The sequence below is a fragment of the Chelonia mydas genome, chromosome 10, assembly GCF_015237465.2.
Source record: "Chelonia mydas isolate rCheMyd1 chromosome 10, rCheMyd1.pri.v2, whole genome shotgun sequence".
Lineage (NCBI taxonomy): Eukaryota > Metazoa > Chordata > Testudines > Cheloniidae > Chelonia > Chelonia mydas.
The window spans coordinates 68481081-68542028 of NC_051250.2; the positions used below are offsets into that span (position 1 = coordinate 68481081).

At 51.4% G+C, this 60948-nt stretch overlaps 3 protein-coding genes across 9 annotated transcripts; 2 read left to right on the forward strand and 1 right to left on the reverse strand.

Moving 5' to 3' along the window:
* Positions 1-14283: 14283 nt before the first annotated feature.
* On the reverse strand, positions 14284-36236 carry WDR93 (WD repeat domain 93). 3 transcript variants are annotated; one of them, XM_043524680.1, is made up of 18 exons: positions 36076-36236; positions 33798-34158; positions 32834-33029; positions 31448-31512; positions 29855-29933; positions 28864-28991; positions 28228-28266; positions 27104-27191; positions 26026-26209; positions 25703-25773; positions 24097-24183; positions 23124-23255; positions 21965-22160; positions 21206-21266; positions 20500-20656; positions 19120-19303; positions 17815-17934; positions 14884-16982 (listed from the first exon to the last, which is right to left on the reverse strand). In XM_043524680.1, the coding sequence occupies exons 2-17, from the start codon at positions 34062-34064 to the stop codon at positions 17835-17837; spliced, it is 2034 nt and encodes a 677-aa protein (XP_043380615.1). In that variant the 5' UTR covers positions 34065-34158; positions 36076-36236; the 3' UTR covers positions 14884-16982; positions 17815-17834. The 3 variants fall into 3 exon arrangements, with proteins under 3 accessions (XP_027684912.2, XP_043380615.1, XP_037766230.1); XM_037910302.2 differs by having other exon boundaries at positions 14898-14930; XM_027829111.3 differs by having other exon boundaries at positions 14284-17934.
* PLIN1 (perilipin 1) lies at positions 29970-60666 on the forward strand. 4 transcript variants are annotated; one of them, XM_037910307.2, is made up of 9 exons: positions 29970-30183; positions 45673-45731; positions 47359-47557; positions 49035-49117; positions 49719-49971; positions 51125-51306; positions 53429-53584; positions 54907-55152; positions 58634-60666. In XM_037910307.2, the coding sequence occupies exons 2-9, from the start codon at positions 45684-45686 to the stop codon at positions 59036-59038; spliced, it is 1572 nt and encodes a 523-aa protein (XP_037766235.1). In that variant the 5' UTR covers positions 29970-30183; positions 45673-45683; the 3' UTR covers positions 59039-60666. The 4 variants fall into 4 exon arrangements, with proteins under 4 accessions (XP_037766235.1, XP_043380616.1, XP_037766232.1 ...); XM_037910304.2 differs by lacking the exon at positions 29970-30183 and adding an exon at positions 41415-41531; XM_037910303.2 differs by lacking the exon at positions 29970-30183 and adding an exon at positions 42691-44584.
* Positions 36224-41956, forward strand: PEX11A (peroxisomal biogenesis factor 11 alpha). Of its 2 annotated transcripts, XM_027829115.3 has the most exons (4): positions 36224-36357; positions 38217-38332; positions 39251-39841; positions 39946-41956. In XM_027829115.3, exons 1-3 carry the CDS (start codon positions 36302-36304, stop codon positions 39820-39822), a joined length of 744 nt encoding a protein of 247 aa, XP_027684916.2. In that variant the 5' UTR covers positions 36224-36301; the 3' UTR covers positions 39823-39841; positions 39946-41956. The 2 variants fall into 2 exon arrangements, with proteins under 2 accessions (XP_027684916.2, XP_037766238.1); XM_037910310.2 differs by having other exon boundaries at positions 39251-41956.
* Positions 60667-60948: the final 282 nt, after the last annotated feature.

The following is a 60948-nucleotide window of genomic DNA, read 5'->3' on the forward strand; positions in this document are numbered from 1 at the left end:
GTTGTAGATGGCACAATAAAGCCAAAGTACACATGGGCATTTACAAAGGCTTGTAATCGCATCATTGCAGCAATGGAGTGAGTTGGTAGAGTTCCAGATCATTAAAACTGGATGTTACTCTCCTGAATTCTGTGCGTGAAAGGGATCACTCTGAAACTACGTACAAAGCTAGTGCATGTGCATATGTGCACTGATTGTTCCATTCAGAGACGGTAATGGTCAGAGCATTAATCAGGTAGCAGGAAATTAGGTTAGATATTAGAAAGTTTTTCCTAACTGTAAAGATAGTCCAGTGCTTAACTAAGCTTCCAAGGGAAGTTATGGAATCCTTGTCATTGGAGGGTTTTTAAGAACACATTAGACAAACACATGGTCCTGCCTCAGCACAGGGCGTTGGACTAGATGGTTTCTCCAAGTCCCTTCCATTCCAATGCTTCTGTGATTCTAGGTAGGTGTGGGTGTGGGGAGGATGTAATTTTATATCGATTATCTCTAGGAAGCAGGGATTCGGTCCTCCCGTTGATCCCTCCGGGGGGCAGGAGAGGGAGGAATAGCACTGCAGATCATCTGATGGTCTAAAATCCTTACATGTAATGAGTGGCACTGTGTAACACTGTGTAACGTGGCTCCAAGAGGTGAGTGCCCATAGGGTGAGGGGCAAAAATGACTTTAATCCACCTTTACCACCTCCCTTTCTGAGCTGGTGAATGGCCAAAATGATTCCTGTGCCTAACTTGGGCACTGCTTTGAGTTACAGCAGCTTCCCCAGGGCTGCCTGCAGGTGGCTGCCCAAGCCAGAGGTTCCCCAGAATCTCTCTAGCATTTTGCACTACAGCCCTGTCCCCATGCACCCCCTATAATGGGGCTTGTAAGGGGCCTGCCCAAGGCAGCCTATGCCTGTCCTATGCAATGCATCCCCAGGGGAGATTCCCCAGCTAACTAAAAAACTTCTATAGCCCCTCTATGGCTTAGGAGGAGGGAGAGTCCTTCCCAGTGCGTCAAATTTAATCTGTGATGTAACTCCGCTGGTATTTCTGATCCGGTTAGAGGGCTTGTGTCTGTGTACGAGCTTTAGGTATCAATGCACTAGGAAAAAGACATCTGTGTGAGCTGACGGTGAGCATTTCCATCCACCTGCTGTGGGAATAGGGAGAGAATGAGCCCAGCAGCTAGTTTTCTTGAAAACTGTTTGTTTTTTTCTCCCCTGCATTCATGAGCAAAATGGAATGATTTTATTACAGGTTCTGCATGAGTTCCAGGATCTCATCTTACGAAATGCTACCATGCTGCTCCACAGGAACCTAGATTAACCTGTCTCTGATTGGGGAGGAGGAGGGAACAAATACAACTGGCTGGGTAATGCAGTGCTCGAAGGCCAGTTTGTGAAGACTGTATTCACAGGGGAGGTCTCGGACGTGATTCTTTGCTTGCTCTGGCTGACTTGAGCCCCGGCTGCGGGCATTGATGGGACTGGCCCGTCTTGCAGAATCTCCCACACCGATGGAAGGACAGCATTGCATTGTCCCCCAGGCTCACACGAGTTAGCAATGGTCACTGCTGTGGCAGCTAGAAGGAGCTTCTTGCAGTGTGCATATGCTTTGTGGGGTTGGTAGGGCGTGTATGGACCTGAGAGCCGCAGACACTATGGATTGAGCCCTTTCTGCGTGCAGGTCTGTCATCAGATTCCTGTGAAATGTCTACTCAGAGGGAACAGATCTGTGTGCACGGTGACTTGGGACTCAGTCACTGCCCTCTCAAAACTCCCAGGAGGCAGGAGAGGTAGGAATTTAGTCTGGGCTTGATACATCCCACCCCCACCCCCCACTCCTGAGCAAGTCAAGACTGCTAGTGAGTCAGCCGGAGCAGGGTGGTGTGACTGATACAAGGCATTCCCTGTCCAGTGTGTCTAGGCCCCGCTGCTCACAAGAGTGAAGGACCAAAATCAGGGCTCAAAGAATGATTTATTTTTTTGTTTGGCAGCACAGTGCAGTGCCCGGCGTGGCCTCTGGGAAGAAAAACTAATTCAGCATTTCTTGTTTCCTTATGTGACTTGGTTTTCGTCTTGGGAAGAATAAAGCTGACAGCTTGGACCATTCAATAAGGTACTCTCCTTGGGCAAATGTTCCTATGAGTCATGTTACATGTGAGCCTCTCTTATCAGCTTCCCATAGATCACACACTGCTCTGTTTTCATAATCTCTAGAATAATCTTTCTCACAAAGGAGGTTGCTTCAGAAGCAGCATGGTAAATGCGGGTCACCTAGAGCCAAGAACTTGATCGATATTATACTGAAAACCACACTGAATGGCAGTAGCACTCCTGAGATCACCTCTGCAAGCTGCGTGTATTGATTGCTTAGGTCATAGGCACAGGTACAAGTAAAGAAGATCACAGAGCTTACACCAACTTTCAGGTATTGGATAAAAATAGATTAGCCCGATCTATTGTATGACTCTCAAAACCTGATATTTGTAGTGCTGCTTCGCAGTGCATAGGCAGGTGCAGAGGAGGAGTCAGGGTGGGTGGGCGAATTGGTGTCTCAAAGCACTTTCCTGTTTGAAACATTTTTCTGTCTCTAAGTGCATGCTCATTTCAGTCATTCACTATTGCACCTGGGTGGCTCTTCAGAGACATGAGCAGATCCTATGAATAAAGGGAAACATGCAACTGTAGTCTAGTATAACGGGTTGGAGACCTGAAGCTCCGGTCTATTGAAGCTGAAGAGAAGACCCAAGGGGATAAAGCTTTTGGATAATCTTCCTTGAGATGAATAATACTGGATCCACTGAATGGGTCCCCTTGAAGTCAGTGGACCGCTCAACGTGTTAGTTATTCAAGCTGAGTATCAGAACTTGGCCTATGGTGATTCAGTGTTCAAGGGCCAGCTGTTGTTTGTTTGCTTGTTTATGGTACAGTGGGCTCACTGCACCTGCCTGCCTGTTTGCCCACAGGAGATGACAGGCAAGACACAATCTTGCAGAAGGGTTGGTACAAACCAAACTCCCAACGGATGGCTCTGGAAGGAAGCAGCCTCACCAATAGCATAGCTTAACATCTCCTCCTGCTGCAGGCTGCAGAGCAAAGCCACGGCCCTATCTGCATGCCTGCGTGTACAGGGGTCATCTAGCAATCCCCATGTGGTAGGGATGCTGGGGAGTCCATCTCTGTTACCTGATTCCCCACCCCCTGCTGTTGACGGACAGTTATTAAAATAAAAACCAAACCACCTGGGTACCTCCATGCCTTTGTTTAGCCCAGGATGTCAAAGGCCTGGAAAGTTATTGGCAGTTTTAATTAAATGTTAGCTCTGAGGTACAGAGCAAACCATAATGGTGCAGTGCTCATTCCAGATCATCTTGTAATAACCCTATCTCCCATTAAATATAGTAGCAATATTGTTCACCAGAGATTAGGACGCTAACACAAATAATCAGCCCAGCCTAGCCTAGACAGGGTGGGATCTTCAACCAAGAGGAGGATTCAAATGATCACTAAAAGGCCATGGGGAAAGAAATCCTGGGCGAAGGCATTCGCTCCTGAGAGGGCAGGCAGCCTTCCCACCAGACCCCTCCCCTAAGGGCTCCATAAGGGGAGGGCAGCTTTAGCTTATAGCCATGGGCCCAAAGCAGGCCTTCCATCCTCCCCAGCTGATCAGTCACTGCCTTGTCTGGCTGGCTTGCCCCTACTAAGTGTGAGTGTGTGTTCAGTCTGCATGATCCAGTCAATCCTTGGCTTCTGCCGAGTCTGTTTAACAGGGGCCAGTTGTGACATAGACCTGTCTTTCTGTCTGTCTCTCTCACAGACCTCTCCGATGAGTTTGCAGGGGGAGCAACTGCAGGAGGAGCTGCCTGTGTGGTCAGCCAAAGTTATGGCAAAATCTTCTGATCTCTGGCCCCAGACTCCATTCAATGTATCTGCAGCAAATATTTGGGCCCTCAAATTTTAACTTTGTTGGAGTGTCCCCTGTGGAGGTTTGGGAGCACAGTCACACTGCTTGCTCTGATCTGCTTTGGTATGGGGCATAGCTTGACTGCGCTACTAAAAAAACCACTTTACTGGCCATTCATTAGGTCCCACTGTTACTAATGAGCTCTGTGGCATTATATGAAGCAAAATTTGCCGTTATGGCTAAGCAGCTTACTACACTGATGGACCACAATGGCTGAAGAATCTTTTAGCAGCTGTATTAGTGACAACCATCCATAACAGCTAGGAGCACAGTGCTTTTTCAATAAACTTTGCCTTCTCTTACAAACCCACACTATGGCTGGAGATAACTGAAGGCAGTCCAGGGGGTTGAATGAGACATAATTATCCCTGGCGCCACTGCCGTGAAGTCACATCAAGAATGGTTTCCCCTTAGTATCTTTATCTTTGCTCATTTTACCTTGGCCCATTTATGTATTCACTAGCACAGTAGGATCTATGAGCCAGTGCTTTCAAAGCTATTATTTGTATTGAGGTTGTGAGAACAACAGAGCAGAATTGCCTGAAGTGCACCATAATGCTCTCTATGTTGTACCTTTGTCAGCAAAACACCTTCCAAATGTACCTACAATATCCCTATTTTCAAAATATTTAACTTGCCAAATCTTGGGGGTTTTAAAAGTAATTGTCTTAGACAACTGTCTTAAAGATGACTCCTGACTGCTGTGGAACGTTCTGAAATGCCTCTCCATGCACTGAACCGTTGTGTGTTCAGAAGGTCTCTAGTGTGGGAAAAGGCATTCGTCACTGAAATAGATATATATTCCATTGATTTCAATGGAGCTCTGCCAATTTACACCTGCTGAGGATCTAGCCCATAATATGTAGTAACCCATGCAAACTTCCCTCCAACTGAAGACTTCAGCCAAACTTTGAATGCAGGTGCTGAAAAATGCATTCACAAACTTTGTAAGCTCACACATTGGAATGTGCAAAACCACACATTTTGTAGAATAAGAATATGTAACTGCATGTGCATATGAATATCGAAATGACCAATTGGACTGCGTGTACATTTTTAGACGCTGCTTTGAAAAGATGGCCCTATACCTCATGACTGGCAACAATGCAGCAACCTGTGACGGTGTTTTCCCTTTTGTAATGCCATGGGAAAGCCTATTCTTTGTTCCCAGACAGGACTTTGGAATAACCTAAGCCAAAGTAGCCCTTAAAGAATCCTCTCAGTGCAAATGTAGAGCATGCTGGGAGTAAACTAGGCTAGGCAGCTGATCTAGCACTCTGATCACTGCAACTTCAATTAGTTACCTGTGCACACCTGAAAATGGGAACTGTGCCATATTGGTAGACTGATTATAGCTTGTAACTCTCTCTCCAGCCTAACCATCTCATGAACTCAGAAGGTACAAAGGCATAAGAAGGAAGTGCAAAAGGGGGAAGAGAGAAAGTGAGAGAGCTGTAGGCTGGTAGAGTCTCCCCTGCTGGGCTCAGGAGCCTTCGAGTCCCAGAATACTGTTAGGGCTGGTACACGATCTGTAACGATGGTGGGAATGAACTTTGTATATCAATCACTGGGTGTTCTAGCTGAAGAAGGTCTCTGAATAGTTTGTCTGGAAAGAGGCAGGAGTGGAACATGCCCTTGCCACACCCAATTAGAGTGTTAGTTGTTACCAGGCACATCGCTAGCTAAGCTTTATGTACTCAAAGCATCAAGGCCAATATTTTACATATCCAATCCAAAACACCTTAAGGGTTCCTGGTTTTAAGAAGTTGGGAAGGAAACTCAGCACTTCCTGAAAACTCAGTCCCTTTGAAGGTGTCTCAAGTTGGGCGCCCAAAAATCACTAATAACTTCTGAAAATCATGACCCTAGTTCTTTGCCTTTAATAATACCCCTATGCCTAGAGCTGGTTTGACTTTTTTATCTAAAAAATCTATTTCAAGCGGGGGAAGCATTTTTAAAATAAAAATCTTGCTGAAAATTTTCATGTTTTGGCGAAATTTTCCAGGTTTTTTATGGGAAAAACCCAAAACTGGGGGTAGGGGGAAGGAGTGGGGAAAGAGATGCTTTTTCCCAAACTTTATCTCGGTGGCAAAAAAGAATGGGGAATGAAAAATTTGGAGGGGTTCTTTGAAAACCTGGGAAAACTTAGAAGGAATTGTTTTTGTTTTTTTTTAAATAAACCTTTTCAAAACATTCAGTGAAGAATACTTAACCATTTTCCACCCACTGTACCCACATGTATTAACCAAAAACTCATGTTAACTTGAAACTCCAGATATTGCTAGACACTCTTGTATGCTAATAAATAAGTAGACTTGCTGAAACAATTATTTTAAAACAGGTGGATGACATAAAAGGCAAATGCCTGGTGTTAAGAGAACCTGCCTGAGTAATGCTTTGGAAACTTTATTCAAGAACCGTTCACCCTTAGGAAAACAATGGGTGGAATGCTTCCTGAATCCATAGTTTAGGCTGGATGGTACATTTAAAATCTGTATGGAGGACTCTGAAATTCATCCCAGTGCTTGATCTATCTTCAGGTCAGGAGTAGGTCTGTTTTGGAAAGACATCTAAAATTTTAAACTGCCCTTTTCACTGATGATTTTCAAGGGTGCTTTTTTGCACATATGGGCAACAGGTTTAAAACAAATAAAAGGAAGTTCTTCTTCACACAGTGCACAGTCAACCTATGGAACTCCTTGCCTGAGGAGGTTGTGAAGGTTAGGACTATAACAGGGTTTAAAAGAGAACTGGATAAATTCATGGAGGTTAAGTCCATTAATGGCTATTAGCCAGGATGGGTAAGGAATGGTGTCCCTAGCCTCTGGTTGTCAGAGGGTGGAGATAGATGGCAGGAGAGAGATCACTTGATCATTACCTGTTCGGTTCACTCCCTCTGGGGCACCTGGCATTGGCCACTGTCAGCAGACAGGATGCTGGGCTGGATGGACCTTTGGTCTGACCCAGCATGGCTGTTCTTCTGTTCAGTTGCATCCAGTAGTTTTGCCAGTGCTTTATAACGGCCAGATGTTCTTTGAAATAGCAAGCTGGGCTTCTGCAGTAGCTGTAAAGGATGAAAGTATATTTCCAGGCAAGGCTGGGAAATAATTGTCACAATGATCAAATTGCAAACTGTCCTCACTCTCTTCAGAAGACTCTGAAATGAGCATCTGTCAGCAAAGTGATTGCTGCAGTGAGACTGCCCTCACGTACTGTGTTGGGGAAATCTATTCTCATGGTGATGCCTTGAAGGACGATGCATAAGGAAGAGCTGGACCCAAGCTACAAAGCTGGAATCCAAATACCCCCCCCTTCTCCTCCCCCCGCTTCCGGGTGGTTGCATCAGCCCATTTTTAGAGAGGCAAAGGGTCAGACCTTGATCTGGACTGTCACAAAAAGTGGGGCTGCACAGAGCACGGGCTTTGGATTCAGGCCCGTTTTAAGGAACTGTTTAGCATTCCCTCCTTTTATTATCCAGTCATCCAAGTTCTCATGTTGGGGTTTATTGCCAAAGAATCTGAGAACCTCCCCTGACTAAAGAATAACATACATGGGACAAAATCAAAATACAGCTTGTTCCTGAAAAATAGTGATCAGGAATTTCTTGGCGGGGAGGTGGGGGAGTATTGTAGCAAAAATTCTGGGTCTGCTTCTCCTCTTGCTCACACTAGCTTTACACGGTGTTACTCCATTGACTGCCGTGGCGCTGCTCCTGATTTACACTGCACCAGGTGTGCAGCCTTTAAAAGTGAGCAGCATAGTTTTGCTTTTTCAGATTATTACTAGTGCCAATAAACTTTCTATTTAGCAAACCTTAAAAACAAACCACTATGACCCTCGCTGTGATGGGTGAAGGCAAAAGAAGACCAGGCAGGTCAAAACTATAGAGCCCCCCAAGACCACTCACATGGACAGCAGTGCTATGAAAGGGAGATGGTACTGCAGTGGCTTGAACTCTCTGGGATGAGGCTGTGTTGACAATCAGTTCGATCAAGCCTAATGCACTCTTGTAGCGGCAATAATCTCTGCCAGGATTTGCTCTCACTCTAGGCCCTTGGGAAAAGCTCTTTGTATATAGGTGCCCACTGTCAATGGAAGCTGGGTACCTAATTCCCATTTGTGCCTTTACAAATCTCCCCCTTAATCCCAGTTGTCTTTCTGTATTTCCCCACTGCATTATCAGTCGATTTTTCTCAGCCACGCGGACTCTGGAGAGGATTTCATATTTGTCATTAGCCAACTATTGTCTAGCAGATTTCTCTTCCCTGTCTTATCGCTGTTTTTCCTTGGGACAGTCTTCTCCCCACAGACCTTGATTTCCAGTGTAAACTCCTTTAATGTCCCCTTCCCCGCCCCAAAATGAAGCGCATCAGTATTGGTGCACAAGGGGAATAGCCATTGGCTCAGGTGCATGGACACAAAGTTTCTAGAAAACTTTGTTCAGTTTGAGCAGCTTGGCATAACCACATCATTTCATACAAGTCAACCAAGACTGTTTTGCCATTCAGATAGTACGTGCTGCTTATTAGGCAGCCCTGCCGTGATGTGAGTTCTCAATTTAAACATAGACATATGGGGTGGGAGGTGGATCTTCCTTGCTCTTCTGGCAGTGTATCCTCTTTTTTTCATTACCAATCTCCTTCCCCTGAAGCATCGCCCCATTACTTGGCCCCTGTAGGCTGTAAGATCTCTGGGGCATGTGCCTTGTTTGTCTTTAACTATGTTTCTGAAGTGCCATGGATTATTAACCAGGCTATAGAAACATGTTCACAATTGAACCTTAATGATCATGCAAGTCTGTCTCCTCTGATCAGCTGTCATAAATCCCTCTGCTCTGGTTGGCTACAGTCCTCAAGAATTCTGGCCTGCCAACAAACATGGTTGACTCCCTATTCCCGGGCCTGATTGTTCTCTCACACCAGTGTAAATTGGAGTAACTCTCTGGAAGTCAAGGGAGTTCCTCTGATGTCAGTGAGATCAGAATCTGGCCCAAAGGGTGGCTGAATCAGGCCCTATATGATTTAGGGCAAGATTATACCTGGCTTGCTCTGCACACCTCAATCCCAAGAACACAGACAAACTGGGGGGAGTTCAGAGAAACTCATTGAAAACGGGGGCGGGGCCGGAAGGACTAGCCCAGAGTATTAGGGGAGTGAAATGAACAAAATATGTAGAGCGTGGCTGAGTGATGTACTGAGTACTGGAACTGTCTACAAACACTTCAAGAGCTTAAGCACAAGGGAAGGAGAAGAGCCGTGTAGCCTGGTGCTGGGACCAGGGAACTATTGTTGAGTAGCATGATGAAACTAGGCTGTACAAAGCCACGGGGAATGTGATGGGCTACATGAACTCAGGCCTCTTCCATCTCCTGTGATTCTGTCATAGCAGTGGGGCTACTTGTGGTGAGTGAGGGGAGTAGAACTGGGCCCATAGGGAGGAGCTCTCACCTCTCTGCTCCATGATGAGATCTGGATGCTCTCTATGTGCGGCCCAAATCTGGTCTGGGCTTTTTTGCTGCTGCATTGCACTGCATCGCTAAAGCACAACGGATCTGTCCTTCACTATCCCCCTAGTCTGCTTCCCCATTGACTGGCTTTGTCTTAGATGATCTGGCTTAATTATTATCTATATTACCACATGAACTAGGCCCCTTTTGTGCCAGGCGCTATACAAACACAGAACCAAGAGCGTCCCTGCCCCCAAACAGCTTCATGTAATTTTCCATGTTGGCTCTCATTTCCCCTCCTGCCTACAGAGTGATTTCCTCCCCAGCCCCCTTGTGTACCTCAAGGGAAAGATAGCAAAGCCTGGGGCTGTATTACCCTTTCTGCTGTACCTCCTCAGCTGTGGGGCACCTTTGAAGGGGACGTTTTCTGAGGCAATTGTGGCCAGGGGATGCTCTGATAGCATATTCACAGTGAGGGCAATTAAGCATTGGAACAAGTGAAGAGGGATGGTGGTGGATTCTCCATCACTGGAAATCTTTAAATGAAGATGAGATGGCTCTTTCTAAAGGATATGCGGTAGTTCAAAGGGAATTTTTTGGGGGGGCAAAGAATTTTGAAGAGCAACTAGCAAAAGACTCAAACTAACAGCAAAAAATGTAAGTACATCAGAAGCAGGAAACCTGCCAAACAATCAGTGGGGCCACTGAACGATCAAGGCTCTAAAGGAGCACTCAAGGAAGATAAGGCCATTGCAGAGACGCTAAATGAATTCTTTGCATCAGTCGTCACTGCAGAAGGTGTGAGGGAGAGTCCCACACCTGAGCCATTCTTTTTAGGTGACAAATCGGAGGAGCTGTCCAGACTGAGGTGTCAGTAGAGGAGGTTTTGGAATAAATTAATAAATTAAACAATAATAAGTCACCAGGACCAGATGGTTTTCACCCAAGAGTTCTGAAGGAACTCAAATATGAAATTGCAGAACTAGAAACCATGTATGTACCTATCACGTAAATCAGTTTCTGTACCAGATGGCTGGTGGATAGCTAATGTGAAGCTGTATTAGCACTGGAAAAGATACAGAGAAAGGCACCAAAAATGATTAATGGAATGGAAGAGCTTCCCTATGAGGAGAGATTAAAAAGACTGGGACTGCTCAGTTTGGAAAAGAGATGACGAAGGGGGGATGTGATAGAGGTCTACAAAATCATAACTGGGGCGGAGAAAGTGCTAAGGAAGTGTTATTTACCCCTTCCCAAAACACAAGAACCAGGGGTCACGCAATGAAATTAACAGGTAGCAGGTTTAAAAGAAACAAAAGGAAGTACTTCTTCACACAACACAGTCAACTTGTGGAACTCGTTGCCAGGGGCTGTTGTGAAGGTCAAAACTATAACTGGGTTAAAAAAAAAATTAGATAAGTTCATGGAGGTTAGGTCCATCAATGGCTCGTAGCAAGATGGTCAGGGATGCAATCCCATGCTCTTGGTGTCCCTACGTTCTGACTGCCAGATGCTGGGACTGGACGACAGGGGCATAACTTCGATTGCTCTGGTCTGTTAATTACCTTTGAAGCACCTGGTATTGGCCGCCGTCCAAAGACAGGATACTGAGCTAGATGGACCATTGGTCTGACCCAGTAGGGATGTTCTTATGTTCTTAAGTTCTGTTGCCGAGGTTAGACAGGAGGTAAGACTAGATGATCACAGTGGTCCCTTCTGGCCTTGGAATCCATGAATATTTCCAGTGGAGAAATGCTGCCAGGGACAACAGGAGCACCACTGTGGGCCGGAGGTGTGGGGGCCTCCAGTTGAATGGTCCTGGCCTCCTCCTGGCCCCCACGATATGAGGAGTGCCACCCCTTCCAGCTGTCTGTATTAGTTTTCCCTCCTCACCTGTGTTTGCAACACTCACCACAGAGGTACTGGGGAACCCACCTTTTCCTTGGCTGGTAAATATTTCCTTGGCTGCCCCTTTGTTCAGATGTGAACATAATCCGAACTGGATCAGTCTCAGATTCCCCATCGCTGCAGCAAAGCTGAGTGAGGAAACGGGCAGGATGTGTGTTTGGCTTCTCAAAAGGTGTAGCAGACAATTTAGTGACATTAAAGCAGAAAACTATCTCCCATAAAAGCATTCACTCCATGGAATCACTCCTTGTAACAATCCGCTTTCTCCAAATTGTGCTGCTTGAGCTCCCCCATGTGGATTGTTTGTGTGCTTGCATAATCCTTTGAGTTCACTACGTTTTTTTTTCTTTAAAAGATCATAGACGGCTAAGTTCCTCACTCAGTGAAACCCATGAAGCTCCTTTGACTTCACTGAGGACAGATTTCAGCCCCTCCAAAAAGAGCAATCAAACCCCTGATGGATTTCTCTCTCTACTTTATAGTGATATTTACAAGGCTTTTCATTAGCTCCCAGTGGCGGCAGCAGGATCATGTCCCCAGCTCTGCAGTTAACCTAGCTGCTTGGCTCAAGTACTTTGAGGCAGTGGGAGTGAAAGGAGTGCCCCTTAATAGTGGAAGATTAGCTGCCTAGGATCCTCTCCAGAATGTTTATAGAGCTGTTTACTGCGCTCCAAAGCACAATGTACATTTTAAATAGCTGATCATACCAACAATTCTGTAGGCCTTCGGGGAAAGGGGAGACAATTGGCCTGCATTAAAGTCATGACTAAAAATTAAGACACTTCATCAGCATCCTACAACTGGTTATTCCTTTCTGTTCTGCATGGTGTCTCCCCGCCCCTAGTTATCTTGGTCAGACACATTAATGGGGCTTTATCCATTACAGTTCTTTGTTTGTTCATAAGCACGTCTGGGGATAAATACATTCAAACAAACTGACCACCTATTGAAAAGGTGAATACATCTGCGCCCATATCATGCCTCCTCTTCCAGGGATGATTGCCGTGAAGCCACAGTTGCTCTTTGGGGGACAGCATCCGGGCGTGTGGATTTCCCAGCCACGGATCCTTGTCAGTGTGTGTATGGCAGGAGGGTCGATCTAGCCTTCGTGCTGTTGTAGTGGCCACATATCCTCTCCGCTGCCATTCTGCAGCCCAGGAAGCAAGGTGGGGATGGCGAATCTTGCACAAAGGAAACACAATGCTCAGCTGCAGAGTCAAGCTCTTTATTTCTTGCCTTCCCCCATACTCCCTTACTCTAACTTAGTGTAGGATAAAAAAAAAAAAATAATGAGAGTTTGCTTAAGTTTTGATTAAGGAAATATCTGGGTGTTGTAAAGAGAGGCCCTGACTAGGAGGTAGAAGGATGGCCTTGAAAATGAGTTATAAGGCCCAAAGGGAATGCAGTAGGGAGGATGTCTGGTTCAAAGCACAACTAATAGAATAAGGGGAAGCTTCTAAGAAGGCCTCTGACTGATAGGGGTGACTGCAGATGGTTTTCAATAAGAATTTCTCTTAAACGGAGCCAATGTGGAACTTCCCACCCCACAGACCAGTGTTATCTCCAGCCTGCGTGAACCCAGCTGCAATGAAAAGTTGACCAGCAGGAAGGAGGGGAAGAGATTAAGGAGGAGAGACCTGGTGCGAGGGGGAGTGGGGGCGGGGGGGAAGAAGGAGCTTGTAAATCTTATTTGGATCAAAATTAGGATGAGTTGTCTAGCTTACAAGTGATTTGAATGTGGTAATTGGCTCTGACGTTTGTTTGTTGCAGGGTATGAAAGTTATGAATTTGAAGGTTCTTTGTCAGACCCTACTATCATGCTGGAGTATGCCAGGGTGCGACTGTCATCCCTAAGTCTGGCCTCTTTGTAAGCATACTGATCACATGCTTATGAATACTTTTTGTTACTGTATTGGGTATAGTAAATTGCGGATTATTTAGGCTTTGTAGGTACATTTAGAGCAATTGTATAAATACCATTTGGCCTTTGGATTTAATAAAGGAATTTATAGTTAAATTAGTTTTTGGTTTCCCATAACAATATTAATTTCAAATAATATTATTTCCAACACTTAGTAACACACACCTCTCAGCGAGGGTGGTAGCTTTGAATGATTAAAGCTAAATGAGTTTTGAAAGGCAAAACAAACATCTGAACCTCTCTTTAAGTGTGAAAAGGATCGTTTTCTTTCCTACTCGTGCCCTATGCTTTGCTAGCTGAATGGGTTTTCTTTACACTCCCCCCCCCCCCCCCCAGAAAAAAAAAAAACTGCTGAAACCACCCATGAAAACTTAGGCCAAAACAGAGTCCTGTTGGGCAAGTGATAAGTGCCTGAACACGGGAGAGACAGGGGCCTTGCAGTGAAAATGGGCATCTCCCAAAGTGGGCTGGTGTTACTGGGGAGCCACAAAAATTCTATGAAAAAAGAAAAGGAGGACTTGTGGCACCTTAGAGACTAACAAATTTATTTGAGCATAAGCTTTCGTGAGCTACAGCTCACTTCATTGGATGCATTCAGTGGAAAATACAGTGGGGAGATTTATATACAAAGAGAACATGAAACAATGGGTGTTACCATACACACTGTAATGAGAGTGATCAGGTAAGGTGAACTATTACCAGCAGGGGAGCGCGGGGGGGGGGGGGGGGGGGGGGGGGGAAGAGAACCTTTTGTAGTGATAATCAAGGTGGGCCATTTCCAGCAGTTGACAAGACCATCTGAGGAACAGGCCGGGGGGGGAGGGGGGGAATAAACATGGGGAAATAGTTTTACTTTGTGTAATGACCCATCCACTCCCAGTCTTTATTCAAGCCTAAGTTAATTGTATCCAGTTTGCAAATTAATTCCAATTCAGCAGTCTCTCGTTGGAGTCTGTTTTTGAAGTTTTTTTGTTGAAGAATTGCCACTTTTAGGTCTGTAGTCGAGTGACCAAAGAGATTGAAGTGTTCTCCGACTGGTTTTTATAATTCTTGACGTCTGATTTGTGTCCATTTATTCTTTTACGTAGAGACTGTCCAGTTTGACCAATATACGTGGCAGAGGGGCATTGCTGGCACATGATGGCATATATCACATTGGTAGATGTGCAGGTGAACGAGCTTCTGATAGTGTGGCTGATGTGATTAGGCCCTATGATGGTGTCCCCTGAATAGATATGTGGACAGAGTTGGCAAGGGGCTTTGTTGCAAGGATAGGTTCCTGGGTTAGTGGTTTTGTTGTGTGGTGTGTGGTTGCTGGTGAGTATTTGCTTCCGGTTGGGGGGGCTGTCTGTAAACAAGGACTGGCCTGTCTGCCAAGATCTGTGAGAGTGTTGGGTCGTCCTTCAGGATAGGTTGTAGATCCTTGATGATGCGTTGGAGAGGTTTTAGTTGGGGGCTGAAGGTGATGGCTAGTGGTGTTCTGTTATTTTCTTTGTTGGTCCTGTCCTGTAGTAGGTAACTTCTGGGTACTCTTCTGGCTCTGTCAATCTGTTTCTTCACTTCAGCAGGTGGGTATTGTAGTTTTAAGAATGCTTGATAGAGATCTTGTAGGTGTTTGTCTCTGTCTGAGGGGTTGGAGCAAATGCGGTTGTATCGTAGAGCTTGGCTGTCAACAATGGATCATGTGGTGTGGTCCAGATGAAAGCTGGAGGCATGTAGATAGGCATAGCAGTCAGTAGGTTTCCGGTATAGGGTGGTGTTTATGTGACCATCGCTTATTCTATGCTGAGCCTTTGAGGTTTGGAAAACTAATATCTGGGGGTGTTAAATTAGCCACTAGAGGCAGCCTATCATGCAAACAGTTACAAGCTGCTAATATAGGGGAGATTCATAGGGAAGAGTTCTATACGGGGCTAGGGTTTATATTCCTGCATTTGCAAGAGCATTCTGCTATCTTGGCCCGTTCTGTCGAGGCTGGGCTTCTCTCCTAGCTTCTGTATAATGATCTGAGGCACCACCCTTTGCTGCTGACTCCTGGAAGCCAACAGGACTACCGTGGTCATGAGAATCACATTTTGGTGGTGTTTAAAAGATCAGACCCAAGGGCTACATTTTAAAGGCTTTTAAGCACAAACTTTTGGTTTCAGTTGGAGGTGGGTGCCTAAATACCCTTGAGGGTCTGAGCTCAAGTCTTTGGTAAAGAGACACATACGCTTAAGATGCATTGTAACTAGAAGCATATGCAAGCTGAATAGCACTAGGAGCAGAAGGATGTCTGCTGTTGAGTCACAATCTCTGTGCAGAGTCCGGGAACCAGCCACAGATGTAATTTATGACAAAGCTGGGCCTAAAAAGTCAACCATTAATGTGCTGCTTTATTGCCACCTTCCTGGGGAATTCCCCATAGATGAAATGGGCCCTACTAGCCATTGCATGGTACTCCCATAGGTCACAAAGGCCACAAACGTTCATGGCAAAATGGCTTGGTCCTCACTTGGGCAAAACACCCCGGTTTGAAGTCAGAGGGCGAACTACTTGAGGAAAGCCTGTGGGATTTGAACCTGACTGCAACCCAGTGACTGCTGCCCTGCCTGCTGTCGCAGATCCCTGGAGGATGTTGGTCTCTTCTCCCCAGATCTGCCACCTGCCTCCAAAGGGGAAGATTGCTTACTGAAAGTCAAAGCATTCAGCAGTCTGCAGCCCACTGTTCTAGTGACAACAGCTGACCACAAGGAGGCAGCAGTGGCACTGTCTAGTGCTAAATTATTAAGGGCTGACTTTCCCAAGGGGCAAGCTCTCCTTCGCAGCTGCAGTTTGTGCTTGTTCCTTGTGCCCCAGTGATGGCATTGTGCCTCCAGCTTACGTAGGCTGGGCCTCAGCCTTTTGGCAAACGTACCCCCAGAACTAAGGACTGATTGATTCAAAGCCTGCTGAAGTCATTTGGAGTTGCAGGTACACAAGGAATGCAGACCTGAGCCATAGATCAGCTCAAACCAAAAACACATTCTCTGAGCTCCCTCTGCTGCTCAGTGGAGTCATCTAACAAACACAGAGCCTGATGCTGCTGCTCTTAACATCTGCTTCTAAGCAACCCGCAGGGTGGGTGAGTGTGGTTCTAGCTCTCCCCGACCCATGCAGCCCCCAGGAATCCTTTAGCAGCCTCTCGGGTCCAGAATGACTCAGTCTTCTTATTGATTCCTCAAGGAGCAGCTGCTGGGTCCAGGCAGAATTGGTGATCAAACAGGAACAAATCCTGAGCACCACCAGGTTTGCCTGGCTCTGGGTATCCAGCAAGGCCTAGTGTGGAAGTTACAATCCTGAGAAAGTAACAGCGGAGGTAGCTTTTGAGGGCAGTGCCCAACCCCATATGTCCTACCAATAACTAGCACCTCCATGGACTGCTGGGAACGGAGTCTGACTTTCCTGGCCAAAGGTGGTCAGTATTTCTCCATTATCACATGGGACTCAAGTCCAGTATCTTACTCCTACACCCTCTCAGACCCAGGAGTGTCACAGAGGCAGCTCTGTGGGCTGCAGGCACTCCCTTTCCCTGTCCGGGAATAATGACTTTGCTCTGTATAGTTCCCAGCTTAGATGGCAGGATTAGTGTGGCTGCAAGTAGGCGAGACTAGAAATCAAACCAACCCGCAGCACTGTTCTGCTTCTCCCTCCCATCTCTCTCAGGCCTTCCCGCTCTCTTCTGTTCTTCCTCATCCCTTCCCCATGGCAGGGGTCCAGATACCACAGTGCCAAGGACCTAGATAAATGGGTAGATCTCATTGGGCTGACTGAAGATCCAGATGGAGAGCAACACTTTCCTCACATGGGGTTTGGGTAGAGAAGTGATACTGGCTGGAAGAAGCATCTAGAGGCATGACCAGTGCCAGCATAGGCCTCTAACACTGTGTTGGCCCATCCTTGGTCAATAAAGCTTATGATTCAGGGGAACATCTGGATTCCCTGTTGCTGCTAAAGGCCACCAGTACCATGTGGGACAATGGTGCCTTTGTCCATCTACATTCACTGTCCTATTCTCTCCCATCCCCAGGCACCAGGCTGGTTAAAATGCAAGGGGATGAGCATGTGGGGAGCCCCAAAGCTGATGGGATAGAAGAGCAATCCCACTTCAGGGCCAAGCCTCTGAAGCACCACAGACAGACGGACGGACGGATGGACGGACAGTGTGAAGTCCTTTACTGAAAGGGAGGGATGCGGATCTAACTGCATGCATGAAGCTGCTGCTTAGGCTTGGACTTTCCACGTCCATGTGGGACTCAAAGCTGCACTGCACCTTCTCTAGCTCAACTGTCTGGGCTGCTGGGTCCCTCCCTGTGATGAGCAGACACTGCTATCAGAATGCCCCCAACATGGTGCAAGTACCCTTGATGAATGAGGGGAGGAGGCTCTGCTCCCTGCTGGCATGGGCTGATCAGTGGGCTTGGGTAAGAGGTGGGAAAGTCAGTTAGTGGGCTGAGCTGCCTTGAGGTGGAGATTAGTCAGTTAAAATAAATAGTTTGCTGTTAAAATGCCAATGCTAGGCCAGGCTTGTGGGCCTACTGCCAACCCAGGGCTGTGAAGTTGATCTTAACTATAGCTCCTCCTGCCCCCATCACTTCTTCCGGCTCTCCCTCTGCAGGGCGGCTGCATGCTTCCGCAGCTGGCTCCAGCACTTGGGTACCTGCTGGCTGAGTCCTGGCAGGCGCTGCAGCCTAAGAAAGAGAAGGCAGGGGCTCAGACTTTGTTTTTTCCCCGTCCCTGAGCCCTCTGGGCTCTACCAAACCAATTACAAATAAATCCGTGCGAATTGACCACCACCACCTCCAGTGCAGACCGAGATCTAGAACAGCCAGACACCTCTTCATGTGCCATTCAGGACACTGAGATGGGCTGCTAGAATGTCAGCAGCCAAGCTGCCCCCCCATTTTGTGGTCTCATCCGATAGCCTGTGTGAGCACAAATCAGGGTGCTGCATGTGTACCTGCTATGGACTAAACTAAGGTCTGCTACAAACTTGTCCTTCTGTGGTTGGTGATTTGAGCTCTGTCAGAGCAATGGGCTAAGGGGTCGCCAATTTAAATAGTAGAACGCTGCAGGCTGGAAAGGCTTTTCCTTGGGACAGATCTATGGAAAGGGGAGGCATTTCTGAGCTGGTGCTAGGGATGAAAGGCTCTCTGTGCCCTGAGCTAGCCTGCCACTCTCCTGGCTCAGGCCTAGAAGGAGAAGAGAGAAAGGTGTTAGGTAACAGAAACCTGCTAGGCCATTTCCCCCCACCCCCACCACTAGGCTTCAGCCTCTCAAACGTAAGGCCTGATCCAAAGCCCACTGAAGTCAATGAAGGATTCCCACTGACTTGGATCAGACAGTCTTCCAAAAGTAACAGCTCAAGACACAGGTCATCCAGTAAATGATGTAACACTGCCATCTAGTGACAATATGAGATAGCAAAGTCTCTGCCTAGCAGGTGGAGTTAATGTAGCCTGAATCAAAGATGCAATAGCTCCTATTCAAGCAGAGAAACCTACTGTGTATGTTCAGTAAAGGAGGAGTCTGCCCTGCAATTGTGTGCATGGGGAAACAGAATCATCTGGAGAAATCCACAGTCTCTCCCTTGCTATGCCCAGAGCAGTGTCCCCAGGGGCAGAGCTGGATGCTTGAGGTGGAGTGTCTGTCTGCTCTTTGGCACAGACCCAGCTCCCCCTGTATAGCCCAGAGTTTATTCCAGTCTCACCCCAGTGATACGTAAGAACAAATCATCACAATCCACACAATCCCGCCTCAGGCCATTCTGGAACCTCACTGGGCCCTTTGTGGTCTAGGGCAGGACCTGCCCTACCAGGAGTGTGAGCCAAGTTCCAGCTTCCAAAACTGCAGACTTCCTGGTGGGAAAAGCTTACCTGTCACGGAGGAAAATGTCACATCTCTCGACCCATGGCAAGTGCTGCAAGGACTCAGGAGGAGGCTCCGGTACTGCTGGGAAAACTTCCATGGACAGGTAGGAATCAAAATTAAAAAGGAAGATGGAGCTTTGCTTGTCTTTGGTCTGGGTCTGGGGACCAGCCTGCTGCTGCTGCTCATCCCCTGTGTGCCAGAGGAGAGGACATGTAGGATGCACATTCTGCAGAACCATCACAGGGGGCCAAGAGTGACCCAAGGCTACCATGGAGCTGGCTGCACCAATCTGCGTACACTGTTCTCAAGGCTGCTCTGATGTCAAGCTACTCAGCTGGGGAAGACCCGAATGGCCTCATTTAGAGCAGCGATCACCACGAATGACCAAACAGTCCTGAGCCACCAGCTGGCCACACAGGCCAAGGTCTGGAGTGGGTTCTGCTAGAAATCCACCAGCATGGATGTTCTCGCATCATGGCCTGTGCAGCACATGGGGCTGGCAAAGAGTTGGCTATGCACGTGGCTATGCACTCCTCCTCCCCAGTGTTCCCAGCTGCTACATCACCCTAGAGAAGCTACTAATACATCAGTACTTTCCGAGTGTTACTTGCAGCAGTGGGCTACCTGAGAAACTATCAGAAGGGATGTTCTAAGATCACAAATGGGAGGGAGGAGGGGCCAGGCGATGGCTAACAGGAAGAGCGGTGCAACCAACTGATGGCAAGTAGGACGGAAGATGTCTAGAAAACATTCCCTCAACTAGCATCTTGCCCACCCTATGAGTAAGGCTGAGGACTCCTGCACCAGCTGACGGGGAATGATACAAGCACTCAGAGTCAACCAAAAATTTCATCCTAGCAGCACCAGTACCCTCTTCTCCAGGAGACCAGCTTCAGGGAAAGGGGAGGCAGCCAGTCTACTCAGCCTGTTACCTTGGCCCAGTTCAGCCTGTACAGTGATTGAAGCATGGGACGCACACTGCAGTCCCCATGGCCCCAGCAATGATGTTCGAAGCTTTCAGTCCCTGCTGCTCCATGCAAGTCCTGCTGCCTCTCACCAGTAGGAGGCACTGAAAGGCCAGCGTACGACTTGTGAGCAGCTTTCAGGGGGGCCAGCGTGCAGACAGATACCGGCGCACAGATGCTGCACAACAATGCTAATCGGCCTAGCGTCCAGGGCAGCTTGTGCAGATCTGGCAGCCACATGGGGAGACCCCACCCCCATTTCATATTGTGAGTTGACCCTTCTGCCTCCTAGGACTTGCTAGCTTGAAACCACTCCAGGAGCTGGAGACCCAGGGCCCCCTTTCCCCTCCCACCTGTGACAGGAGTGCATGGTAGCAGGTAGTTCTCTCCACCCGTTACCTTCTGTGCCAGACTCCCTACCTCGGAGGAGCAGGCGGTGGTTCGTGGTATCCACGGTAAACACCGGTTGCCAGGGCGATGCTACTGTGTGAGAGGGTGGGGTGATGAAGTGGCAAACAGGCCGTGGCGCGGCAGTGTCTGTGAGGCACACTGTGCCATCCCAGGAGAACACCAGCACCTGAAATAGCAGCAGGGCACAGAAGCTGCATGGAGAGCACTTGCAGGGCCATCCCCGTTTCCTTGGGCTGGGTCTGGGGCAGGAGAGAGAGCCCTGAAAGCCTTAGCGGGATGCAGGAACCCTGCAGACCGGAAATGAGGAGCATGGGCCGGAGCTGTGTGGAGAACCCAGGGCTGCAAGAGCAAAAACGCTGTGGGTCAGGATTGAGGTGCAACAGCAGAGCACTGCTTGCTGCACTAGGGCTGGCTCCGGCCAGATGCTTTTAACCCTTTATTTTCCACAAGGTCCTGGTGCCTGTTTGGAAATGGCTGTCCATCTCCGCTGGTCACAGGGCTCCACATTCCACCTGTAGTTTATAACTGGGTTGGGCTGGACTTGCCTTGTGACCTCTCCACACCTCTGGGATTTCCTGGGGGTGCTGCCACTCAGGCCTCACCTCAGTGCTTGGTGACTGAGGCCAGCTGCTAGTGCTGTGCCCCCAGGCCCTACTGTACAGTCATGCACTTCAGAGGACACCGGGCCCTAGAGGGGGTGACTTGCAACACTCACTGCACCAGGTAAGGCTGGAATCGGTGCTACTGCACTGATGGTCTGATCTGGGTCCTCCGACCTGTAAAATAAACCCACCCTTAGGATGCTGCTTGAGTGCAGACGCAGCACTTTGAGGAGCCAGGAGAGCGAGAGCTGCACTGCATGACTCAGGGGTTCACAGGGGATTTAGGCCAAATGCTGCCCTTCTGAGAGCAGCAAACTGGGAGCTGGCCCTACCATCAAAGCTCAGATTGGCAGGAGCAGGAGCAAACGGGAGTTAGGCAGGCACAAGTCAGGGAATTCCACCCCAACTTCTGTTCCAAGCTCTCCTGGAAGAAGGCCAAGCAGGCACCAGCAACACCTCACGGTGGCTACTGCAGGGACAATGCCGGCTGAGATATGGCTCCAGGCAGGGCTGTAGGGACAGGCCAAAGGGCAGCCTGAGCCTGTGGTCTCATGAGCTCGTGTCTCACTGCGCATCAGCATCAGCCAGAGCTCAGAGGGAAGGAGATGCCCCGATCCATGCCTGAAGGACTGTGATTGTGTATTGCTAAACAAAGTGACTGTTGCTGCTAAGGTTGAGTGTTTGGTACTGATAATGGGGTGGGGGAGTTTGCTGGGTGGCTTCCTGCCTCCCCAAAGACAGTGGTGAGGTCTCCCAAGGGGAGGGAAAGTGTTTACAACTCTCTTCTAGCAAGGGGAACCCCCACCACGCCACTGAGACAATTTATCTAGCCTGTGACCAACCTCCCTTTGGCCTAGCAGAACCCACCTCACCTGTCTGCCAGAAGCACGGTCCTGGACTCTCTGGGCCCTGATATTATAACCAGGTGGAGAGACCCATCCGTACACAGCACCAGAAGCTGCACTTTGGGCCTAGGCAGCTGGTCCGTTGGGGCTGTAGATGTCTGCAGGAAGTGGATGGTGCGGCTGAGACATCCCTCTGGAAGGGCAGTCACAGCTAGCGGAAACCCTGGGAAAGGCACAAGCATCCAACAGTCAGGAACAAACAGCAGTTTGGAGTTACAGGGGCCAGCACTGAATCTGGCCTCCACCTGAGAGAGAGACAGCCTGGCTCCAAGGAGGTGACCTCCATGTGAGGGAAGCTCAGCATGGTTCCACCCCACCCATGCTGAATTAATGGGCACCTCTGTTAGTACCATAGATAGCTAGTGACTTGTATGGGAAGGAAGTTGAGCATGACTCAATCTTATTGGCTTAGCTAGGAACTGGGCCAGGTTCTGTTTTGGGCTCATTTTGCTTGCAGTCCTCCTGGCTATGGTGCAGCATGGCAGGGTTGCCACCTTCTCAGCTTTGGCCCGAGGGACCCAAACTTTACGTTGCCATGTAGCGGTGCAGTATCACAGCCTGCTCACACTGCATCACCAATGGATTTGGGTGGGACTGTGGCCTGCTCTGGTGCAGTCAAAGGACCGGCCCAAGTACAGAATAGGGCACGCTCTTGAACTTTGCTCTGGGAGAGTCATTGCATCACAGCCCGGTGATGCTGTGAACTTGTCATCGGGAATCAGACTGTCAGGATGTAGTGACACTGCTTCAGCCCCACAAATAGCGTGAGGCTACGTCGTCCAGATGGGGGAATGTCCCAAAACCATCCAAGCAGGGGACTGGGAGCTTAAGCTGCTGCAAACATAACTGTGGGCCAGCCCCAAAGGCATTTTGGTTTCACTGTCCTCTTGCAGGACAGGGGATAGTTCTGTCAGAACTGGACCTGGCCCCTGAAAACTCGGGCCATGTGACATGACAGACTCTGCTACTCAGCTAAGGCCACCTGGGATGTTTGGCCACCTGTGGCTAGGAAACAAGCAAGCCTGCAGGTTTTTTTGGAAAATGTTCTTGAAAACCCCTCTGTGATCCAGAGCTTGCACATCCAGACCCCCAAGTCCCCAACAATTCCAGCAATGGGAGAGCTCACCTAGACTTCTGTCCCACACCGTTATCATCCCATCTTCACATGCCAGAGCCATGTAAGAGGAGCAGGAGGTGACAGCTGAGCAGATGATTGGAGCAGCACATGGCCAGACAGTGTCAGGTTTTAGCTCAGCATCTGGAGGGAGAAGCATGGCCTCTGAACAGCTGAGCCTTATCTTCAGGGAGAAGGGGAGTCCCCATCCCCATCCCTCCACATCAGCCCCTGGTGTGTGTCAGCCTTCTGGGGCTGAGTACAGTGGGTACAGGTCAGGAGCTGCCTCCTGCAGTGGCCTCACTTGGGACACTGTCCATCTGGAAATCCTCACCATCCAGCTGCCACCCTGACCTAATGGAGAAATGTAAGCCATGGGGCCAGTTCCTCTCCTCTCCTATGTCTCACTTCTTCTAGCTAATGAAAACTGGCTCAACCCCCTCTCAACATTGGCCAACCGAGAGTGAAATGAAGTACTCCCTGCCCCCCAGCCATGGGGCTAAGGATGCTGCCTTTACAGGGTTCCCATCCCAGCTTATCTGGGAGAACAATCCCCTTCCTGGTGTCATTAGACTTTTAGCCCTTAAGCCTCTTCCTCCTACCTGGGCAGGGTGGAAGCACTCTCAGGTCAGACCCAGTTTCCCTCCCTGCTGTGAGCTCACTGCTGGTTGCTATGAATGACTGAATCAGAAATGCTGAGGCTGTGGGAGACTGAGCTGCATGGGGACAAACATACGGTGCCCTACCAGGGCAAAAGGTATGGAAAAAGTCAGGGGCCGTGCCCTCTGGGAAATGTCAGCCTGACCGTGGGGGCCTTTTTCAGGTCAGGAAGATCTAAGGGGGCCCTATTGGGAAAGGTCAGAAGATCTCCTGCCAGTGCAGGGTTAAAGGGAAAAGCCTTTTAGTACAAACCACTTTCTTTTGAAATCTACAGCAGAAGTTTGAAAATAAGAACCCTCCTGCCCCCCATCCTTTCGCTTCTTACCCGTTTTCTCCTTTGATGGCCGGGTGAGTAAATACAGGCAGAGATTGTGGCTTCCTTTCCAATGCACAGTGATGCCAGTGGGCACGTCTGGAAGAGGGAGATCAGAGAAAGGAGAGGGGAGTGGGCAGCTCGAAAGCCTGGGTTGCTTCCCCTAAAAACAGTCCCAGGAGTTGCGGGAATCTGAGCTACACAGAGAAGTCTCCTGTGCCAGCTGCATCAGCACACTGGAGAAACTTGTCTGGGCTCCGCATCCCTTGGAGTTGCTCATTCAGAGCCTGAAACAGAACAAAAGTTCTTATTCTTGGTGATATTTCTTTCCCTGCCTGTCTGTTCTGACTGCCTATGTCACCCCCTCCCCCCAACAGCTTCTCCCCCACACCTGGCAATCCCCATTACAAGAGGTGGTCCAGGCAGCAGGAAGCCCAATCAACCCAAACCCACTGGGGACATAGACGTGTTTGGAGAGAGAGATTTGCTGTGCAATGGTGTGAGAACTATGCCCTTCTACCTTCAATAGCCATGCCCCCCAGTGCCAGCATATATTGAGAGCAGCAGGCACCTGACCTATGACAACTTCCTTGGGGTCTGGGCCACACAGCTGGTTTGAGTGATGAGACGTTGACACAAAGATGGCAGGCTAATGCACTGGTGCCACTTGCTGGCCTGCCTGAGGACGGGAACTGCTGGTTAAAATGCTGGTGACACCAGTTAGTTCAGCAAGAGGAAGGCTGTTTCTTTTACTGTATCCACAGCAGCCAAGCTGCCACAGTGACTCAGCCAGTCAGGAGCACGGGGCGTGCTCAAATGTGTCCACAGTGGGAGCCACATATTAACAGGGAGATTGTCTCAGGAGATCGCCCCTCCCATTCCCCATCACCTGGCCCTGACTCTCTGTCATTCGTAAACCCAGAGCATCCCTCTGACAGAGTACTGGGGGAAAGCATTTATGGATTTGGGGCTTCTTTAGTGCAATAAGAACTTTTCTTCACAAGGGACAATTAACCTCATGGGCACCTTCTGCTCTTCTCTTCCTCCCTCCCGCCCTGTTTCTCTCATCTGGGAAGAAGAAAGAGAGCCAGTTCTCCATGCATCACCGATTGAGAACATCTGTTGCAGCAGTTTCTGTGGCTGCTAAATTATAAACAAAGAGACGGCTGGACACGGACAGAGAGCTTCACCGCTGAATCATGAACCAGAGGAAGGCAGTAAGCAATGACACCTGTTGCCCTTGGCCCACTCACAGCACTTCCTGGCCTATGGCAGTGCCCACTTCACCCTGCTTTGGTTAGGGCCACAAGAAAGTAGCCAATCATCCCTCTAGTCCCGCATCCTCCCTCCCAGGGTGACCAATGTCAGATGCTGCAGAGGATATAAATCTTCTCTTGTGCAGTAACAGACCATGGGGCAAGTTCTTATGAACCCAGCTAGCATTTTACATGTGCCTAGTGCATGAGGATTGATAGCCCTTATCATTTTCATCCGGGCTTATGTCTTTGCAGATGCTATTCTTTGTCATAACAGTGCCTGATCTAGTTTGAAACTCAATATCCTGCAGCAGTAAGTTCCACAGGTTAATTATGCATTCTGTCTATCCGCTTTATATTACCTGGCTGTGCTTTGATTTCAGGTCCGATCTGCAGTATCCGGCCGGGCAGGAGAAAATGAAACACAGCATGGCTGAGAAACGAAGGGATAATAAATACATGCTATGGAAATACCTTGATAAACAGGGCAATTCAACATGATCAGGAGTGGCTGTGGCTATACCCTAATGGCTTGGGACCAGGGAGCCAACGTCTTGGGCCCCAGTTCAGAGTAACAGTTGGGAAGTTCCCTGGAGATGGGGGTGTGTGCTGGCAACTCCTGTGAATCCCTGGGCTGAAATGCCAGCATGCAAGGTTTGGAGCTGCACTCCTGCATCCCTCTCACCTGGGTTTCTCCTCCTTGTTGTCAGGCTCACTTTCTCTCTCCAGATGCTTTTGGAAAGTGCTGCGAAAGATTGCGTCCTGCTGTTCCCATTGGTAGTCTTTGATCACGTGATTCTGTCCCAAGCCGATCACACTGCCATCATCAGTCTTCATCAAGGCCTCCAAAGGGCTTTTAAAAGTGCTTCCTGGATCGTGAACACCAAGGGGGGGGAGAGAGACCCAGAAGAAGCAGAATCCATTGAGATCTACGAAAGCTCTTGGGGGAGGGGTAACCCTTCCCCTTTCATGTAGGGTCATACCATCATGGAGGTGGGAGACTTGAGTCCATTCTCCTCCTTTGGGTGGAAGCACCTCTCACAGGCCTTTGACCTAGCATAAGGCCCAGGTCCATGGCCAGGAGCCAGCTCCTTTTACAAAAGCAATGGTGGCTGCTTTCTGCCTCACCTATCCCTGGGGAAAGGGCCTAAACCCCAGGCTGCCTCCCTCTGTGCTCGTCTCTCTGATCAGCTGTTCTACCCCTGTATAGCTGGTGTTGGATAGGGATCATGTGGGCTCGGACAGCCAGGCTGGGCCTGGCACTGCTTTTGGTAAGAATAAGGGTGGAGGAGAGGAAAGGCCACGAAGACCAGGCAGTAAGCAAGAGGACGAGATTCAAAGCTCCATGGGGTAGGGATCATATCTGCATGTGTGTGTGCCGTACCCCACTACCATAGAGCCTTGGTCACGGGTGGGGCCTTTGGGCACCACTGTAATATACATAATAATCATTAATAGAGGTGATGCATCACTAATGCAGCTGGGATACTACCAGCTAAGTAAGCAGCGAGTCCCACTCCAGGATCAGAGATGAGCCACAGGCAAGGGGCAGGGTGGAGCCAGTGGGCATTTTACTGTAAGTTTTGATCTTTATGTTGCCATCCAGCCACTCACACAGAGAGAAACACAAAGAGACAGACACATACAAGCACCCAAAGAGAGAGAGAAATATGCAGAGAGACACAACCATTATTATTTAACCAGACTTGAGTAAATTCCCACTTCCCCACCACAAACAAAGGGCCCGAGAGAAGGGACCTGACCTGTCAGAGGTTTGGGTGACCTGACCTTCAGCAGCAGCACTGGGGGACTCAGCTTAGTTTCAACTCTGTTTGCAGACATAGGTGATTCCTGCAACGGAAGAGACAGTCACCCTGAGCACGGGCACTTCCAGGAGCTGCTCTGTGGCCTATGCTGCCTCATGCTACCAACAACGAAGTTGTCACAGCTGAACACCTGCAGAATTGTTCCCCTGGGAATCAAACCCTCCTCCCAGGAAGGGTTTGCAGAGTTCCCCTCCCAGCATGCTGCTACCACTGTCACTGTGTCCACTATGTAGGCCATGCCCCATGGGCCTGAGGGAGCCAGAGCTTCCATCAGAAGGGAAACATGCACAGCCCCATGGGATCCTGCTTGCATTAGCGCTCCACCCTCAGCTCTTCCCCAGATGCCCCATCACCCAGTGCTCCAAATACCCTACCCTTTAGGGTACCCTAACTACCATTAAAGATCCCTCCCCAAAGGTCCCCGGATACAGCATGGTCCTGGGAACAGTATGTGATGTCTTCAGGCTCCAGTGAGAGTGGATCAGAGGTGAGGGATACTCAGATTGCTGCTGAGTACAAGAACCAGTGTGGGCTTCAAGGGACCTGTGATGGGGTAGAATCCCCTCTGCTTGGTTGGGAATGGGGAATCGGACACTTGCCACAAGCAGGAGGCCAGCATCAGCTTCCTGCCCTCAGCACTGGTCCTTGCACAGAGACGTGGCTAGGTACCTGCATGGGGATTAGTGAGACTGAGGACCTAGGTGTATGCAAGGGCGAAGGGGAGTTCTTGACATGAGTATTTGGAGCAGTAGAGAAGGGAATGTTAGATGTTCATTTGCCTTGGGTCTGAGTCATTGGGGGCGGGGAGCTGGCCTGTCAGTGCTGAAGAGCAACTCCTGTTAAATGGCAAGGCCAGCCTCTGCTGATCTCGGGTCTGGCGGGGACTAGCCCAGGTGAACACTGGAATGGATCTACTGGATGCTTAGAACAAAGAGTGTGACCCAGATTCCTGGTGCTCCTCCCCAAAAGGTGGGATGCAGGGGGTTCAAAATGCAGCCACCAACTCAACAGCTATAATCTTCCTGGAGAGCTTGGTAAGTTCTCACTCAGGCCTTGGTTACCGTTTCTGCAGAGCCCTCTCCCGGCAGTTCCAGACTTTTCTGCCAAGGAAAATGAAAGAGGCTGTGGTTAGTTCATACAAGCTGACCATGGTAATCCAGAGCATCCCCTTCTCCACCTGAGCAAGTGGGGCTCTGACACACAGCCAGGTCTTCTCTTTGGCATGGGACTGAAAAATGAAGCCAATTCAAAGAAGCCCAGACTGGAGGATCAGCTTCCCTGACTCATACTTGGAGATACCTCACCCAATTCTCAGTTACACTAAGGCCCTTTTTGGCCATTCTGCCAATATGAAGGGCATTTCAGGGGGTAGAAATGGCTGCCTGAGAAACCACCCTGCACTGGATGCCTCCCCAGTTGGGGGCAATACTTATGGGGAGGGGAGCACATTGAATTCTGGCCTCTGATCTCGAGGAACCTCCTTGGAAAACTTGTCCTGTGGATGACAATAGTGGCCCAACAATACGAGGGGTTTGTGAAATTTGGGTTGGGTGACAATGTCCCCACTTTCTTCCCCATCAGTGTGCTGACAAACCCGCTCAGCCTGGTGGCGCTGTGAGAACAAGGGCTATGGAAAGAGATGGAGGTGAAAGGGCAAGACAGAAGATATCTCGGTAGGAAAGAAAAACATTTTGCACCGTCGACGCCTGGCTGAACCTCCTCTCTCTGAAAGATGACACTACTGCAGCTGCCTGGGCGTGGTCTGTCTCCTTCAGCCAGGAATCCTTAGGCAATCGGTAGATCTCCAGCCAAGCCTCTGTGCTGCCTGCATTGGGAAACTGCATTGAGCAATTGGAAAGGAGGAGAAAAGGTCTCTCAGGCAAGAGGACGCTGCTGTTATGTACCCTCAAGAATGGGATTAGGGTTCCCTTTCAAATGTAGGATCCCCCAGCTCATATTCCCACAAAGCCCCGTGTCGGGGATGCTGATCTAGGGACTGGAGCTATACTCACTGGGTCATGTTGCAAAGTGGTCTCCTATTGGCTGCCTGTGGGGTTTCACATGTCCTCCTTTTCTAGCCCTCAAGGTTCCACCAGAGCCCCTTTGTGGGGCACAAAGACCCTGCTGGGGCAGAAGAGGGCATTCACGTGGCTCTCACTGCTCTGAGACTAGAATTGTGACGAGGAAACCCCTGTGCTTTGGCAAGGGTTGTTTGCTGCAGCAGGTTCAGGAAGAGCCTCTCTGTGCAGTTCTCCAGCCTGTGTCAGAGCAGAGAGCCTCTCAGTATACAGGCCCATATGCTCCCAGTGTAAATGTGGGGCCTGGGGACAGGGTTGAGGAGCTGGGGTTGGTGATTAGAGCAGGAGGAGAGAGTCTGCTTTGCTTTGAATGGCCTGTCTGGTAGACCCAGAGGCACCACTGACCAGCCCCAGAGCGAGCTGCCTTCCAGGATTAGCTGGCCGCACGGGCTGGGTCCCTGCCGGGCCTTTGGCAGATGAAAGGGAGAAGTGTCAGCCCTCCTTGGCTGGAGGGACACGTTGGGGTGACTGAGGAGGGCACTGGGGAATCCCAGAGGATGCTCCCTAGACTGGTGAGTAAGTTTTACAAAGCTCCATGAGCTGCAGGCCCCACCCATTGAAGCAGGACAGCCAGCATCTGATACACTTCCTGGATCCCAACAGGACTTGCCTTGCAGCAGGATGCCTGCATAATCGCCCCCCTGGGAGAGCTCCGCCTCCACACAGGTGTTTCTCTTGCTGATCTCTTCCTGCCAAAGAAAGGCATGCCAGCATCAGAAAAGGCTGGGGCTGCTGAAAAGGGACAGTGATGCTTGCTGTGGTGTGCCCTTATTGCTAATGGACCTGGGAATTTGACTGAAAAGAGGCAGGCGCCCCGGGAACAGGTCTGGGAAGAACGTTCCATGTGCAGAGGGTTGGTGTAGGAGCAGGAGGGGAGGAGAAGATGCCCTTGTTCTTGGGGGTTTGCTCCTGCACCTCACAGTGCTCCAGGATTCTCAGGTAGGGCTGGAGGCCAGAGGTGCCTTTTTCTGTGCGCATTGGGCTAAACTGTTGTGTCCATTTTCTTCAGCTCCACACCTCATCAGAGTCAGGCCTCCACCGGCTTAGTGCAGCGGGCTCTGCATTGGGCTACCCTTGAAGGCCACTCACGCGCACCAGCAGGTGCAGAATGTATCTTCCACAGGGGGAGGAGCATGGGAGAAAGGCAAGAAGGAAGCAGTGGCATGGGCAAAGCAAAGGTGATAAAGGCAGAGAGAGTTGAGAGCACAGACTGGCAGGGGGTAGACGGGGCAGGGCCTTGAAGACTGGGACAGGAATCTCTACAGCCACTTATGGTTTTGGCCCTCAGTGGGGAGCCTTCAGCCCAGAGAGGCTCTTCCCAAAGCCTGAGCAAAGGCTCGTTCCTTTGGCCATGGGGCGTCCAGGGTGTCTGTGATCCATGTAAGGCTGGCCTTGGGCAGTGGGGGTGTTTGCAGAGAGCATGCCTGCAGGGTCCGTGTGCCTGTTGCCCAGCCTGAGGGATTCTCTGAAGCCAGGGATGGCAACAATGGGACGCCCTGCTGCCCTGTGGGGTTTGTCACAAAGGAGGTGTGCAGCGCACAGAAGGGGAGGGGGGCCAAGGACCTGCCGGGTGGCCAGAGTCCCCAAAGTCTTGACATGCAGCTATAGCCCGAGGCCCAGCCCCCTGTGGGTGGCTTGGGAGGGCCGAGAAGCTTTTCAACAAGCTAAAGAGGGGAAACAAGTACAAATTGTGCCCCAGCCTAGAGCTCCCTCCAGCCCAGCCCCCCCCTCCAGCCCAGAGCCCCCCCACCCCACCCCTCTGCCCTAGCCCCCCCAGCTCCCCTACCCCTTGGCCCAAGCCCCCCCAGCCCAGAGCCCCTCTGCCTGAGCCCCTTCAGCCCAGAGCCCCCCCACCCCTGTGCCTGAGTCACTCTGGCCCTGTCCGCCAGAGTCAGACTCCACATTTTTGAAGACAGGCTTCTTTAGTGTTGAGTTAGTTTGTTGCTGAATGCTGATGTACTCTGGGATTTTGACATCTCAGAGGAGATTCTGGGCATAACCTGGGGTCTGTACCAGGGATAATGCGGGTTCAAAGGGGATTACAGGTGAGTTATGCACCACTGATCCAGCTACCAGGACCTCTGATCTCCATTCCAGCTGCTGCCCTTAGCCACATGTTTCCTGGGTGCTGTTAGTAACCATGATTATTTATTACACAGAAACTTTCGCCTCAGTGCCCATGGCACACACACACAGGACTTACCACTTCGTTTAGGACTTTAATGAGCAGCAGGCTGTCTTTGTAAAAATAAAAGAGACGGGCAAGTCCTGGAAGAGAAAAACAGAGGCAAGAAGTGGGTGGGAAGAGAGTGAGGGGCGCAGCTCAGCTCCTTTGGAGGGTGCAGTAACAGCACTAGGACTAGGTGCCTTCTGTGGCTCTCAGAAGACTCGGCCGCAGCTTGCTGTCTAGTGACACACAGAGCAGTGCTGATGGCCGCAGCCAGAGGGAATACAGACGCTGCAGTGGGAGTGTGCTCCCCAGCCTGGGCAGACAGACTTATGCTAGCTCCACTTCGGCTACCATGCTAAAAATAGCAGTGTGGACGTTGTGGCATAGATGGCAGTTGGCAACTTGGCCAAGTCCAAGCCTGCCTGACCCCCTGGCTCTAAGTTCGGGTGGCTAGTCTGAGCTGCTACTCCTGCTGCCTCATCCACACTGCTATTTTTACAGTGCTAGCTTGAGCCCCACTAGCGTGAGGTCTGTCTGCTTACTGGGAGGCTTGCTGCTAGCTGCAGTGTAGACATAAGCAGAGAGACCTGCATCCAGCCCTCCTCCCCAAGGAAACAGAGCTTCAAATGGGAAAGGGGGAGGTGGGTGGGAGCCCCAGGCATTTTCATGCACTTTTCAGCTATTGGAGTCAGTGCAGCGATGCTCAGAAGTTGGAAAGCATCTATGCATCTGTCTTGCTAGGGGTGTTACACCAGCACCCAGGACATGGGATTTCACACGTCCTCCCCCCCACGCACGCCCTGGGGTGGCCACATTAGTCACAAGTCCAACATGGAGATGGCCTGTGCTCCAAGGGGATTTGCTCAGATCTTCTCTCTAATGGAAAGAGAACTGAAGCCAACTTCATTAGTGTTGGACTCAACCAGAAGCCAATGGACCCTTCTGGGACTGCTGCATACACTAGTATCATGGTAAGGCCACTGGACTCAATATGGAGCTGACATCTTTTCTCCTCAGCCTAACCTCCACACTGCAGCACACTGACTGTCCCTGAAGTGGAAGGGCTGGATGAAAGCCTCCGCCTTGAAGCCCAGCAACATTACTCCTTGACTGACTCAGGGTATTGCTACAGAATGTGAGAGGCGCTGAGTGTGCTGCTTCCCCCATGTGACCAATCTCTGTTGCGCCACAGGGAGGGCACTAGCTATGGGGCCACCCCCTCTCTGAAGTCTGTTGACTAGTCCCCATTATTTGCAGGACCCTCTCAGAAATGTGTTACTCATGCTTACTTCCACCCTGCTTTAGCTCTTTTCTACTGAGTAGATGCCACTTCCCCCACCACCTCCATTCCATCATGGTGCAAACTTGTCCTCAGAGTTCTCCCCATGTGGGACTTGAGGAAGCTCATGGGGCACCTACCCATCTCATCCACAGTAATGAGAAGGTGAGTCTCATTGCCAAGGTTGGAGGTACGGATGGCACAAATCTCTAGCTTGGCTGACTCCCAAGCACAGACCCGCTTACAGTTGGGCATGCTGAAAACTGCAAGCCCTGTGGAGAGCCCAACAAAGACATGCTGTCCAGAGGCTGCAAGGCAGTTGGTTCTTCCCATCACCTGCAGAGATAAAAAACAAAGCAGAAGAGAACATGACCCTGCCCCGCCACCCCCTGACAGGGGGACTGATCAGCTATACCAGCCATTTGCCAGCGAAATCCTATGACCTTCACTAGGGCATGAAGTCTAGCTCCAATTTCAGAAAGATCCCACCAATATCAAGGGTGAGGAACTTCTTAAAGGGAAGCTTGCCCTGTCACCGCCAGTGCTAGGGATAAACAGAAGCCTTCAATCTCCAGGCACTGTTCAGCAGCACTAGAGCTTTCCCACACCCCGCTACCCCCACAGGGAGAGCGGAGCAAGTGCAGACATTCTCCTCAGGAAGCCCACACAGTCCCTGGGCACCATGCAGCTGCATTCAGTGTTGCTCTACACAATTTCTAAAGTATTATTTTTAAAACGCAGTTGAGTTTGTCCATATGATAGCAACAGACTCATCAACCTCTCCAGAATAAGCAGGGGGTAGGGTCAGTCTGGCGTAGAAAAGCAGAGGGTGAGCCTGACATGATTTAATACCACCTCGCCTCTTTCAGGAGGGTGTGATGGGTTCTGAAATGGGCCATGTCCTGTACTTCTCAGATGAGCAAGCTTAGAGCTGTAGCCTTGTGGAATGACACTGAAAGCGAGGGAAATGCTAATGGCGTCTCGGGAATTTAAATGGGCAGAGGGGTGACAATGGAAGAAGAAAGCAAAAGGAACTAAACTGACACTGCCTCGACAAACTGTTGCAATGACAGGTGGCAGCTGTGCTATGAAGGGTCTCGGTACCTGGAATTCAGCTGTGGGCAGGTACAACTTGGGCTGGACCTTCAGTGTCTGTGCCTCTCGAAGTGCCTCCTTTTTCTCAATGATTTCCCAGGCCTGCTCGAATACTAGGGTCACCAATTTATTGATCATCCGGAAAGGCTGAGGCAGTGAATCAAAGATTTGATCGGGATCCTGCAGGAAGAAATTTTCTTCCTCATCCTTCTTAATCCAGTCCTTTTCAGAAGGTGGAGGGATCTCCAGGGGATGTTTCCGGATATATACTGGCATCTTTCTGTCTTCCCTGGTGTGATGACAACACAGGTGCCCTACACAGTAGTCACAGTAGATGGAGAGACCCAGGAAATCCTACAGTAAATAGATCCTTGAGATAATGGGAGGAAACAGATGATAATACTTAGGAACTAGCTATAACAAAGAAGGAAGCTTCCTATCTTTATATGGAGAAATGACTATATCTATTTTGTAGGACTCACTTCTGCTTTCCTCATTGTCTTCCCATGGTCTCCTCTACAGCTCAGTGCTGTGCCATGTGAATACTATCCACGTGGATATATGCAGGTTAAGTACACAGGTGATTAGACATCTAAAATGCACAGCTAGTTATACAAGTTTTAGGTGTGGTGTTACAGATCAGTTAGGATACAGGTAGACTGGTTTTTGCCTGTCTCCCTGCTGACCCAGCCTGGAGAAAGTCAAAGATATGATTTGTTTCAAAGGAAAACTTTTCAAACTGCTTAAAACTTTATTTATTTCTAAACCATGTTTCTTCGCACTAGTCAAAGGCCTGTGTCAATGTGAACTAAGCTTATGGCAAGTTAGAAGCTCTTAAATTAACCGACAGGGCCTGTGACTTCCTAGATGTTTGTACAGTGCCTAGTACAATGAAGCTCCAGACCTGATAGGTGGCTTTGGGACTTTACCACAATGATCAGAGCACAGAAATATCGTCTAAAATGACACTTGGAAAACAAAACATTTCCTACTGACACAACTCAGAAAGGGCCAAATGGAACTGTACCAAAATTTCCCCTTTGGGCTGAAAAAAAAGCTTAAAAAAATCCAGCACAAAAGAGTCATTGTCCTGCAAAGTTACAGAGAGCTGTACACAGATGTTGCAAATGGAAGAGTTTCCTGCCCTGTAAACTGAAGGCTGCTAGCACAGTACTATGGGATCATAATACATGGACTTTAATCAAACCCAAACACCTTGGGCATGCTCGTGTTTTCTTCTATGGCCTTGTCTTCACTGCTAAAGCAGATGTTTTTCCTTCAGGGTAATTAATGTGCATGAACTATCTATCCCAAGGTAAAAACACAGTGAAGACAAGGTACTTTAGTTTTAACACAAGGCACACTAGATGAGATGTAGTGCTGACCTCAGTGAGTTTACCTCACAGCAAAACTGAAGTGCCTGATCTTCACTGTGTTTTTACCTCAGGACAGTTCAGGGATGTTAGTACCCCATTTTTATGGTAAAAAATGCACCTTTTTAGCAGTGAAGACAAGGCTTAAGAGCTGTTTGTTTTTAATAAATGAGCACAGACCCCGTTGAGCTTGCATGTGCTTTGCTGCTACCTTAGCCAAACACCTACAGGCTGAGAGCCCACGCCCTAAGTTATGCAAGCTTTTTCCACTCTGCCGCAGGCAGTGATGATGCTGGAGGAGTTCTAAAATGTCCACAGATAAACGGGTGCTGTGTAGATTTATTTGGCTCAGGGCTGCAGGCCATCTTGACTCAACTACTCATACAGAGAAAGTGGGGTGAGCGGCCAGCGTGTGTGAGCTGGCAACTGCAGGGTTGCCATTTACCACCCCACAAACAAGCCTGGGAGCAGATAGTAGGCCCTAGACAAAACAACTAGAACTGCTTAGGTACAAATCAGGATCCATGATGTCTTCTATAATGAAGGGCATGTCAAGGGATAGAGAGTGGGGGAGATAGATAAATGAGAGTCAGGCTTTGATGTGACCCTGAAGACCAGGTGATTCTGGGGTAAGTGCTGAGTCTTACTGCAAGGTTTAATTTTCAAAGCTGGGAGACCCAGCCACTGGATTTTCAGGGGGTCTCCTGGAATTAATTCGCCCTGTTCATGGGGATGGGCTATTGCTGAGGAGATCCCCACTTCTGGGGAGGGTGTGGCTGAGGGGATCCCCATTCCCATGTTGGGGATAACCATTCACTCGGAGGTGCTGCTGAGGGGGGGGTCCCCATTCCTGGGAAGGGGGGGAAGCTTGCTGAGGACACCTCCCCGTGATTAGTCCCCTCCCCCTCACTCACCTGCAATCGAACGTTGATCGGTTGCTGTGGTAACTGCTGCGCTAGGTCCAGTCGGAGCTAGGTCCGGGTGGAGACAAGGCCCCACGGCGGAGGGTTCCGGGCCCAGCTCCATGGGGCGGAGCCTGTCTGTGTGTCCCGGGCGGCGGGCGGGGTAAGAAGCGGCCCCGGCGTTTCGAGCACGGCCGGAGGCTGCGCGGGCTTCGCTTCTCTTCTGCCCCGCGGCAGCATGGAGGCGTTTGTGAACTTCACCAACCAGACCCAGGGCCGGGACCGGCTCTTCCGGTGAGCGGGGCCGGGGGCTCGGGTTGAACTTGGCCCCTGCCGCGGCCGGGGTGTGTCGGCAGCTCTGCCTGGTCCCGCCTGCAGCCCCGAGCCGGGCGGGCGGTTTACCCGAGCCTCCCTTGACAGCGCTGGGAGGGGGGATTTCTCTGCGGTGCTGGAGCCACTGCCGGGGCCTGCGCGCAGCCAGCCCTGACCCGGCGCCTGACCTCAGTACCCCAGCGCGGTGCCAGGGGGTGCGGTGGGGTGCGGGGCTCAGTATGGGGCACGCTCCCCCCACTCAGTGCTGACCCCAGCGCGGTGCCAGGGGGTGCTGTGGGGTGCGGGGCACACTATGGGGCACGCTCCCCACACTCAATGCTGACCCCAGCGCGGTGCCAGGGGGTGCTATGGGGTGCGGATTCAGTATGGGGCACACTCCCCCCACTCAGTGCTGACCCCAGCGCAGTGCCAGGGGGTGCTGTGGGGTGCGGGGCACACTATGGGGCACGCTCCCCACACTCAATGCTGACCCCAGCGCGGTGCCAGGGGGTGCTATGGGGTGCGGGGCTCAGTATTGGGCACACTCCCCCCACTCAGTGCTGACCCCAGCGCGGTGCCAGGGGGTGCTGTGGGGTGCGGATTCAGTATGGGGCACACTCCCCCCACTCAGTGCTGACCCCAGCGCGGTGCCAGGGGGTGCTGTGGGGTGTGGATTCAGAATGGGGCACGCTCCCCCCACTCAGTGCTGACCCCAGCGCGGTGCCAGGGGGTGCTGTGGGGTGTGGATTCAGAATGGGGCACGCTCCCCCCACTCAGTGCTGACCCCAGCATGGTGCCAGGGGGTGCTGTGCTGCGGGGCTCAGTATGGGGCCTGCTCCCCACTCAGTGCTGACCCCACGTGGTGCTGGGGTGCTGTGTGGGGGCTCAGTAGGGGGCAAGCTCCCCCAGTCAGTGCTGACCCAATACCCCAGTGCGGTGCTGGGGTGCTGTGCAGCAAGGAGCTACCAGCCTTTGGATGAAAAGTAAAAGTCAGGTCCTTGCTGCCTGTGGCTATTACTGATCTCTGGGTACTTTCCCCGGGTGAGGGGGTGTTTGCCCCAACGGCCTGCCACCATCCATCTCCAGTTACTTAATTGTTCTTCTGTAAACTCCCCCCAGTTTCAATTCAGTTCCTTTACTCAGTTGTGTCTTTCTCCTTTGTAAGCTACCAGATTCAGTTGGAGGCATTGATTTTTACTTCCAATTCCAAATTGTGCAATGTTAGTGTGTGCTCATACAGCTCCTGTGTTCCACACCAGAGTTGGCTGGGTTTCAGCAGTGGGTTAGGTGATTTATGAAGCTTACCCCTTCCATGGGATCTCTCCATATTCTACCTATTGCAGTGGATATCTGTTGCTGCTTAATGATTGCTGGTGCCACAATACAAATAACAGACTCTGGAAAAAAAAATTCTACTGTTCTGCATCTTGTTCCATCAGGGACACTGGCTTCGTCCCTTCATAGACCCAGAGCCTTGCTGCAAGCTAGCATTTTTGCACTATTTGCCTGTGGATATTTCAGGAAGTATTTGTTTACCTTGCCACCGAATGTGCCCAACAAAACCCTTTATTGGCTGCTTGCTGCTCAGCTGCATGGTCTCCCGTTGTCATGTTCACACTGTATTTGCGTTTTTTCTCACATTGCATGCTGTAGAGTGCTGACGCTAACAAGTAATATCATGTGATTTTTATACCTCGCGGTGCTGTCGCATGGCTATGGTCCATGGGGAGTCCCTAACTTGGGAAGAAATTGTTCCTTTCTCTTCTCCCCCTCCCCCCCCCCCCGCCCCGTGATTGGTCCTTGTGTCCTGTGAACCATTTTCCTCATTTTTTCCATTCCAGAGCCATTCAACACACATGCATGTTGCTTAGCTATTTATTAAAGCATAAGGCTGACAAAGAGACGGTGATAATGAAGCTCAAGGAGTTGGAATCTAGCATGCGCTCTGGCCGCAAATGTAAGTACTCCATATCTGGATGGATGGTCCCTCTTCGTATTGCTTATTCCAGCTAAGCAGATGCCAGTTGTGCCGGCTCTTAAGTAGTTAACTTACCATGCAGCCTCGGATCATAGGACCTCATTTTGCATACTCATGGAATAGTAGATACACCCTTCCCCCACCACATTTGCACTCACTTTATTATCTGCTGTGTTGTATGGTTAGTATTGCTCAAAATACACATGGCAGAGCCAATGCTGTGGAGTAAGTGAAGCCAGCTTGTTGTAATCCATGCTGTGAACTGAAATATATGATACCTGTGGGCTGGGAACTAGCTGTAGCATAATTCCCCTAAAAATGTGCGCCTGAGGAAAGGTGTTGTTCTGAGTTGGTCAGACTGTGAATCATTAGCCCTCAAGAATAATTTAGAAAGGGTGTAGCTCAGGGGTGCAATGGGATTGGTACACTGGCACCTTCCTTCCAAGAAGCTGGGTTACATCCTCTTCAGGTTACAGCAGAGTGTCTGTCTGTATCAATCTTTCACTTACACCGTAGAACTTAGCATGATCGGTAGTACCCGTTCAGAAGAGACCTCAGAATGGGACTGGAGTAGTGGAGGGTGTTCTAGGTCACGACAGACAGGCGGGCATTGGCAGAGCTGTGTGGATGTCCCAGACTGGAATGGCAGGGGATGCTGCCAGTGAGTATTGAGGTGCATCAACCAAACGATATGGGGGAAGCTTGTATTGTATCTGTCTACTATACATGGCTCTACTATTGCCAGCCTCTTGCTTCTGCAAATACAAAGTTACCCTCAAATGAAAAGACAATATTTAAATATACGAGGCCCAGAAGACCAATTAGTTGTTGAAAAGCAGAACTGGATGGCAGCCTACAGGGAGTGAGCCACACTAACTTCTCTGGGTTCTCTTGCAGTGTTCAGACTGGGCAACATGGTGCATGCCATGGTAGCAGCCAGGAGAACTACTCAGCTACCAGACCTGGTGCCCCGTCTCTGCCTGACAGCCTCCAACCTCAGCCGTGTCCTGTATTTCATCTGTGACACAGTCCTGTGGGTGAAGAGTGTTGGACTCGTCCCTGACATTGACAAGCAGAAGTGGCGGAATTGGGCTACCAAATGCTATTACTATTCACTGCTGATGAATTTGACCAGGGATTTGTATGAGATCTCCTGGCAGATGGAACAGGAGGCTCAAAGGAAGAAGGCAAGGAAGGAGAACTCTTCTCAATGTGACAAACAAGATCAGGACCTGTTCAGTTTCCATGCAGATGGGTTGCAGCCCTTTCTCCTCCTGCTGTACCGCACACTGAGGAAACACCCTCCCTTGTTGCTAGACACAGTGAAGAACCTTTGCGATCTCTCTAGTCCTTTGAACCAGCTGGGAATCTACAAAACCAACCCAGGAGTTATTGGGCTCTGTGGCCTCCTCTCATCCCTGGTGGGGATCCTCACAGTGGCAAGTCCACGTATGAAGTTGAAGCACTGATCTGAGAGCATCACATACGGTGAGCTGGCAGATTTGCTTCTCTGACCGTTTTCATTCCAAGATGGTATTTTAAAAATGAACACATTTGATAATCGCTCTTCGTATGTGTTTTTTTTTCTGGAGGAGTCAGCTTTACTTCTTCCTACTTCCTGATATCCTCTCAGGTGAGGAGCTGCCCTGTGCTGTGACATTCTACATGATGAAGGAGAATGGTGAAGAGGCTGAGTAAGGACTGAGCAAAACATCCCTGAAGAATATTGTGAACCATGGAAATCAAGACTTTTTACAAATTGCTGCTAGTTAAGGACATGTTGCTGTCTCCTGTATTTGAATAGAGATGTGGAATAGCTGCATAGGCAACTAAAATTGTATAAAAAGCCATAAGGAGTGGTGCTGACACTGGAAAAGCAGAATTCACCAACAGGGGTTCATACAATCATTCGTCTTTTTTGAATACATTCAAGCATGTTGGTACCAGAAAGGCTTTGGGAACTGTAGTTCAGATGGCCTGGATTAATACATGAATTCTGTGAGGGGACTGGATGATGCCCGGGGACTGTTAATTGGATATATGGAGCTTTTCATCTCTAGGCAGTGGTTCAAATCCATCCCAGGCTTATAGTAACTGAAGAGTGCTCCTGTTTGGTGATATAGTGGCCACCATTGAATATGTATTGGTGGGACTGGATCCAGTTCCTAGTGAATAGATGTCTATATCCCAGAAACCACCACTCCATCTGCCCTCCTTGTTGACAATACAAGGCCAAGGATTGCTTGGGCCATGGAATCTGAATTCCTCTCTAGAAGGATTCTTCCAGGTCATGGTTAGGTACACTCTTTTTCCAGTGTATGTGGGTAGCTTACTTCAGTGCTGCTCGTGCTGGGGATAAGCAAAGGATTTCAGTCTCCATGATTGCTGATCTGGCACCATTCACCAGCACTAGCCTTCTGCCAAATACACACACCAAACCCTTGTAATCCCAGGAGGGTGATGATTTCTGTACTCTCTGAAGCAGCTTTTGAACTGATATCACTTTAGTTTTGCTGAAAGTTTTCAAATATCAGTTTTAAATCCTTATGCTATTGAGAGAAACCTGCCCCAGGGCTGCTGATGAGTGAGCTGGAATGACACTGCCAGGGGGTGTTGTCAGAAAAGGGAACTTACACTCTTGGACTGGGATGGGCTTGCTGATGCCAAAATCCTTTGATAAGCACCTGCAAGAAGAGAATCCTTTTATCTGACCCTCTCTAGAGTCCACCCCATCATGGCCACCTGCTTGGATAAGGACAAGTGATTTTTCTCATATGTCACCTCTCTGTTTGTGAGGGTTCTACCACTCTAATGTCCCTTTCATTCTCCCAGTTATCTAGGTGGAATGTTGCTTTGAATTATTACACAGGTTCCGAGAGAAAATACAGTCTAGTTTTCTAATGTGTATGATGTGCATTGTTTGACATCCTTTTGGGTGAGGGGGACTGACTTTACAGAAATCCCCGTTTCATTAGCATCTGTGGTTCAACTCCTGTAGATTCTACTTGAGATGCAAGAGCCAAAATGAGCCTGTTCTGTGATCTCTGCTCCCCACCAATGCAGAGACTTCACTCCTCCCTGCAGCTGGGAGAGCAGGATGGCGCGTTTACGACCTTTCCCAGCAGTTTTCTGGTACAGAGGGACTGTCGAAGGGCCAGCCTAGTCACACTGACTCCAGGTGAGCCAGCCTAAGAGTGAAAAAACTCTCCTGTGCAGAGAAGGGGGATAAGTGAGGAAAGGTTTTCAGGCTGGCTTGCCTCCTCAAAGCCTTTCCCCACCAGGGGCTGACCTGTAACACCACCACCTGGTTCTGACAAGGATGCTCGGGCTTCCAGGCTCACTGCTGTGGGATTCCAACAGGCCTGTCTTAGTCCTTTCCTTAAGCAGGTCAGTGGATTTTAGAAGCTAATACTTGTGGTTCCCCCTGCAAGCAGGAAGCTATGGGTTTAATGTATTTAATTTAGCTTAACATAACGAAAGCTGGAGAATTAACCAAAAGGAGAGAATTCTTTAGGTCAGCCTCCTCCAGGCTTCTGGAATAAGGGCTGCTGCTGCTGTACATTGTCTAGGGAAACACAACTAATAAACTGAAGCGAGTTTGAATCTGTGTCTGTTTCAGGGTTATGTGCAGAGGAGGTGGCTGAAGGTTGAATCAGCAGCGATGTGCTGCCTATGCATGCAGCTGGATTACAGACCTTTCCTCTTCGGAGCACTGGGAAGGGGGAAGGTCAGCCACACTCCTCAGGATTGAAATGAGCATGATTTCATTTGGAAAGGAGTTGGGGGAGCAAATATGCTCCAGGTGCTTGACATCTTGGATAACAAAATGCACCAAGGCAAATTCTGTGAGATGGTCTATGTGAAATTGAAATAGATCTGACCTACTGCCACTGAGCAGGTCCTGAGGGCTGGAGGCCTTCTGTCCAACACAGGCAGCACTACTGTCATCAATGGGTGCTTAGTATCTTCTGTGTATACGCTGCCCTTCACCCAGAAGGGTCCCAGAGTTCTAGGGGGAACTGCAGCAGCTGTTTAATAACACACAACCGTTTAGGACCAGGAATGAAGAATAACTTTGCCAATTGCAATGGGAGATGGGGCACAGTGTAATAATTAAAACTGGGCCTTAAGTGAGCCCTGGCTGCTAACACAAGGAGTCACACACAGCTTGAAAATGGCACCTCCAGCAGCATGGTGCCCTTGAACAAAATGCAAGGAATTGAGTTCAGCGCTGATTTAGAAAGAGAGTTTCCTCCGCTACTGAATCACCAGCAGCCAGGTGATCCTTGAGAAATTTTACAATATCCGTAATCCCGGTGTCTCCTGAGATCTGGCTCAACCCTTTCCTCCTGCACTGTTAGTGGGTCTGTAGCAGACTTGGAGATGCTAAGCTCCTAAAGGCTCCAGGTCTCTGATCCTAGTCAGTTATGTGAGCTTTAGCCATTGTCTACAGAAGTGGAGATGTTTCCTGTGCCATGGACAGAGCATGCCTGGCTAGCTGGAGAGGGGCAGTGGTCTGAGAACAGATAGTGGATGGAGAAGTTTTGATGAGGCCTTTGTGCTGCAGCAGGGCTGGGATGGACAGAGGGCCAGGACAGTGCTGGGGTGGCCTTTTCCCTGCACTAGGACAGAGAGGGATATGAAATGAAGACATTTAGCAGGGCAGAGGTTGTGTTGTGTCTTAATTCCCAGCTAAGGCCAACAGGGAGGGAGGCTCAGCCACATGCTTCCCCGCCCTGTTCAGGTCAGTTGTTCTTTTACTTAAGGCTAGCAAGATCCAGCAGGAAGCCCATTGCCAAATACATGCTCTGCAGCTCTGGAGCAGCTGCTGTCCTTTGCCCTGCTGTCTGGAGAGCAGTGACTCATCACAGGGATGGCCTGGAAAGTTTATACAGGGTTATGCTGCCTTTCCCTTTTCACCTCCATGGCATGAGGAGCTCAGCCAGGAAGGTAGAAGTGCCAGCCTCATGCAGCTTGAGGTGTGTGTGTGGGGCTGGGGGGCAGGTTGCTCCCTGTGCTCTCTACCTTCTTTAGTATGGGGAATGTGTCTTCCTCAAGGCTCAACCTCTGAGTCCCCCATGCCCCTGTCTGCCTGGGAATATTTTTGCTAGGAACTTGCTCCCCATACCACCAAAGCAGGGTGGGGGGGTGAGTGGGTCAGCAGGGTCTCTGTGTGTGTCTGATTCAAACCTCCCTCATTATCCATCTTGAGGGAGGCTGTGAAGCTCTGGGTATTCAAGGACCTGCACTGTCATTCCCCATCTGCTGGGCTGGGGGAGCTGGGAGCATGAAGCAGCCACTCAGCAAGTAGAGGGCTTTCTACTGTGGTGGCAAGGTGCTTCCCCTGCCCATCTGCTGCTGGCTGTTTCAAGACACCCCAGTATCATGTCTGCAAACAACCAGTGTCTTTCAGCCATTACTGACCCCTGGATTCCTCCCTCCCGTTAAGTATCTCTGGGCTTCTCACCTCACTAGGGCCCTTTGCATTATTTCTCTGTCCTCTGGCATTCACCACTCCTTCCAACTCGGTCTCTCTGAATGGTGCTGATGTGACACTTCCAACTGAAGTTAAATAAATCCAATCATAACTGCGATCTCTGTACTCCCCCACTAAACCCCTCTCCCAACTTAATACATCCCTTTTACCTTTCTTCTTTACAGCCTGTTTTCAGTCCACACAGCAGTGTCTTTGTCCAATGAACTAAGTTTTCAAGTAAGATTTTTGTGAGCTACAGTCTCAGTCCTAAATATGCGAGCCCTATTGCACTTCATCCATCCACCAACATTGTCACTCTGCCAGCGAGAGCCAACTGGGCTGGCAAACAAGACTTATTCTTCCTGACTGCCCCGAGGCTGCCTATTGCTCATGGTTCCATTTGAGTGTTAATGTCAAGGGATTTTTCTCTCCCCGTTTGTTACATTATTTTGATAGAGTCGGGTTAGATATCCTGTGTCTCAGTTCCTAGGATCTGCAATGAGACTGGGCAGGGGCGTTTTCCAGACTGGTCATGCAATCATCTGTTTTGAATTTGGTATGGCCGAGGGAGCCATTTGTTATGTTACCACAGCAACTTGCAGACTCCTTGGCCTGTGCGGCTAGGAGGTGGGGCTTTGAGGTGGTACTGTCTGGGGTAAGCCGCATCTTAGTCAGAGGATCTGCTCTGGGGACAGCACGACCAGACGCTCTCAGCTCCTGGCACCCTGCTGAGGACAGCGTCTGACTGCTGCTCCGTGAGTACCCAACAGCAGGCATATGCCTAGTGTACAGTCTTTCTAATGCTGGGGAGGGAAGGGGCAGGGGACAGCTAGCGAAGCAGTTCTGCTTAATGGTTCTGCATTTAATCGGGCTGGGAAAGAAGGAATCTGTGCTGGAAGTGGCAATAGGGGGTGTCCGAAGGGATGCCCCTGAGGTGACATTAGGGTTTTGGAGATTGAAATAGGCTCCTTCCTGAGATGGCTTTGGGATGCATTGGCCACAGTGGGTGGAGCATGCATTGTGCTGTTGCAATGCATTGGACGTGGCATTGAGGTGTCTTGGAATCTGTATCTGAACTACAACTGGGCTGTGCTCCTGAGTAGGTGGAGTGTGTCTGCTTTCTGTGTTCTCCAGAGCTGGCACAGCGTGAGTGGATTGTGCTCCTTCATTCTTGAGCTCTGCCAGTGCTCCTTCATCCTGACCCACCATGGCACCATCTAATCTAGCCCTGACCATTATCCTCAGCTTTGCCAGTGTGCCTCAATCCTGACCTGCTGCACCTTTTGCTACTCTTGACCTGGGCTCTTTGCGCAGTTCTGCTAATACTGCTGCAGTCCCCACCCCAGTCCTCTACCTCACAGCTGTACTGCTGCACCTCAATCATGACTCAGCACCCCCGCTATTCATATCCTGAGTCGTTTCCCCCCCCCCCCCCCCCCCAAGCTCTTCAATGCACGAGCCCTGGCTCACAGGACCGTTACTGCAATTTTGGACTCCGCAGCTTTGCTGATGCGTCTCAACCTCATCTTTGAGTCCCTGTGTTGCAGATGCTTTCTTTAGCTGAGGAAGGTCATTTGGGACTCTTCTTGGAATCCCCAATTCTGCTGCTTAATTGGATAGATGGCTTGCTGTTAAGCAGTACCAGGTCTCACCCACTCAAGGCACTTCCTGCCTCAGCATAGCTCTCTGCCCTTGCCAGTCTAGGATGCAAAAGGTCATAATGTACCATATAGCTTGAGACTCCATCAGAGCCACTGGGTTGACTACAGACCAGTGCTCAGACCATTTCCAGCATTGTTTTCCCAGGGAGCTCCTTGACTAGGCTCTGAACTTTGCTTTGCAGACTGATGTATCATGATGGCAGCAAACAGGAGCCAGAAAATGCAGAATGGAAGCAGAAAGGTGAGTGTGGGCAAGAGGTGGAGAGGCAAAGACTGCTGTGTATGAGCAACATCAGACTGGCTTGAGGAGTAGGGGGTTGCTAATGCTGCCAGTGGAGTATTTAATTCAAATATTATGCTGTATTGTGTTCCGTTGAGCAAGGCTGCATTGTCTGTGCAACAGATCTGTAACTAGAGCAATATACAGTGTCTGCTGGAAGAAAACAATGATAATCTTTAGCAAGATCTGTGTTTTTAAATGCTTTCTCTTAAAAAAAAAAAAATCTAAGAAATTCTCAGACAAAATCTTTGATTCAATCAATATTGTAAATATCAGTTAAATTAAACATGGTTAGAAAATTGTAGTTATTAAAAACCCCAGCTTTCTCATCCCCCCCACCCGCACCCCCAAAAATTAAAGTCTAGAAACTCAGTAGTTCAGAGTCCAGAAGCAACCTTAACTTTGACCCTTTAACTGCCTATATATCAATAATCTCTGTGCACAGTGACTGACCTTACCCACTTTTGCAGTATGGACCACAAACCTGCTACCATGCTGAGAATACAGTACAAATGTAAAGAACCAGAGCCATTCAGATGGCCTTAGTGTAGGAGTTATGTGATTGCTAGCCCTGGAAATGCCATCAACTACCATGTTTCTTGTATGAACAGACCTATAGTCAGCTCAGGACATATGTGGGCACCAATCCAAATACAGAAACTCTCCTCGCCTCCCCCACACCCACCTGGAGATCACTGGAAACTCCAACATCTCTTACTCTGCAACATGCATTCCAGGAGCAGCACTTGCCTCATAGCCACCATTCGCCAAGCCTTGATTAGCCCAATCTACTCCATTCCTCCTCCCACACTGAGGTCGTATTGGAGAACCTCTCCACTTCTTAATGTCCTGATCAGACTCATGTACTGCACTGGGTGATGGGGGCCAGGGATAAAGGGGCAGAGCCAAGGTGTTTTCACTTAGCTAGGAAGGTCTTGATTTTTAGTGCTTGCTTTGTATAAGCACAATGTTCTAACAGTGCTTTCAGTTCAGAGTGCTCTGTCCAGCTGTAATGTCTTACTGACTCTTGTCTGGGAATTAGCATTTTTACCCCCCACACTGCAGAGCCCGTGCAAACAAGATCATGGACAGAGGCATGCAGTGCCCAGCCTTCCAACATGCTGCCTGTGAGCTGCATGTGGAAGGGCTCTTCTGCAGAGAGCGCTGCCCCTTAAAGGGGGCTGTACTGTGTCTTTACAGATTGTCCCACTCACCTCCATTCTGTTCTGTTCAGGGTCTTATACCTCACCCACCACTATGGTGACAGGATGTGCTGGAGCCCAAGGTTAAGTGTCAGTGGGTGCAAGGAGAGGAAGGTTAAATAAACACGTCTCTCCTATCTTCCTCCCCACCCCCCTCCCCCAAACCCTGATTGCTGCAAAGAAACAAAAGACAAGCCCCCCGGTCCCCTCTTACAGCTGCAGCAGGAGCTGAGACACTGACTGTTGTAGTTGACGGGGGAGACCTGTGTGGCCGTTGTTACGTAAATGGTGTCACTGAGATTCCTGCTCCTGTATTAGCAAGTGTTTCCTACAGGGCTCTCTCTTGTACACAGTCCCCCAATTTGTCCCCTTCTTGCTGAGCACAGGAGAATGTGCTGCAGAGGGTCTTGCAGCTGCCGGTGGTGAACGCAACCTGTGAAAGCCTTCAGAGGACGTACACCAGCACCAAAGAGGTACATCCACTCGTGGCATCAGTGTGTGAGGCCTATGAGAGAGGAGTCAAGGGGGCCAGCTCGTTGGCTGTGTGGAGCATGGAGCCTGTGGTGCGCAGACTGGAGCCTCAGTGTGAGTATGGATTCTTCCCAGCTGCGGGGGAGTGGGGCACGGGGAGAATGTGGGAACCAGGGACTGTCAGCACATGGGAGTGGCCAGAAAAGAAGGCTGCAGTGGAGAGATTCTGACTAGCAGCCAAAGCACAGGCCTGGGAGTTGAGAACACCTTGTTCTACGCCTGGCCCTGCCACCAACTCACTCCATGGCCTGGGGCAAGTTTCGTAACTACCCTGCCTCAGTTTGCACTTGTGACTCTGTCAGCCCTCCCTGTGCTGGGTTAATGAAGGAAGAACAGTGCCCGTACATGTGCTAAACATTTCCCACGTAGACTTAGGTAGGTGGTTGGGCTTCAAGCTTTGCCTGGCCTGGTTTAAGCTGTTGGAGACCTGTGTCTATAACACAGCAACAGAGTCAGTCCCTCCTCTCTCTAGGACACAGCTGGAACATCAGGACCCACCCTGGCCCTCAGAGCAGTGTGTCTGGGCCTGGCAGCTGTGGATTCCCCCTGGCAGACCTGCTAGTAGGGCCTGGCCACCCCTCTAGCCCAGCCTCCCTCCCCCAAAGAAAAAGCCCCTGCAGCATCTCCAGAAAGGAATTGTGGGAAAATCAGTGAAGGGTCAAGCCCAGGTCTGTCTGCAGTTCTCAGATCACCATGATTCCATCCCACGGTGGGGAGGGGGAGAGTCTTGCGGGGGAGGGGAGGAAAAGAAAGTGCAAAGTCAGCAGCTCAGCACAAGGCCCGAGCGCTCCATCCAGCTGGCTCCTTCCCAGCTCTTTCCCAATGCTAACTGCCCAAGCCGGGGCCAGTGTGCAGCAAATCCCTGGATGCATCCAATCTCCAGCCAGAGCTCAGCTACTCAGCCAGGCACCTTTCCCAATGCCCGCCCTCACGGCGCTAAGCGGGGAACATGACACAGGCCGGCAGGAGCTGTAGTCTGTCTGTTGGGGACCTGGCCGCACCCCTTTGATTGTCCCCTCTGACCCATGTGTTTCCTGCACTTCCCCAGGACGCATCAGGTTAGGTGCGGAGCAGGAGGGTGCTAATGCAGCCGCCAGGGGAAGCGGCAGAGGGAGGGTAGAATCCATCAGTACTAGCTCTACTATATTGCCTGCCTGCGCCATCCAAGCACCTTCAAGTGCTGTACAGACAGTACGAACTCATTCAGCCTGTGTCAGGGACGAGGGATCCAGGGCATTGCACTTAAATCGTCTTCTGAAGCGTTGCACCTCCCCCTTCCCACCCCCCCCCCCCCAGGCTCAGCACCGCTCTAGGGCGTTGCGTTTAGTACTGACTCAGAGAGCAAAGGTGCCCTCTACGGTGCCACCTACATCCCTCCCTGCAGCACAGTGCCTGCTAGCTTTGTGGTGGGGTATCAGGATCTGCACTGACAAAGAAGAGGGACCCCCCTACTGCGTCATCCACACCCCCCACTCCATGCAGCACAGAGCCCCCTGCCACCATGCTAATATCCAGGCTTTGTCTGGTTCAGTCACAGCTGCCAACATCCTGGCCTGTAGGGGCTTGGATCACCTGGAGGAGAAGATCCCTGCCCTCCAGTACCCAGTGGAGAAAGTAAGTAATGGACCCAACCCCTCTCCCCCATCAGCCTATGGGACCCATCTATTCCTGGGCATCACCCACACCCATGTGGGACCCATCCATTCCTGCCCTTCACGCCCCCCCCCCCCATGGGACCCATCCATTCCTGGATGTTGCCCACCCCATGAATCTCCCGGGGGAGAGCTCTGTTTTCATGGGACAGTGGGGGCATTGGCTTCATTCCCAGATTCCATGTGGGTGATAACTGGGTGGTGATGGGCTCTTCTGAGGCTAATAGGGTAACATGCTAGGAGCCACTGGTCTCCCCTGGGCCCCCAGAGAGTCATCCACAGTTAGGGGTGAGGGTTTGGGGGGGGCCCCAAGGGTCATTCCTAAAGACCAGTGAGGTCATGTCACACCTGCTCATGCTGCTCCCTGTGCTCCATCCCCTTCAGCATCCTTCAACCCAGAGTGAGACCATCTAGGTGCTGATGCTCCTCTCCTGTGGGGCTGCCTCTGAGCCATCTCCACACACAGCCATGCTTTGGGTTCCATTGGTCACTGTATCTTCACGCAGTGAGACCTGGGTGACTGAATCATGTTGCATGTCTCTTCTCCATCTGTTCTCCTGCAGATTGCATCTGAACTGAAGGACTCCATCTCCACCCCCATTCAAACTGCCAGGAGCACCATTGGCAACTCCATAGCTGGCACCTTGGACAGGGTCTTGGGGCTGACTGCTGAGGGTTATGAGCTGACCAAGAGCGCAGCAGAATATACCTGGAGCAGCCGGGTTAGCCAGATGGCAGCTGCCGGGGTAGACGGAGCCCTGGGACAGCTAGAGAAGCTGGTGGAGTTTCTCCTGCCAGAAGAGGAGCATGAGCCAGGTAATCCTGCCTCCTCAATCATCAATGGATGGCGTCGCGAGTGGGAGGGGGGCACTTGGTGCTAATCCAGAAGCCTTTCCTTTGGGGAGACCTGGTCTTAAATCTGATTCACACGAAAATGGCTCTGGTGGCCTTTGTCTGGGACACAGCACAGTGAAGATTGCCCAGTTCAGTGAGTTTGTCAGGCCTCTGCTCAGACGCGCAGGACTGGGGTAGTGGGGGAGGGGCGGGAGTTTGAAGTCCGGAGCTTGGACAGGTCAGTGTGAGGGCTCCAGCACCAGATTAGCAGAGTTTGCTGCCATTCAGGACTGAGGTGCACTGGCAACGTTTCCAGCCTCTGTCTGCACTGCGGCTGGTTCTGGCCAGGACCAAGGGAGAATGTCCCTTTTGTGCTGTCTTCCCCGCACGCCTGGCAAATGCCTCCATGGGAACGTGTGAGGATTTATGTGCACTGGGGTTGGGTAGAGCCTCCTCCTCTCTCTCACCTAGCCTGCTCGGGAGATCCCTTGGCCGTGTACTGAGTAGCAATAGGGAGGGTGGGGTGGCCCTGTGAATACCCTTCTTCTCAGGTTATTGTTCCTTCTTCCTTGTTATGTCCTCGGACACAGTAAATGGCCCAGCAATTCTGCCTATGCGAGGGGCCCCACATGATGGGCCCTTTAAACACAGGTATGATCTGCCTCCTGCAACCAACCAGTTCTCAGGGAGCCAGCTGCTGAGCTTTCCACAAGGTGGCGCTGTCACCCTGGTCAGATGCCTCCTGCAGATGGAGCCTGAAAGAAGAGAGAAGGGGGCTGATTATTCCTCGGCAAGGTGCATCACTTGGCTGGGTGGTTGGAGCTGAGGGGGAGGCATGGAGGGCTGAAAAAGAGGCTTCTGAAATGAAAGCCCTAGGGTGCCAGGTGCTGTACAGGGCTGTATGGGGCTTTGCTGTACAGCTGGGTAGCGGGGCAGTCCCAATGCAGAGACCTGCTTCTGTGCACCACTAGAATTCCACCCCCAGAGATCCCAGGAGAGCAGTTCCATGCCAAGTCTCCCATGGAAAGAGGATGCAGAGCTAGTCAGGTGAATCCCAGGCCACGTGTGCTGTTCCCACCTCTCCCCATACTAGTTTCATGCCCGTTCCCAGTTGGCTCTGCCTCTTTGCCTGTAGCTCATGAGCCCACAAGAGTGCATGGATCTGAAGTGACGCCCTCCCAGCCACAGCCTGGCATCTTCACCAGGATCAGTGCTTTGGCCAGCACCATCTCCCACCGCGCCTACCAGCAGACAGCCAGAACCATCCAGCGCACTAAAGCCGGAGGGCAGGAGCTGACCACATGGATTCCAGGCTTGGTGAGTGCCCCTGCACAGCACAGCTAAGGGGAACTCCTGGGGACCCTGGCAGCAGCTTAGTGCCGGGACTGATCTGCCATAAAACGTGGGCTGATAGCCCCTTGGACCCATGAAAGTCTGGATCCCAAGCCACATGAACGACAGCCAATGTTTAATGGAGGACCTAGACAGAATCAGTGCTTTGGGGCCCCCTGCTGGTGTAGCAGCAGTTACTGCACAATCTCCATCTCCTGAACCGTACTGAAGGATGCTAGCACAGAGACAGGGAAGTAAACATAAGTAGTAATACTAAATTATCCTGTGCTCTTCTCATCTTTGCATCTGTCTATTTTTGTCTCTAAGGCTCTCTGAGTGGTTTACACACTCTACTCAGTTAAGCATCTCAGCAGGGTAGAACGGGGTTTTATCCTCATTTCACTGAGGAGAAACTGAGACACAGTTGCCCAAGTCACCAAGGTCACAGCAAGTTCATGTCAGGAACAGAACCCAGGCGTCCTACCACCCAGCGTCCTATTCTAACTGTTTAGGCCCATCCAGCACTGCCCCGTCTAGGAGCTAAGCCAGTACATTTCAGGGCCTCACGCTTGGTGGAGAGCAGGACACTGGGTATTGCTGTTGTGAATTGCTTCACTTGCTCCATGGGAAGAACCAAGTGGCTCTTTGGCTCATGCTTTGCTGCTAGCTGCTCACTTTCCCTCCAAGGCAGGCAGGGTCCTGGCCCCTTATAATCTCTGTGGCATCAGCGCACACAAGACCCCTGCCAAGCTAGCAGGCTGGATTATTTTTAACTGGCTCTAAATTTAGACGGTTAATTAGTGATCTTGGCATAACATCCTTCCCAAAGCAAAAGGCCCCAGTGGAGGCACAGATAAAATCAGGAGTAAAAAGCCCGCCTCCAACCCACCATCTCGCCACTCTGCTCCCCTGGGGTTGGAAACCACCCCCAGCCCCGCCAGAACCCACAGCCCCCTGCTGCCTTTGGGATTTCTTCCCATGTGTGTCTCTGTCCTCTGACCCTTGGACATCCCATTACAATTACAGCACTGACGCAGAATGGATCCTGCGAACCACTCATTCCGATTAGAGCTCCCAAGCTAAACAGAGCTGGCCTGGGTTGGCTGGGAGACCACCAAGGACCATGGAGCTGCTGCAAGGGATGGGGTGTGAGTGACTCGTTAGAGGACTCTCTTGACCACAGTGCCCCAGTGTGACACGAGGGGTGCTGTGCTGCGCAGAATGATGTGAGGGGAGAGAATCGGAGGGTACCTAACTCCAAGGTCTGGGGTGGGTGATTGGGGTGATTAAAGATCTAAAGTCACTTTTGGAAAGAGTTAGGGTTTTGACCCCTATGTTCTGGCCAAATTCTATCCAGGGTAATTGCATCTCGGCTCGCCAAATCCCCCCTGTGGTTTTTAATGGCTCTGGAATTCTCTTTACTTTCTGTCCTAAACTGGTGTGCACCTTTGTTATGGATCAGTTAAACAGCTGCTGCTTTGCACCTAGATGAGGCAGCATGTCAGTGGTGGGTGAGGGTTCCCTGTGTGTCCCTCAGCTCTATCGCAGGGCGGGGACAGGAGGCTGACGGGAAATGTTGGCATTTTAACAGATTTATTGCTTGGCTTTCCCCTTAGCGTTCATCTCCTCACTGTAGTACCTGAGCCTGCAAAGCATCAACGGGCCTAGCCTCGCAGCTCCATCAGTGCTGGGTCAGCAGCACTGTCCCCCATGCGCAGGTTGGAACAGATGTGGATCGGGGCTGGCTTGCCCAGCATGAAGCACAGTTAGGTCCTCGCATGGAAAGGTCCTGTGTTGTGCTGTGTGTTAGTGCAGCTCCCCCTCCCTTTATGCTGGCCCGCAGGCTCCCCGTGGACACTCCGCTTTGCTGTGGGAATCTGGAGCCCTGGCAAGGGGCAGTGAACTCTGACTTATCAGCCTAGTGCTGGCCATCATGCATTGCCATGGTGGGCTGCAGAAATACCTGGATTCAGGAGCCAGTGACAAGCACAAGGGATGCAGTCAAGAAATCCCGAGTGCAGCCACAATGCAGCAGCCACCCTGCTCCATGGTGGCCCTGGTGAGGTCCCACCTGTGAGCAGGGGCTCTCTGCTCTCTCTCACTGCAGGGTGCCGTGGCCAGGCAGAGCACGGCCAAGGCCCAGCAGGTCCTGTGTGATGTGCAGAATGCAGCAGCTGGTTGGCTGAGCAAGGAGCAAAGTAAGGAGCCAGAACAGGAGCAAGAGAAGAAAGAGCTGGAGAAAGAAGAAACCAAAGCAAGTGAGGTACAGAGAGGGGCAGAGCAGTGAGCACACCTGCTCTGATGGGTCAGCGAGGGAACCTTTACAAAGCTCCCTGCAGGTCCTGTCCAGTGGCCAAGGCAGCAGTTGTGGCCCTTACTACGATCAGGGATCAGGTACAGAGGAGGAGGTGAGGGAGGGAAGGGCGTGATTCTCCCAAGGCTGTAGAGGGAATCAGTAGCAGAGCTCAGAGTCCTGGTTTCCAGGCCCCTGCAATAACTGCTAGACAACACTGCCACATGAAGGGAAACAGTTCTATTTAGAAGCCACTGATCCAATGGGCCATGCTCCCCGTGCCCCTCAGCCACTTGGTCTTTATTCCCAAGAAACAGGCTTGGTGACCTTGGGCAGCTCTCGAGGGTCTCCTCTGCTTGTGCCCTCCCAGGTGGAGGTGTGGAGATGGCTGTTGCAAGCTGAGGGTTTGGAAGCCCTGGCGGTGGGACAGGAAGTGACGGTCTTTAGCCTCCCTCACTTGGTGGAGACTCTGGAGAGGCCCCTGTCCTACAGCCACTACCCTTGAAAAGGGAGTTGGCAGCCTCCAGGCCTGTCAGATGCAGAGGCCTGGAGTCTCGGGCCTGGCTGAGCTGTGTTTGTTGCAGTGAGGGGTGGTGAGCAGGGGAAGCTGCTCCAACTTCCAGTTTTCAGCCCACAGCCCTAGGGGGCAGTTCAGGCAGCCAGGGCTAGCTGGTGAGTAGGGATGCCCTGCTAGGCCGCTCTTTGCCCTAGGGGGCCCAGGGCCTTGCACTGGGCACAGAGGGTGGCATAGAGCCACTACTAGTGAAGCTCTGACACCTAGGGATGAGGTCACTCTGCAGGGGAATCCTTGGGAGGCTTCACAGCTGCTTTGTGCTGCCGGACCAGGACCGAGAACCTGGCCCAGAGATCAAGTGCTGGAAATGGCTGAGTGGAAACTTTCCCCTTGTAGGAGGTCTGCTGGGACAAGGAAGAAGGGAAGTGAGGGCCCTCCACCTTTGCCCTCCCCACTCTCAGTACAACTAGGGGAGTTGGACAAACGTCCGCCGGAAATACAGCCTTGAACCAAATAGCTGGGGGGGGGCGCAGGCTTGTCTTGTCTCTGGAGGCCTGGGGGGTTGGGCGAGGGAGGACAGGATAAAGCCCCAGTGCAGGCTGCTCAGCCCAAGGCCAATGGCTCTGGCTCTGAATCATCTGTTCAGTCTTTGGGTTTCTGGGAGCTGGGGCACTCAAAGGGAAGGACAGGGCTGCAGGACAGAGATGGGGCCTGCTGCCCCCCAGCATGGGCCATGCCTGGCACTTACCAGAAGGGCTGGGCATATTTCTCTTTGCAGATGGCTGAGGTTGCCAAGACGCCAAGCCTCCTGGGCAGCATGGCCCAGAACCTACAAACTGCCTATCTCTCCACCATCTCCAACGTGAAGAGGGTCCCCTCTGCTGCCTGGGGGACAGCTGGGGAGCTGCTCCAACTCACCCCTCGCAAGGCAGCTTCCATAGCCAGAGAGAAGGTGGGCGCTCTGGGGGATGCCCTACGCACTGTTACCGGGAGCATGGTGGAGACCCTGTCCCACTACGTGCAGGTGAGTTTATCCCTTCCTCTGAGAGCTCCCTTCCTGCGCTGCAGTGTGAAGGCAAGACACGCTTGGCCAGGATCAGCCTTTTCTGGCCTGGGGCCTGTATCTTCCCCCACCTCTGGCTGGAGCCCCTCCCTGCTGGGAATCCTATCAAGGGCTCCTACGCACCAGACTCACTGCCAGTCTGGAGTTCCTTTGGGCCATGTTAGAGATGCCTCCTTCAGCTCAGAATGGGGCAGTCTGGGGGAAGGGGGTAAGGGGTACTCCCTGGGCTTGTGGAAGCGATGGACTCTTGGCTTTGCTTACACGGGCCATGGTGCAGAGGGGTGCCCTGTTGATGCACCCCAGTCTTGGCCGCCTCACACCCAGCTGTGCCAGTGCCCTTCAGTCCTGATCTGCAGCCGCCCTGCCAGTCCAGTCCTTTGCCCCCTTCCTCCTGTGAAGCCAAAGTCATGATTGAGGGTCCCTGGAGACCGTTGTCTGGAGCCTCAAAGCAGGGGCTACTGCCAGTCAGCTGTGAGATGCACAGCCAAGTGCTCAGTCACACCCCTTAGCTAACGTGGCCTCTCAGATTGGCTGGCCCAAAAGCCCCATACTGCATGTGGGGTCTGTCCTTCCATTCACCAGACTGATGCAGCCAGGCCCCTGGAGCGCTGCTCACGTGGACTGTCCTAGGAAATCCCAGCTGAGAGAGTCTGGGTCTGTGATCAGAAATTCCTGGCAAGGTGAAAGTTCAGGGAGTGACCAACCTCCCCTCCAGCTGATTCCTGCCTCCCTCTCTCCCTCCCTCCCTCCCTCCCCCTGCCTGAGCCAGGGCTCTCAGCCCATTAATCATGTGTCCATGGAGATGCAGACTGCCCACTGGGCTCCACTGCCCAACCCCTGGGGATCTGTCTGGAGTTGAGTTCTCAGCTGCTGGCTTCAGCTGCAGGCTTTTCCGCTTTGTGTGGCAGGAATGGCCAGGAGCCCCAGCTCCGTGGTGGGTGTAAGGTCTGAGTAGCCTCACGGATACAGGGCTTTGTGAGGGATAGAAGATAGAGATTGGGAGGGGCAGGGAGAGGGGCCCATTGAGGAGCAGGCAGTATTGTCAGATCAGTGTGTTGGTGAATAAAGACCCAAGGTCCCCCGAGCCCCTCCTAGTGCAGAGCCCCACTGGGAGGGCTGGTGTCTGGCACCTACTTAACTGGTCAGTGTTTGTGACTGTGTCAGTAATAGTCCATGGACAAGGCAGTCACCTGCATGCAGGGGTCCCCTGGAATGGGTTGCATTCCAGTGTGGGCCTGGGGTCCCATCATTCTCCAGTGTGCACTATACTTATGACACACAATGCCACTGCCTCAAAGGGTGGGAGGGATGAGGATTGGGGAGAGGCCCTTGCCTCCTGGCAGGGGACGCTCTCCAGTCTCCTCCTAGCACTCTTCCTGCGGAGTGAAGGGAGCAGGTGCCTGGCAGGGAGGGGCCATCTTTGCAGAGTGGTGGGGTGGGGAGGTGGGTTCTTTCAAACACCAGCCCAGCAAAAGCACTGGCACCTCCTTACATCGGTCCCAGTAGCTCCTAGGAATCCAGCCAGAACTGCCTCCCTGTCGACAGACCCCTTGGGCTGGCTCAGCAGTCAGGAAAAGCCTCAGTGCCTTGATGTCACCCCCCGAGCACTGCTCCCCAGGGCATCTGACCCTGACTCTTCCTGTCACACTGAGGCACCTGGCTCTGGGTCCCTGCTCCCACGGCTGCAGCACTCGCTGCCCTGGGACTGGTCACCTTCTGGGCAGCTCGGCAGCCTGGCTTGGAGCAAAGAAGCCAAGATGGCTAAGGGGACCAGCCCCAGCATTGAACCAATCACCCTGCTGTGTCTGGGGCTCAGTCCGGTGCCTGGGCCAGACTCCACTTGGGAGTCCAGGCAGCAGCCACCCTCCTTGCACGTTACTTGCAGGGCAGATCCTGACTGGGGATGGAGTAGGGCTGGGTCTAGGGGCCAACCTGGTTCTGTCTTTGGGAGGCTTTACTTGTGCACCTCCCCATCCCCAGGCAGCGCTGGCCCTCTGTCTTTGAGCACACAAGCTAGGTGGGGAACCCTCAGCCCCCTGGGGTCTGCCCCCTGAAGCCAGCAGGCCTTTGGAAAAGCCTTGCAGTGAAAATCCCAGAAGCAGCCGAGACCAGAACAACCTGACCTAATACATCCTTCATCTGGACAGTGAGAGACAACCCGAGCTAAGGGACCCTAACCCGGGGTCCAGCGCCCACATGGCTGGAGAGACAAGTCAGAATCAACTGTTTAGAGAACCTAGCTCTGCTCCTCTAGCTGATCACTGCATCTCCCAGCCTCTGTAGCAGCCTGTCCCCTGGTGACTGAGCAGGGCTGGAGGGGAGTAGGTCTGGTCCTCTGGAGCCTCCGGCCCGAGGAGGGAAGAGTCCCCTGGAGCCTGAGGGGGAGGGGTGCGTCAGCTGAAGGTCCCTTGGAGCCTGACAGCAGGTCTGGGCCTACCAGCGCTGCAGTATCTCCAGACCTGAGTTGGTCCTGAGGGCCAGCCTGGGCCCTTTGGCCAGTGCGCCACTCTCCCTTTGGTATGCTGTCCCAGGATGAACAGCGTGACCTCCTAGGCTGGGAGCAGTCACTTGTGGGGAGGGGGCAGGGAGGCTTCTTGGCTCCAGTCTGAAGCAGGAATGTGTGGGATGGGGGTGGGGGGAAGCTAACCCCACAGGGTCCCCCCACTGAGCAGAGAATGAGTTTGGTGCGGCTGGTCCTGCTGCCCCTTCTCCTGCAGGGGAAGCGGGGAGGATGCTGAAGGCCAGGGAGGGCATCTGCGGGGGCCATGCTTTGCAGTCTTGGCATTCCTTACCCCCCGAGGCCACTGCGCCAGCTCCCCAGCCCCCTCCTAGCCCTTTTATTCCTGCCAGGTTTGGTTGAACTCGGTGTGTAAGAGCTGCAGTGAAGCCTGCTCATCCCTGACCAGCGCGTGGGGATTTAGCTAAAGGGATTAATTCCCTCTGAGCAGAATGGTCCAGATGGAGGCCTCTTTGGGCTGAGGCTCATGCAGCCCCCTCACACTCTGCACCCACCGAGGGCATGGGGAGGCTGGGCCTCACAGGGCAGGTCTGGAGCAGAGTGGGTTTCCTCCCACTCTCTGGGAATGAACAGGGGGGTTCAGCCAAATGCCAATGGGGACCTAGGGCATAGGATGGAGGGCCAGACATGCCCTTCCTCTGGTTATTTCCATAGCACCTTCCTGCACATGCCGAGCCATTGAAATGCAGCCACTTCTGGGGTGGGGACAGTGCGGCAGTGGTTTCTGGCCAGACCCGGGGCAAACCACAACTCTTTTGGTAAGTGTCGGGACCCCTTTAGTTATGGTGCAGAGCAGACAGGAGCTAAGTGCAGTTTCCTCCGTACTCAGATGTCCCTCTGGCAGCCATTGGCCAAGGGGCAGGGCGGTGCTTCAGGCCATACATAGGCAGGCGGGGTGTTAACACGTGTTCTCTTGCTGTTCAGCTTCCCAGGCTGCTGGCAAAGAAAGAGGAGACGGTGCATGAGAATGATCCCACTCCTGAGCAACACCGAAGTCAGGAGGGCTCCAGGCCTGTGGCTTCCCCGTCCCCGGAGAAATCCCAGCTGCGAGGAAACTGGCGAGCCAACCGAGCTCACCATCCCCTCTCCTTCCTGGGGCTGGAGGATCCCTTCTTCCTGCAGCCGAGCTCCTTCCAGCGCCAGGCTCCACAGCGGAGCCCAACCTTTGAGCCCGACCACCCCATGACCCGCAAATCTGCCTTCTCCCCCTATAGGGGGGGGCTCAGCACCAGGAGGGTGAGCAAAAATTCATACCGCTACAGCCCAGAGCCTGTGTACACCAGGGCTAACTATAGCAACCTCTACACCATGGCCTTCAAGAAGGACTGAACGGGGGCGGGGGCCGGAGCTCGTTCACTCCCTGCTTCATACATGCCAGCCTGCATCTGCTGCGCTTAGTGCCTTGTCGAGCATCATGCTGTTGGTTTCAGTATTAGACCCTCAGGAGTTAATCTCAAAGCAGTGTTCCCTCTGTACAGCCCCAGCACAGACAAGGGGACAGGGACGGGGACTTACCTTCACCTCTGGCACCAGGGTCACGTGCAGCTTGAGGCCAGGAGTGAAATGAGTTTGACAGTCCCAGCTCATTCCCTTTCCCAGCAGGCCGGGTGCGTTCAGGCCTGTTTGTGTGTGTCTGCCCGGAAGGGAGCTGGCATGGAGACTGAGACTGACTTGAGGCCCTGCTTAGTGGGGAGGCCTGCTGTGCAGTATCACAATGGCCATGGAGGGAAAATGAGGGCAGGGTTGCAGTTTTGTGTCACTGCCCATCCCTCCAAGGTGACCCCACAGAGAAAGAAATGGGGTTGTGCCCTGTTGGCTTCTTTCTGAAGAGAGGTCAGAGGGTCCTCAATCCTAAATGCTGCTGGTATTTTACAGCAGGCGCTGTGTCAGGAATGTCAGGGCTGGTCTGTGCTGGTTTTACCAGTGGAGCCACTGGGGCTTTTGCATTATCCTGGGAGTCTTCTCAGCCCTCAGTTGAAGGGACAAAGTGCTGAATCCTTAGCAAAGATGGCCTTTCTCCACCAGGTTCACTGGTCCTTGTAGTTACATGGCTTGCCATGTGTGTCATTCTGGGTTGCTTTTATTCCCCCAAACTGCCTTGTGAGGTAGATGCAATAAGCAGGCTGTAGTGTGGGGTGGGGGCGGCGGGGGGCAATTTCTGGCCCCCTCTTGCCTGTGATGGGTTGAATGGCAGTGACACAGTAAGAGGCAGTTTCCTGAGTGGGAAGGTGAGGACTGGAAGCAGGAAAATGAAGGAAGAAGCAGCTCTACTGTGAAGGAGCAGAGGAGGGGGGAAGAGGGAGCAGAGGAGGGGAGAAGGAGGGGGAAGAGGGAGCAGAGGAGAGGGAAAGGAGTGCAGGAAAGGGCAGGAGCTGGGAGGCCATGTTGCCTAGGGCTGGGCCTTGCTCAGTAGTGCTTATCTTGCATGTACCCTGTGTGGGTAGCAGCTGAGGCGGAGGCTTGTCTTTGCACTGTAGGCTGGGGGAGCCGGGTTCTGCTGCAGACCAGCCCCTCCCATCAGACAGCAGCTTTATAAATGCCTGAGGGGGGAACGTGGCTTCCCATCCTCGTTCCTTCCCACCCTCACCCCGCGCAGGCCAACCCTGCCTCTGGCCTAGTCTTCCTCTGCAGAAGTCACTTGAGGCCCAAGGGAAGAAGTCCCTGCTGGACGGCAGGATCCATGGGTGGGAGCTCCCCAGAAGCCAGGCCATCTCCTTGGCCCTCCATGTGGTGTTAGGGCTTTGTGGAGTCAGTAACAAGGCATGTGTTATGCAGTCTATGGCATGGGGGAGCTCTTGGAGCCCCTCTCTTCCTATCCTGTAGGAGCAGCTCAGTATCCGGGTAGGTTCCCTGCAGGACGGTGAGCTGCATCCCCCTGCCAGCTGTGTGTTTCCCCATCCCCCACTCAGGGCAACCGGCTCTTCTATTTACTGCAATAATAAACATTCCCCACTTGTCTAGTGCCTGGTATGCTCGTTTCCTCCAGGTGAGTGAGATTGTGCCACTGGGGCCGTCCCCACTGAACTGGATCAAACTGCAGCTGTCTTGGTCCCTGCATCCCTGGGTGGCACAGGTCCAAAGACCTGATCCCAAAGGCACAGCCACAGACAGGGGCCAGGGGTGGCTGCAGCCCAAAGAGCATGACATAAGCTGGGGCAGAGCTTCTCCACGAGCCTATAAACAGGGCTGGGTCATGCTGTGTATGGTCCTGGCAGAGGAGGCAGCATCTGGGCCTTTGG

Coding starts and splice junctions, on each gene's coding strand:
- WDR93 (XM_027829111.3), bottom strand. CDS start 34,064: ATGCCAGTATATATCCGGAAACATCCCCTGGAGATCCCTCCACCTTCT. Junction 31,513..32,833: donor CATTACTGTGGATGAGATGG/GTAGGTGCCCCA, acceptor TTTCTCTTCCAG/GACTTGCCCGTCTCTTTTAT. Junction 28,267..28,863: donor GGTTCAGCCAGGCGTCGACG/GTGCAAAATGTT, acceptor TTTCCTTGGCAG/AAAAGTCTGGAACTGCCGGG.
- PEX11A (XM_037910310.2), top strand. CDS start 36,302: ATGGAGGCGTTTGTGAACTTCACCAACCAGACCCAGGGCCGGGACCGG. Junction 36,358..38,216: donor GGCCGGGACCGGCTCTTCCG/GTGAGCGGGGCC, acceptor TTTCCATTCCAG/AGCCATTCAACACACATGCA. Junction 38,333..39,250: donor CATGCGCTCTGGCCGCAAAT/GTAAGTACTCCA, acceptor GTTCTCTTGCAG/TGTTCAGACTGGGCAACATG.
- PLIN1 (XM_037910307.2), top strand. CDS start 45,684: ATGATGGCAGCAAACAGGAGCCAGAAAATGCAGAATGGAAGCAGAAAG. Junction 47,558..49,034: donor GCGCAGACTGGAGCCTCAGT/GTGAGTATGGAT, acceptor TGTCTGGTTCAG/TCACAGCTGCCAACATCCTG. Junction 51,307..53,428: donor CCACATGGATTCCAGGCTTG/GTGAGTGCCCCT, acceptor CTCTCACTGCAG/GGTGCCGTGGCCAGGCAGAG.